The sequence below is a fragment of the Cebidichthys violaceus genome, unplaced genomic scaffold (assembly GCF_023349555.1).
Source record: "Cebidichthys violaceus isolate CVI_PGR_0920_01 unplaced genomic scaffold, fCebVio1.0.p SCAF_11, whole genome shotgun sequence".
Classification (NCBI taxonomy): Eukaryota; Metazoa; Chordata; class Actinopteri; order Perciformes; family Stichaeidae; genus Cebidichthys; species Cebidichthys violaceus.
Window position 1 is genome coordinate 4,214,552 of NW_027176274.1, and position 72,089 is coordinate 4,286,640.

The 72,089-nt window shown below is 40.8% G+C and overlaps 4 protein-coding genes across 5 annotated transcripts; all 4 read left to right on the top strand.

The window, feature by feature from the left end:
• Positions 1–4,715: 4,715 nt before the first annotated feature.
• LOC137892699 (histamine N-methyltransferase A-like) lies at positions 4,716–9,567 on the top strand. Its single transcript, XM_068738034.1, has 7 exons — positions 4,716–4,784; positions 4,928–5,070; positions 5,803–5,855; positions 7,840–7,947; positions 8,157–8,287; positions 8,578–8,671; positions 9,006–9,567. The coding sequence occupies exons 2-7, from the start codon at positions 4,937–4,939 to the stop codon at positions 9,356–9,358; spliced, it is 873 nt and encodes a 290-aa protein (XP_068594135.1). The 5' UTR covers positions 4,716–4,784; positions 4,928–4,936; the 3' UTR covers positions 9,359–9,567.
• Positions 9,568–10,566: 999 nt separating this feature from the next.
• On the top strand, positions 10,567–26,638 carry LOC137892737 (histamine N-methyltransferase-like). The gene is made up of 3 exons (XM_068738090.1): positions 10,567–10,730; positions 10,912–11,005; positions 26,378–26,638. Exons 1-3 carry the CDS (start codon positions 10,653–10,655, stop codon positions 26,473–26,475), a joined length of 270 nt encoding a protein of 89 aa, XP_068594191.1. The 5' UTR covers positions 10,567–10,652; the 3' UTR covers positions 26,476–26,638.
• Positions 26,639–29,401: 2,763 nt separating this feature from the next.
• On the top strand, positions 29,402–36,271 carry LOC137892728 (histamine N-methyltransferase A-like). The gene is made up of 7 exons (XM_068738078.1): positions 29,402–29,491; positions 29,607–29,749; positions 30,090–30,142; positions 34,554–34,661; positions 34,872–35,002; positions 35,287–35,380; positions 35,715–36,271. Exons 2-7 carry the CDS (start codon positions 29,616–29,618, stop codon positions 36,062–36,064), a joined length of 870 nt encoding a protein of 289 aa, XP_068594179.1. The 5' UTR covers positions 29,402–29,491; positions 29,607–29,615; the 3' UTR covers positions 36,065–36,271.
• A 1,415-nt stretch (positions 36,272–37,686) lies between these two features.
• On the top strand, positions 37,687–57,007 carry LOC137892715 (histamine N-methyltransferase A-like). Of its 2 annotated transcripts, none has more exons than XM_068738066.1 (7): positions 37,687–37,701; positions 47,246–47,388; positions 47,898–47,950; positions 53,130–53,237; positions 53,447–53,577; positions 53,868–53,961; positions 54,296–57,007. In XM_068738066.1, the coding sequence occupies exons 2-7, from the start codon at positions 47,255–47,257 to the stop codon at positions 54,646–54,648; spliced, it is 873 nt and encodes a 290-aa protein (XP_068594167.1). In that variant the 5' UTR covers positions 37,687–37,701; positions 47,246–47,254; the 3' UTR covers positions 54,649–57,007. The 2 variants fall into 2 exon arrangements, with proteins under 2 accessions (XP_068594167.1, XP_068594158.1); XM_068738057.1 differs by lacking the exon at positions 37,687–37,701 and adding an exon at positions 45,498–47,103.
• Positions 57,008–72,089: the final 15,082 nt, after the last annotated feature.

Sequence of the window (72,089 nt, forward strand, 5' to 3'; positions counted from 1 at the left end):
TCTCGATCGTAGGGAGAAGCCACCCTTCTCCTTTTGCCGCATGTTTTCTCTACTCAGTTTCCCTACTTGCCCTTTGTTCATCTCCCTGACATCAGGTGTGTCTCATCCCACACCTGATCTCAATGCACCACTGAAGGAGTGGGTGGAGCCTTCTGGCTGGAATGTAAATTCCGGCAACTACTCTACTCCTCATCCCCTTACACACCCCACCCCTTCAGTTCTGGCGTTGAAGGGTCGACCATTGGCCATAGAGCGCCTCTTCGGGACAGGGCATCTGCATTCCCATGCTTGGCTCCCGCTCTGTGAATGATAGAGAAGTTAAACTCTTGCGTGTCTTTTTTTTATTGGCCATCCAGACCAGGGGAGCATGGTCGGTGACCAGAGTGAAGTGACGTCCCCAGAGGTAATACCGAAGGCACTCTAGTGCCCATTTTATGGCGAGAGCTTCCTTTTCCACCGTGGCATATCCTTGTTCCCAATCATCTCCCGGCTGAAGTCTGGGGTCAACAATACCGGCTGTGAACTGAGGGCCCCCTTTAGGCCCTGAAAGGCCTGTTCAGCTTCTTCTGTCCACTTTACGCTGAGTGGCTTTGAGGCTCTGGTCAAGTCTGTGTGGGGAGATGCTACAGCAGAGAAGTTTGGGATGAACAGACCGTAGTATGAGGTCAGAGCTACTGGGCCTTTGTGGATGGGCATAGCCAGCCCTGGATCGCCTGCACCTTGCGGTCTTGTGGCTTCACATTGTCACGCCCAGCACATTGCTGTCTAGCCGGCCTTGCGGAGAGCTTCCAGGACTGCTGCCAGCCTTACCAGATGGCTGTCCCAGGAGACACTGAATTACCACATCGCAGCTCCATACTCACGATGTGGCTTCAGGACCCTGTCCATCAGTCTCTGAAACGTGGCTGGAGCTCCATGCAGACCGAAGGGCAGCACAGTGTAGTCATACAGCTAATATAGTGAAGGCTGTCTTTTCCTTTGAGGTTTCCGCCAGGGGTACCTGCCAATATCCCTTTGTCAGGTCCAGGGTGCTGATAAAAACGGGCTTCCCCGAGCCGATCAATCAGCTCATCTACTATAGAAATAGGATAAGCATCAAACTTTGAAATTTCGTTTAATTGTCTAAAGTCATTACAGAACCTGTTGGTGTTGTCTGGTTTAGGGACCAGGACAACTGGGCTGGTCCACTCACTGTAGGATTCTTTCTATCACCCCTAGAGCCAACATTTTCCAGACCTCTCGCTCAATAGTTAACCTTCTTCCGTCGGGTATCCTGTAGGGGCACAATTTTACCTTGAAGAGCCAGCAGAGGTCTTTCATTACCTTGGACATGAAGGGGGTGCCCTGGTCTGTCAGCATCTCCTTGGGGATACCAACTCTGCTGAACAAGTGGAGTAGCTCCCGAGCAATCGTTTTGGTGGTCATGTTCCTCAGGGGAATGGCCTCAGGGTACCTTGTGGCATAATCGAGGATAACCAGAATGTACTGATGTCCCCTAGCGGACTTCCCCAAGGGCCCATAGCAATGCTATGCAATGCATAGCAATGCGGGGAAACGGCACATCAATTATAGGGAGAGGTATGAGGGGACTTTTAAAATGGGGTTTAGGGCTCATCCTTTGGCATTCAATGCAGGTACGACAATAGTCTTCTACTGCTCTTACCACACCTGGCCAGTGGAATCAGCTTGCAATCCGCTGCCTTGTCTTCAAAGCCGAGGTGGGCCCCCAGAACATGGCTGTGGGCTAGGTGCAACACTGTGGAAATATACTGTTTTGGGACAACCAACAAGTTCCTCCTCTGGCCTTCTGTCTCTTTAGTATAGTACAACAGTCTATTTTTGATTGTAAAACAAGGATAGGTTATCTTACCCACACCTAGAGCCAGTTTCCCCTCTATTTCCATGACATTGCTGCGTGCGGGCAGCAGATTAGGGTCCTCCATCTGGGCTGTTCCAAACTGGCCCTTCAAACTTGTCAGCAAGGAGGCTTCACCCTCCCTGCCATCTGTGCCTGGTCCTAATGGGAAGTAAAAAAAAATGTTGTCCAGTGTCTCCTCTGCATTGGAACTCTTGTTACACCTCCTTTCTTGATGTTCAGCGCACACACCACTTTAGGAGCATCCTGACGAGATGTACTGGTTGTATGTTTTTTCTATGGCTCTTCAATTTAGACCCAAACTTGGTTCTTGGTGGACTCTCCCGTTTTTCCTGGCGCAGCCGGTAATATAGTGGGCAATCCTGAACCACCCCTACTTTCAGCTGACAGCTGCTTTTAACTGTAGTGAATTTGATGACGCCTGTGGGATATTCTTTGGTGTCCCCATCTACTTGTGCCCAGGCATCACTGTCAGAATCCTGTGTAAGACCAAACAGAAACATTACAGCAAGGAAATATAAATGCTCACTGTCATGTCCTACCTTCCAGCCTTACCCATAAAGTTTTGCACACGTTGTATCCACATTAGTGGGCCTAAAACAGTTTTGACCAGTTTACAGATGTCCAGAAAAGAAGAAATTAAGTATTGAAGTCTTCCTCACACTCAATCCTTGTTAGATTGTACTAGCTCGTGTATTCGAGGCAGAGTTATGATCTATCTCAGTGTGCAGTATACACAACCGGAGATGGCAAGCAGGCTTAGCACCGTTGAGCTGAGGTCAGCAGTGCAACCCGGTGACATGGACTGCGAACGAAGTTAGTTCAATATATGGCTGCTTCACCTTATGGGTGACGCTACAAGCCTAGCTCATGTGAAGCCAGGAAAATACACTTTTTATCCATATGCATCTAAAAAATTATAAAAATTGCATTTCTGCATTATTTGATAGTAACAGTAGAGAGACAGAAAAGGGAGGGATGAGAGTGGTGATGACATGCAGCAAAGGGCTCCGTCCAAATCAACCTTTGGCCACTGTGGTTGGGACTCAGCCTTGCTATGATACGCCTCTACATTTGAATGTATGTATGTTTGTATGCCTTTATGCCTCCAGGCTGGCATCAGTCTTGGCTTGACACATTATGTTCTTGGGTTGTCCGTCATTATCTCAGGATCACATCGAGGGAATTTCTTCAAATTTGGAACTACGGTCCACTTGGACTCAAGGTTGAAATTTGGTGGTCAAAGATCACTGGTCAACGTGACCTCACAAGACACGTTTCTGGCAATAACTCAATTCATATGCTAATTAGGACAATTTCACACAATTGTCTAGGATAAGATGCAACTATGAGAACTTACAAAGCAGGTGTGGTAGAAGTGACTGGGGTCATCCGAAACTTGACCTCAATGCTCCCCTGAAGGAGTGGGTGGAGCCTTCTGGCTGGAATATAGATTCTGGCAACAACCCTACCCCTCAGCCCCTTACACATATCATGCTGACGTCAGTATTTACCTCAAAGTACAGGCTCATGGAGCAGCAAAGCTAGCATGGCTGTAGACTTTTAGTCTTTGGCAATCTGGTGAGAATGGACTGCAATCCCATGGAAACAAGGAACAAAGCTGGTCTGTCACTCTATGTTGACAAGGCTAGTAAAAATGCACACTAAGATGGAATACGGCAAACAGTGGTTGGCTCCTGTAGTGTGTTTGTTTAAAAACTTGCGATACTGGAACACAGTCCTCTCCCCCAGCTGAAGACATGCAGCTGACTGGAATATTGTTTCTTGGCTGATGTGCCGAAGCAATCACTCCAAGTTTTAGTCCCTCACCAAACATGAAGAATCAATTCAGCCACCAAACAAAGGCTGACCTCAGCTGCTCTCTCATGTGTCTGAGTTCAGGAAAAAAGTTCCCAGTTGAGCTTCCCACCCCACTTTATAGACTCTGGCCCTTTGCTTGGGTCCTAATGCTAGAATGTCTATTACCTGTGTTACCACCTGGCTCAAGGCTAGTTAAAAGGCACACTAAATTGGAATACGGCAAACAGTGGTTGGCTCCTGTAGTGTGTTTGTTGAAAAACTTGCTACACTGGAACACAGTCCTCTCCCCCAGCTGAAGGCATGCATTTGACTGGAATATTGTTTCTTGGCTGATGTGCCGAAGCAATCACTCCAAGTTTTAGTCCCTCACCAAACATGAAGAATCAATTCAGCCACCAAACAAAGGCTGACCTCAGCTGCTCTCTCATGTGTCTGAGTTCAGGAAAAAAGTTCCCAGTTGAGCTTCCCACCCCACTTTATAGACTCTGGCCCTTTGCTTGAGTCCTAATACTAGAATGTCTATTACCTGTGTTACCACCTGGCTCCAAGTTTTAGTCCCTCACCAAACATTACATTACAGTCATTTTAGCAGACGCTTTTATCCAAAGTGACTTACAATTCAGTATCTGTCTATATACCGTAGACGCAGCTACGGGAGCAATTTTTGGGGGTAAGTGTCTTGCTCAATACACATTGACATGAAACTAGTGGAGCAGGAGCTGGGAATCGAACCGCCAACCCTCTCATTGAAAGGAGGCCCTGCTCTCCACTTAGCTACGGTCATGAAGAATCAATTCAGCCACCAAACAAAGTTTGACCTCATCTGCTCTCTTATGTGTCTGTCTATTGTGACTGTCTATTACCTGTGTTACCACCTTGTTTAAGGCTAGTTAAAAGGCACACTAAATTGGAATACGGCAAACAGTGGTTGGCTCCTGTATTGTGTTTGTTTAAAAACTTGCTACACTGGAACACAGTCCCAATGAATGTATATAAGCCAGCCTGTGTGAGGGAAGAGCTACTCTGCAACTCTGCACCAGAGTGAGGAAACAGTCAACGCTCTGTCCTTACTCTCTGCGTGTTGAAGGTAATTGGTGAATACTTACAATGTTCGACTGATTCTTACCTTAGTGATTTGGAAGATAGTTTTTTTTAAATAGTTGTTTTTTTTGCATGCATGAATCATTGCTATATGTATGAATTTAAACCGCCATGTGTAACACGTTGCAGGAATCAGTCATGGCTGTGGATCCAAAGACGACTTGTTATGATAGCGCTTCTGCCCAAAGCTTTCAGTTATACTTACAACACTCCGGAGAGCACAAGGCCATCATCCAATGTCTTCACAACATCCTGCCAGGAGAATTTAAAAGGTAAGTAACAAGAAGAAAGGCTATGATTGCTGAACTGCACATGTTTGGAGAAAGGGCAAGCTCAAATCGTGGCAGCGGCAGCTAGTAGAGGCACTTCCTGTTTCGAGCTCAGCTGCTGCAGCAAGTTGCGGCAGCTGAGCTCGCCACAGGAAGTGCCTCTACTAGCTGCCGCTGCCACGATTTGAGCCAGCTCCCACTGCATGTTTGTCAGGACACTCTCCCCCTGGCCATTACCAATCTGCAACCGGAATACACTATTCAACTGTATTTATGTAGGTGGGAAACTGGCAGTAAAGCGTTAGTAACATTTCAGAAAAGAAATTAGAACGTGCATGTATTTTTCTGCTTTACACATGGCAGCATGATCTCTACTTTCTTATATTCAACGATATACATTTGTATTTTCTGTGTAAGAGAATGGAAAGCGAAGTCAACATCATAATAAAACTGACACACACACACACACACACACACACACATATATATATATATATATATATTTATATATATATATATATATATATATATTTATATATATATATATATATATATATATATATATATATATATATATATATATATATATATATATATATATATATATATATAGTTATTATGAGCTGTTTATTAATTCACTTTTGCCATTGAAACTTTTTCTTTTAGGGTTTTAATTGTAAGTAACAATTACATCCTTGAGCCAAGTTTTCCTTTTCCTTCTATCATATGTTGCAGAATCGGAGTAGACAAAAGCAGCCTGGATGTTCTTGGTGTTGGAAGTGGTGGAGGTTTGTGATGAGAAACAGCAACTGGTAACTGTTGCATGAACACATGTTGTGGTTTGTTGAAGTCATTTTGGCTCAGTTACAAACTGTTGTGTGCACTGGCAAAGATCCAGCGGAAGAGATTGTGTTACTGTGTGATTCATGTTCTTAAAGAAACAGCTCGGTTAAAGACCAGAGGAAAATACACTTTAGCATAATTTTGATAATAATGATGCCTTTATTTATTGAAATTGAAAGCCTTGAAATTAAATGATATTTAATTTTCCTCCAGAGATGGATTTAATGTAAAAAAATGAACTATACAAAGCTACATATTGTGAATACCGTATCTATATACAGGACGTTCCCAGAGTTTATCAATTCAAATTTTCCCACATAAACATTGTGATATAGTTTCAGACCCATATAAGAAGTCAGGCAGGTAAAATAAACAAAAGCCTGGTAGCAAAAAAAATAAAGCAGGAAACAAACTGAGCAGGCTATTACCATAGAGTCCAGTAGAGGGCAGAGCCTTTGTGAGATACACAGACAGCCTTAAAATAACAGAGGGAAAACACACAGACAGAGGCCCAATCCCAATCTCCACACTCACAGACTCACAGACTTTGAGGCGTGTTCCCGCAAAGTCCATGAGGGTTTAGGGCTGTCCTACTGTCAAATCGTTGAGTGTTTTTGAGGCTCTCTTGCAGACATTTTGAGCCCTTTATGAACACTTTCCATGCGTCTGTATTTCTGCAGACTTTGCCTCAAGGAATTACCTATAATTCATAGCAATGTGACATTAAACATGGGTTTACCAGGAGAAGTGTGGAAGCAGGAATCGTAGAAAAAGGTAAACAAAGAGGACGACACATTGGTGTTCAGCCTGGTATATTAAATTTACTCAGAAACTTTGAGGACTAAAAGATGGTTCATAAAAACGCATGCAAGTAGAAGAATGCAAGCAGAGACTATATGTCCCAGATTTATCATCAAACTAATCTGACATAATCTTACACCTGCAGAAGTGTCTGATACACTTCCTTTGCAAAACCTGGAAGGTGCTTCAAATAGAGAAGTGGCCATGGCGTGGACAAAGGTCACCACACATTCCACTTCTTGGAAACTTAGCGTAGGTGACAAAAGGGTCCTAACACCAAAACTGTCAAGTAGTATCACAAAAACTATAACATCTGATTATGAACATTTAACAAGTACAAACCCCTAACAAGTATAAAAGACATTTTTCCCATTACAGGGGGACATTGGAAAACACAAAGGCAGGAAGTAAACCCAGATTAAATATCAGTCTAAAGCCTCATATTTATTTACAATATGATACAATATTTTAAACAAATACCAGGACTGGTATTTGTTTTAAGATGACAGATTTGAGAAACTTTCACAAATTGTAACTTGCCCTTTAAATATATGTTAGCGACATACATAGAGCAAGGCATTGGTGGGTTATAGGAGGACACGTTGGTTAATCAAGATCATAGTTTACATGGATGTTTGCACTGTGGCAACATCAAAGTCATTGTTTTTATCCAGAATGATAAGACTATGGAGCAAACACCGCCTCTCTCTTTCTCACACACGCATGCACGCATGCGCGCACACACACACACACACACACACACACACACACACACACACACACACACACACACATGCACACACACACATTTGACCTCATATAGATGACAGGTCCACCTGAAATTAGTTTAGAAAGTTGTAGGAATAATAATGCTGTTTCCACTGACGTGTCCCTGACAGAACTACGGTGTTTTAAAAACACTTAAAAACTGTGAGCTTGCATGGAAGCAAGCATCATCTAAATTTAAAACATAAAATTAATTAGTTCCGAAAATTAGTTTTGAAAGTTTCAGGAATGTTTGCAATATTCTATACTAATGTATTCTGATGCGTGAGGTTTTCACATTAAAGCAGCATTACACTGAGGCAATGGGTTTTCAAAGTCTAAGTATTTCATGGTTTCTTTCAGGGGAGGTGGATGTCCAGATACTTACTCTGCTGCAGTCTACATTCCCTACTGTCCCGATCACTACTGACATTGTGGAGGGAAGCTCTCAACTCAGAGACAACTTCAAAAGTATTGAAAATTCAGGATGTCGCAGAGAGATTTTGTTTCATAATATCCAAATATGTATTTGTTCCTCATGTGTCTTTGTTGTCTTCATCTGATCATAATCTGTGTTTAGGTTGTAGCTATTGTCATCTGTTATATCGCATGTTGTCATACACTGTATATACTGTGTTTCTTAATGTTATTATCTGCACTACTTCATGTACAACTTATAGCTTTGGTAGCGAAGACCCCCAACCTTCAGAAGATCCCATTTGCTTGGCATTTCATGAGCTGTGAGAACTATGAGAAACAAGTCAAAGCTAACGGAGATATGAAGAAATTTGACTTCATACACATGGTTCAGGTATTATGACTTCTATTTTTTGACCTTCAGTTTAAAAATGATGTAATGACGAATGGGTCTCACTTTGTGTATGCAATGAGATGTATTTAGCTTCCCCTAAATCCTCCGCTGATGCTAGAAGTCAGTGGGGAGCAAATCAGCAGAACTGTTTCTGCCAAACAGAAGTGCATAACGATAAGTGCTATAGTCATATAATGCACACTACAGTGTTTGAAAACACTTCAAACTGTGGGCTTACATGGATGCAAGCATCATCCAAAAAATCTAATTAACAACTCTTTCCTTAACAGATGATCTACTATGTGGATAACCTCGCCGATACCATCACATTCTACCAGAGCCTTCTGAAGAACAACGGCAGGCTTATGATCATCGTTGAAGCAGGTAAATAGAACTACGTTTTCCATACTGCATCCTGCCCTTCTTCATCATAACCTGTTTCTTAATCTTTACTGAAAAGCAAAACAAGTATCAACTTGCATCTCATTTCATTTACCCAGCCCAATACTTACTCATTTCATTCTGTGCTGGAAGAACGGAGCCCTCTTGGATTTTTGCGTTGAGGACTGTTGAGGTTACCAGCCCTCTTAACTGATATACCATCCTCAGATGACCAATAGTCTCTCATGACTGTAACAAAATAACATCAGGGTTTTGTTGTTGTTTGTCAATATATTTCTTCTGGATTTAATTCATTATTTCATCTCATAATATCCAGCTAACTCTGGCGGGGACATCCTGTGGAAGACTTACAAGAAGGAGCTCACCGTCGATGCCGTCACAGATTACCGCTCATCAGCAGAGATTATTGCCTGCCTGAAGAGCCTGGGTCTGAAATATGAGGAGCATGCCACTCCCAACACCTTCGACATCACCGAGTGCTTCAATCCAAGCAGCCAGACTGGAAAGAGTCTCCTGAATTTCATGACAGCAAAAAACAATTTCTACGAGTCCTTCACCCCAGAGATCAGAGCAGGGATTCTAGACCTTCTCAGAAACAAGTGCAGCACTGAAAAAGATGGCAGGGTAATCTTCAACAGTAATTCGAGCTGCATCCTTGTTTATGCTTGAGGTGTCCTATGGAAATTGGTTCATACATTCTGTCTTCTGTTCTTGCATTCACTTCACCCCTATCAATAGTGCAGCATATGTGTCTGTTGCTAAGATTGAGTTTACCATTTGGAGTAGTTTTCAGTCATTTTAGCCTATTTTTATCTGAATGTAAACCAACATTATCAATAAATAAAATGTTTTTCTTTGGAAGTGGTAAAACACAATGGTTGTGTCCGAAATCTCATCCTCTACTCTCATTACAGACATTCAACAGTTGAAAGTTTTTTTTTCTAATTAATTTATGTTAAAAATATTGTATTATAGTTTCTCTGCAATAAAGAGGAGCTTTCAATAACCTTCTGATAAAGACATTTAAGTCAAGTATAAGCATGAAACATTATGGAATACCTCTGTTTGTACAGATGGATTGAATATTTCTATGAAAAAAGCAAATTCACGGTAATTTCAAAGATCAACCATTCAAATTGAAAAAGGAAATATGCTGTTTTTTCTTGCTTTTATACATTTTAGCGATTATTTTAAAAGGTTGAATAGTGCAATTCTTCTTTAGATGGGCCATAAAAATGTGTTCGCATTAGAGCCACAAACTGAGGCTAACTGCTACCTAGAGTGCACCCCTGTGCAAGAATGGCTTTAGGAACATCAGGCATCCTTCTTGGTTGACCATTAGCTGGTTTCCGGTCCATGGCTTGAGTGTTGGAAGACATAAACTCCACCGCCAGTGGAGACTCTTTGGCTGATAATCTGCACTGAACCTCCAGTCTTGTGTGGGAGATGGGAGAAGGTTTTCTTTCCAATGACAGACGTCAAGGGAAAGTGACTGCTTGCATTTTGGTTGATGCTGGAGAGAAGATGTTGGCAGATGTCTAATATGTAGAAAGTCTGCTCTTCATTCTAAGGATCACTCCTACAACTGAGAATTAAATATATATGAATCCAAATTATTTACAGATTCATTATTTCCAACTATGTGACAAGCAAATGTTATGGCCTAAAAAAGAATTGTGTAGGAACTAAAATATCATGTTTCGGTGTTAACATTACTGTGTAATACAAGGGATTTTAAGTAATAATTTCAATTAACTATGTTATATTTTCCTGTTATATGAAAAATAAATTCATCATTTACACAAAGCAACATGTAGTAACAATACAGATTGATTTTTGATGCTGTCACATTATTGTGTAATGATGTTTCCACTACATTCCATAACTCTGTTTTGTGTCTGTTGATGCAGTTTTGGTGTCACAGAAACCAGGTTTAGATTACATCAAATTTACCTGGAACCAGATGACTGCCATTGAGTTTGAGGAGCACTGGAAAGGGAAAAAGATGACTAAGAAGGCTGACTTCATTCACATGATACAGGTTTGTGTTGCCAACGTAGTGCTTCTGGCCCACAAACTGTATTTTTGACACATCTAGGTCATATTCATTTGGCGGCGCTCCACAGCAATTAAACCCATTAGAACATTCGTCTAGCGTAGCGTTTTAATTGGGTGCTTTATGAATCCAGTTACCAGCTCATTATCTGTTGTGAAATCGACAGATGCTGTACTATGTGAAGGATCCTGGAGCTACCATGAGCTTCTTCAGGAGTCTCCTGGACAAGAATGGGAAGCTTCTTCTCATTCTAGTGTCTGGTAAGTGGGTGGATTTTATCTCAAACTCAAGACATTTGATCTTTTGATCTGTATTGAGCCAGTATGTCTACTGCTGATACATCTAGTACATATAGGGATGAAAACCTGTTGATGTATTCTAACCAACAATGTATTCTATCTAAAAGAAATACTATATACATGATACATGGTTCACAGAAGATGAATCCGACTGACTTTTGTGATCCTATGGCTTTTCCTCTGGCGCCTCCCAACAGGGCAAAGTTTGTACTAAACCAGTATAATATCTCAACATTCAGAAGGTGGATCTGATTGCACTGATAGTCGTTATATTATGTATGTTAATGACTTTGATGATCCATTGACACTTCCTCTAGAGCCACAACTAGGTCCACATGTCTTTACTTTAGTTTACGAGTAAATACCTGCAAGACTAATGACATTCCCATCAGTCTCAGCCGTACTTATGTGTTTTGTGCAAATTAGCAAATGCTAGCATGCTAAAACGTTAAACTAAGACCCCATGAAATACTTTGTAGAATTCGATGCAATTTGGAGACTTTGAATTAACAAGCATTGCAATAAATTTTTCTGCTGGATCCTGGATATAGCCTGCTAACGCTGCATGAATGCAAGACAATGTTGCAACTGAACTTTTCTTCACTTCCCTGGAGCCAATGAGCACGAGCGGATAGCTTACACATGAACAGCGCCATTTTGCCATTGCAATTCAAATTGTCTACGTTTTTGCCAAACTAACTTATAACTTTGGATTTAATGAGTAGATATATTTTGCTAGCACTAGCAAAATATATCTACTCATTAATTCCAGGCTTTATTTTTAACCGCAATGGTTGTAAGCAAGTGATTAATATACCTATTTGAAAATGACGTCCGCTAAGTGTATTTCACAGATGTTTCTGACTGTGAGTAACTGCCACTTGGGTTTGATTTAAGGGGTGGATTTTGTAGCTGGAGAGCCCCAGGCAAACGTCGACTTGATTTTCTTTTCATCCTTTCTCTAACTGAGAATGTTGGTATTGCACGTGGTAGAAAAAGTAAAACTATTAACTATCAATAGTGAAATTAATAATACCGCATTTCACAGTAAGTAAGTAGTATACAGCTTATTTTTTAACTGTTTTGGGGAACTTCTGTAAGTTCGTTCAAGGAACAATGAGTTAGAATTGGACCCAAGGAAGCGCAGCGTTGAGTGTGAAGTTTTTATGCTTTTATGAGCGGTTCTCGAGAAAGCTGCATTCAGTAAGACCACAGGCGTTGTATTCAGCCTGTTCTGAACAGGCATGTTTTCAACCAGCACTGCACAGTGTGTAATCAATTGACGAAACATGAGAAATATAGTACTTTATTCAGGCCAAACGGCTCAATTGTGTTCAAAGTATGAAGCCAATATGCCTCTCTGCAGAGCAGTGAGTTGATAATGTCAACCTCTAGGAGAGAGTGAGATTGTCCATCATTAACTAGACCACAGGGACATTTTGAACATGTGGGCAAATGTGTGCTGCTGAAGTGTTTTTGTTCTTATACCTGTTTGTTAGCATTGTCTATATCTTTGCATGCTGACGTCAGCATTTACCTCAAAGCACAGCTGACCAAAGTACAGGCTCATGGAGCAGCTAAGCTAGCATGGCTGTGGACTTTTAGTCTTGTTTTCATGTCATCTTTTCCAGGTGAGAGTGGTTAGAAAAACTGTGGCGGACCTACAGGAATCAACTCTGTAACACAGCGATAAGTCAGTGTGTGACCACTGGAGACATCAAAAGCCTCCTGGACTTTATGCAATTCGCACACACGTCACCTCACAAGAAAGCAGACAGTCCACGGATTCTGGACATAAAAATCAAATCAAAGCATCTCCAAGATATGAGCCAACGAACACCAGCAACACAAATCGCTTCATCAAACGATTGTTGTAAAATGTCTCTTACCTTAGCTGTTTCTTTGTGTTCAAATCATTTTGCCGAGACGTTACAGCTACGTCCTGTGTTTCATTCAAGTTACTCCGGGCGTCTCTAGGTAATTGGGGGACAATGGGGAGGGATAGAATGTTCGTGACTCACAGCCAGTACGCGTCACAGCGTACAGCGCTCTGCTGATTCTGATTGGCTTACAGTGCTGTCAATCTTCTCCATGTGGGTAGAGCTCAATTCTATTGGCACTAACGCGTCAAAAGAGATGCCATTCACTGAAATCAACCAATGGGTTGCTGAGATACAGCTCTGTGTCCACACAGGGGTCTGAAATCTAAAAAAACTCCAGAACGCAGAGAAACAAAGACAGGGTGCAGAGAGGATTCTGGCCTTCGAAACAACAAAGCCAAATCTGCTGTATTTGGATGTTAGCGCTAGTGAAACCAAAGGGTCAGACATCGCTTGAAGAGACATTTGCTCGAGGCACTGCATATGACAAGAAAGGCAAGCGGTGGATCGACATTACGAACGCAATAACGATCCACCTATGCAAGGACATGGTCCCGCTACAGACAGTCGAGAAAGACGGATTCAGAGCAATGATTAAAACACTGGATTCAAGGTTACCGGGGCTAAAATACTTCAGCCAAACTGCTATCCCAACATTATACGAACAACACGAAGCAAGCTGGAAGCGGAGCTACGTACAGTCGCCCACTTTTCAGTGGTTTATAGTGTATACAACTATCTTCAAATTTTAAAACTTTAAGTTCTGTTTTTACTACGTTGCAGTTTGCACAATAAACATTGTTTACATTCTGCAACCGTTTCATACATTCTGATTCCTTCACATATTGTAACATTTTGTGGGGCAAAGCAAACCCGATAGCATACATGATGACATTAAAATGTTTTTATATTTTATGTACTCCTGACAGTTGATTAAGCCACTATAAACCTATATAAAAACCCAGTCAAGGAAAAAAAAACATTTCCGGATTCTGTGTCTTTGCCTTTGAATGTTATGAATTGAAATGGTTGCTGATTATATTTACATCAATGAGAGAACGTGATTAGACAAATATAATTCTAGGACCTGTTTATGCTGGCCTTTCTATCTTGCATTGTAGCTGTTGTAGAATTAACATGACAAACATTTTCTTTCTTTCTTTCAATATTTTTATTTTCAGTTTACACAGGCAACAACCCCCTCCCAAAAAACAACAACCACCCCCCCCCCCCCCAAAAGAACAAAAAAACAAAACAAAACATAGATCATAATTTTCCATATTAACCCTGGAATAACACCTAGATACCAATAAATCTTGTGAACCTAGCTCCCCGGGCATCACCCGGAACCCAAAGTTGCAAAAACCTCCCTCTTACACACATCTACTTTTCAGCACACATATTTTACATGCCAGATAATGCCCTTCATAAGAATTACATACAGCATTACGGCCAACCATAAAGACAGTCGTACTCATTGACAAAAATTGCAAATGAGAGAAGGAAACTTCAAATGAAAAAAAAAAAAATGTGTGGACTTTCTTCCTTCTCTGAGTCACTTAGATCCCACGGTTGCAAAACCTCTTAGTATGATTTCGGCATAGTCCTCTTCAATAAAATCCATAACAGGGTTCCAAACAGAAAAAAAACCCTTCATGTCTCCGTGGAGAACATGTGTGAGCCTTTCCAGAGGGATTAATTATAGAACATTATAAAGCCAGTTTGAAACAGATGGTTTTGCGTCATGTAGCTAATGCTGTAAGATTGATAACTGTGCACAGTACCATAGAAGACTGAGTTTTTTTTATACCTGTTTAATACAGGTGAAGCAGTGTCTAGGCCTAGAACGCATTGTAGAGGGTTGAACTCAATAGGACACTGTATTATGGAGGATACTTGTGGTTGCCAATTTCGACCCAAAATGTACGAATTTCCGGACAGAACCATATTAAATGCACATAGGTGCCTACATGCTGCTTACACCTTACACATGTTCCGGAGCAGTCGTTGTCATATTTGCTCCTACAGTATGGGGTAGTTTGTAATTTCTAGGGGAAACAAAGGCAACAGGCCGACTTTTTCAAGCCCGACTTCGTCAAGCTAAGACTTCTCGAGCGTGTACTACCATGTGTTTGCATCCTATTTCTGTCCGGTCCTCTGCCCGGCGGCCACGTAGACATTGGGCAGCTTTCAGGAGCCGTGACCCCACTAACCTCATCTATCCTACTCTCTCAGCTCGGGGCGAGCAAGTGGTGGCGGGGGGACTCTGGAACTGCCAGTCGGCAGTGCCAAAAGCTGAGTTCATCTCAGGCTACGCTTCCTTGCTCTCCCTTAACTTTCTTGCTCTAACTGAGACCTGGATCACACCAGAAAACACCACCACACCCGCAGCTCTGTCAGATGTGTACTCTTTCTCTCACACTCCCAGAGCTGCGAGGCGGGGTGGTGGTACTGGCCTGCTAATTTCCCCAAAATGGAAATACTCTCTTGTCTCTGTTCCTCAGTTCTCCCCGTCCTCTTTCGAATTTCATGCTGTTACTGTCACTTATCCAGTCAAGCTCACCATTGCTGTTGTGTATCGCCCACCAGGGCCTCTTGGTGAGTTCCTGGAGGAGCTCGACACATTAGTCTCGCACTTCCATGACGATGGCTCGGCGCTCATCCTGCTCGGTGACTTCAACATCCAGACCGATAAGCTTGAACCTCTTCTTTCATTCCTCTCCTCCTTTGACCTTTACCACTCTTCTTCTCCTCCTACCCACAACCAGCTGGATCTTATCTTCACTAGGCACTGTTCTACTGCTAACCTCTCTGTCACTCCCCTCCAGCTCTCCGACCACTATTTCATGTCCTACTCCCTCTCCCTATCCTCTGCTCCATCACTTCCTCCACCTACCCACATGGTTTCTACCCGGAGTCATCTCCGCTCCCTCTCCCCTGCTGATCTTTCCTCTTCTGTCACCTCTGCTCTCCCTGACCCTGAATCCTTCTCTCTCCTATCCCCTGATACTGCTACTGATCTTCTCCTCTCCACCCTAACTTCTACTTTGGACAAACTCTGTCCCTTCACCTCCAGGCCTGCATGCCCAACTCCACCTGCCCCGTGGCTGTCGGACTCAGTGTGTACTGATAGACGGAGCCTAAGAGAGGCTGAGCGTAAATGGAGAAAAGGCAAACTCCCGGAGGACCTTCTTAACTTCCAAGCTCTTCTTTCCACTTTTTCCTCCTCTCTATCTACTGCTAAAGCTGCGTTCTTCCACTCTAAAATCCTAACCTCTGCTTCCAATCCTAAAAAACTCTTTGAAACTTTCACTACACTCCTCCAACCCCCACCCCCTCCTCCTACTTTCTCCCTTCTCCCTGATGATTTCGCCAACTTCTTTGACAAGAAGGTAAACAATATCAGATCCTCCTTCTCTCAGCCCCTCTCTCCCTGTCCAATCCTGCCCCCACAGCTCTCCCTCCCATCTCCACGCCCCATCTTACCCTTTCTGGCTCCTCTCTCCCCTAACGAGGTCCTCAACCTTGTTACATCTAACCACCCCACCACGTGCTCCCTTGACCCGATCCCTTCCCCTCTTCTTCAGTCTATTGCGACTGAACTCCTTCCATGCCTCACCCACCTCACCAACACAGCTCTTGTTTCAGGATGCTTTCCCACGGCCTTCAAGGCCGCCAGAGTCACCCCCCTTCTGAAGAAACCATCACTTGACCCCTCTGATGTCAAGAAATTCAGACCGGTTTCTCTTCTACCCTTTCTATCCAAAACCCTTGAACGTGCTGTCTTTAACCAGCTGTCTTCCTATCTCCACCAAAACAGCTTTTTGGACCCTCACCAGTCCGGGTTCAAAGTGGGTCACTCGACAGAGACGGCCCTCCTTGCGGTGACAGAGTAGCTTCACGCCGCGAGAGCTAACTCTCTCTCCTCTGTCCTGATTCTCCTGGACTTGTCTGCGGCGTTTGACACTGTGAACCATCAAATCCTCCTCTCATCCCTCGAGGGGATGGACGTCTCAGGCTCTGCACTCTCCCTGTTTGCATCCTACCTGACGGGTCGATCCTACCATGTGACCTGGAGGGGTGCCGTGTCGGAACCACGCATGCTGACTACGGGGGTTCCGCAAGGGTCAGTTCTGGGCCCCCTTCTCTTCTCGCTCTACACAACATCTCTGGGTTCTGTTATTCGCTCGCATGACTTCTCCTACCATTGTTATGCCGATGACACCCAGCTGGTCTTGTCATTTCCCCCCGGTGACACCCAAGTGGAGACGCGCATCGCTGCGTGTTTGGCTGACATCTCAAAGTGGATGACGACACACCACCTCAAGCTCAACCTAGACAAAACTGAGCTACTGTTCCTCCCGGGGAAGGTTTGCCCGCACCGGGACCTGTCCATCACCATTGATGATACCGTGGTGACGCCAACTCGGACTGCGAGGAACCTGGGTGTGACCCTGGATGACCAACTATCATTCTCGGCAAACATTTCATCCGTTACACGCTCCTGCAGATTCCTGCTCTACAACATCAGGAGGATTCGTCCCTTCCTGACTGACGAGACGGCGCAGGTTCTCATCCAGGCTCTTGTCATCTCCCGCCTGGACTACCGCAACTCTCTACTCGCCGGAGCCCCGGCGTCGGCCATCAGACCTCTGGAGCTTGTCCAGAAAGCCGCAGCTCGCCTGGTGTTCAATCGCCCCAAGTTCTCCTACACAACTTCCTTTCTCCGTTCTCTACACTGGCTACCTGTAAGAGCTCGCATCCAGTTTAAGACTCTGGTGCTAGCCTACAGGGCAGTGAAAGGAACAGCTCCTTCCTATCTCCAGGCCAAGCCCTACACCCCCGCCCGACCACTTCGCTCTGCTGCCTCGGGGCGATTGGTTGCCCCGTCGCTCAGAGGTCCTGGCGGCCGATCGACCCGGTCACGGCTGTTTTCTGTCCTGGCCCCACAGTGGTGGAATGAACTTCCCACTGACGTCAGGACAGCGGAGTCGCTGCCCATCTTTCGGCGCAGGCTGAAAACCCACCTCTTCAGGAAGTGCTACCCTGAGCCTTCCACTTAGCACTTATTGTTTTCATACTAGCTTGTTGCACTTATTGTATTCGTATTACTTATAGCACTAACTGTTTTTCTTGTTTCTGCACTGTACTTTGGCTCTGAGTTATGCTCTGCTTCATGCTCTTAGATGCTTGTTTGGAAAAGGAAATGTACTTATGACTTCTGGTGACTAGTAGTTCTTTTGATTACCAATGTTGATGCACTTATTGTAAGTCGCTTTGGATAAAAGCGTCTGCTAAATGACTGTAATGTAATGTAATGTAATGTTATGTAATATCTTAAACTGAGTTTCCTGGGATTTGTAATTACTACATATTCTTTTACTATTTAACATGATTGCTTTCCATTGGTGATCCGTGATTGCAGTTTTAAGGTCTCGTTCCCATGATTGCCTGCTGCTGATTCCATATGTGTTCCAGTCTTTAAAGCCAGAGTCGATACAAGAAGGAATAAAATCTGGGTTATTAACAATTGGTGCATAAAAAGACAAACATTTTCAATTATAATTATTTTATCTAGTCCTGTTTCCATATTTATTGCTGATAAACGTTTTAATAATCAAAATACACACCAGTAAAATGGACACACATTTTTTACAGTCTTTTAACACAAGAGGCATAAAGATGGTGGCAAACTGTACTGGACAAATTGACTGGAAGATAAAGCAATTAATTGTGTTTATGTCATTGATATTTGCTTCATTATTTCCATGTCAATGACTTTTTAAAGTTTTTCAGTTTCTAGTCTCTGCAAAATTAAGCATATCAACCAACCAGACAAGTACGTTTTTTTGTATTAAGTGTGATCACTCTACACCACGTTATGTAATTATTCCATGAGAAACTATGTCTCTTCAGATTTACATATTGACATGTGCAATATACTGGTTAGATAAACACAGGCACAATGGTAGCTGCTGGCCTCACTGTTTGTCTTCAGGCATATCACTGATGTACATTTGGCACGGCCCTTTTGAGGTTTACCAAGCAAGTCCAACTGGCAAGAGGCCCAGGGCAAGACCCAGAACACGTTGGAGAGATTATATATCTCATCTGGCCTGGGAACACCTCCAACAGACAGTCTGCATATTACTGCAAAACATATTGAACATGCAAGAAATAGTACTGGCAAAAGTGCAACAGTGTGTTGCCAAATGATGTACTAGAGATTGTTCTTGATTATGTGAAACAAGTGTTTAACTTACAATAGAAGATGATTGTGTTCTCTGGGGTTTCAGTGTTGTCATCCTCAAAAAGCTACAGCGTAGGTTGTTGTCAGAGTTGCATGAAAGCATCTGTGGCAAAGGGAAGGCCCTCTCCAGAATTTTCTTTTTGTGGTTTAAAAGTTTTTGTGATGAATCTGTACAATATGTATATGGAAGCAGGGGGCGACTGTGGATCAGTGGTAGAGCAGGGTCGTCCTTCAATCATAGGATTGGTGGCTCGAACCCCAGCTCCACTAGTCCATGTCAAGTTGTCCTTGGGCAAGACACTTAACCCCAAATTGCTCCCGCAGGCTGTTCCTGTGCTGTGTGAATCGGTATGAATCTTAGTTAGAGTCCTGATGGGCAGGTTGCACTTTGCATGGTAGTCCTTGCCATCAGTGTATGAATGGGTGAATGATGACATGTAGTGTTGAAGAGCTTTGAGTGATCGGAAGACTAGAAAAGCGCTGTACAAGTACAGCCCATTTACTATTTAGTAGCGTTCCACAGCTTCTTGAATTTGCAGAAGACAGTCAGCAGATGTTTCTGGTTGTTATGGATGCATGTGTTCACTGGCCTGAGGTAATTCATATGCAGACCACCACAGCCAGCACAAGTGTTGAGGTTTTGAGAAACCCATTTGCATCATACGGATTGCCTAAAGAGGTAATGACAGACATCAGACCTCAATTTGCTTCAGGTGAATTTGAGTCATTCATTGAGGTGATTGCAGTTAAACACATTCAAACTCCAGCTTATCATCCAGCCTCAAAGGGATTGGCTGAAAGATTGGTCCAAAATATGTAAGTCTCGCAAAGAATAGAGCAGTCGGTGGCTTGTCATTGCAGCATTGTAATGCTGAATTCTTATTTAGTTACAAGAACATGACACACACAAAGAAAACACCAGCAGAGCTGTTCTTAAAATGACAGGTCCCTATGTAAGCTGTCTCTCTGTCTTTCCAACCAGGGGATTCTCCTAGCCAATCAGATATAAGAAACTTAAGCTCAGGTCGTGCTTGTCAAAAACTACAGAGGAGGGAAGTGGTTTGATGGTGTGGTTACTGATGTTTTGGGTCCTGTAACATACTTAGTGAACAATATAATATTTTTCATCTTTCATATGCAGCATTTCCATAATTTACATGTATCACCTTGATGATAAAATTGTATTTTTTGGGTCACGAGCAAAATTCGTCAATTAGAATGAAAGGCATTCATACCAATTTTCAACAGTCACTTCAGGTCCCTGCACATATATTAGATGCGTGATGTTTCTGAGCTCTTGTGGAAGCAAATGTTCCTAACTACAGAAAGTGTAGTGGGAGCAAAGCTTCACTATGCAGCTTTGTCGGCAATAACAGACGAGCTTCAGGACCACTGAGAATCTCATCAGAGAAGACATATTTTGGCAGGAGGCTTTGAAAATGGTGAGGAGGTCAAGATAATCAGTCAGTCAGAGTTAGAAGCTCAGCAGCCCTGTTACATGCAGTCCACCTCGCACAGTCACATACTTGACTTATCATCAAATGGTATCTGTAAGGTCAGTAGCTGCAGTCTTTCCTTCAGAAGACTTTGATGTTCCATCTGAGCCTTTTCTTACACAGACACTCAACAATTCTGAGCACGTGAACCACCTCAGCAGTCAGTTGGGTAATTTGTCAGACACTCAGCGGGCAGATCTGGTGAAATTGCAAAAGTCTCACTTGTCTTTCTTTTCAGATACACAATCATGTTCCAATCTGATTGAGCATGACATGACATAAATGATGTGGGGGATGCTCAACCTGTTTAACAATGTTATTTCCAGCTGCCCATGGGAAAGTGTAAGTGGATGTCAAAGGAGGTAGAGTAAATGTTAAAACATGGGATTGCAGAACCAGCGTGCTCTAGCTGGGCCTCTCCGTGTCTGTTGGCAGATAAGGTTGACGGACCAGATAGATTTTGCACAGATTTCAAAAAGGTTAATGCTGTTACCAAACCTAACTGTTATCCAATGCCTCCAATGCATTTATCAGGTGGGAAGTGCAGCATTTGTTACCATATTTGACCTCTTGTAAGGTAATGTGCTGGTGCAACTCACAGCCAGAGCTAAGGAGACTTCATCTTTGGTCACACCAAAGGGGTTGTATACCTATTCTGTCATGAGGAATGCTCCTGCAACATTTCAGCACCTTATGAACAAGGTGTTAAATGGCTTGACAGGGTGTGTTCATGTTGAACATCTGAAGGTAGTATTTGACTAGTTGGTAAAAGCAAATTCAATCATCAACTGAGCAAAGTGTGCATCTGCTAAAGTAACAGTGACCTGTCTTGGAAAGGTTTTTTTCATATCAATCATGCTTGCAAAGTTATTTCACAAGTGGGGGCTTATATAAATTACAGTAAAAGTGTAACAAATGCATAACATACTGAATGTTTTACTGTTTGACTTTATGAAATAATATAACTTTTGAAATAAATTTGTGTTGACATTTTGTATTTTCTGATTTTGAAATGCAACTGGAATACGTTCATGAAAAGATACCTGACAGCATAGAGTCCTATGTACGTACAAGATGTACAGATTTATCTTTAAAGAGTTACACAACAAAAGCTCATGTGAGGACAGCCATGCAGCCAGTGGGAGGGGACAGTGACTCTGCAACTCACAGTGGGAGAACAATCAACTGTCTGTCTTTACTCTCCACATATTCAAGGTCAATGTTACAATCAAAGATGTATGTATACCATAATGAATTCAACTTACATTCTGAATTTTAATTTGGATGCACAAATTATTGCTATTTCTTTATTTCCATCCGCTACATGTAATATACTGTATGCTGCCTAAAAAGACTGTCTGCATGTAACAAATGGGAATTACCGTTTTATGAGGGTGTGTTGTCCTAATTAAAAACAAACAAATGCAACTGTAATATCAGCTTGAAAATGTGGATCATAGGCTATGTTAACACTGCCTAGTGTTTGTACATGTATGTGGGGAATAAATCTGAGGGATTTTCTCTTGACTGTAACAAAATTATTAGTTGCAATTATTATTGCAATAACTTTTTTGCTAGATTGAAGGCATTTTTTTTTATCTCATTCTGTCCAGCTAACGCTGGCTGGGACATCCTGTGGGTCCTGTAACATACTTAGTGAACAATATAATATTTTTCATCTTTCATATGCAGCATTTCAATAATTTACATGTATCACCTTGATGATAAAATTGTATTTTTTGGGTCACGAGCAAAATTCGTCAATTAGAATGAAAGGCATTCATACCAATTTTCAACAGTCACTTCAGGTCCCTGCACATATATTAGATGCGTGATGTTTCTGAGCTCTTGTGGAAGCAAATGTTCCTAACTACAGAAAGTGTAGTGGGAGCAAAGCTTCACTATGCAGCTTTGTCGGCAATAACAGACGAGCTTCAGGACCACTGAGAATCTCATCAGAGAAGACATATTTTGGCAGGAGGCTTTGAAAATGGTGAGGAGGTCAAGATAATCAGTCAGTCAGAGTTAGAAGCTCAGCAGCCCTGTTACATGCAGTCCACCTCGCACAGTCACATACTTGACTTATCATCAAATGGTATCTGTAAGGTCAGTAGCTGCAGTCTTTCCTTCAGAAGACTTTGATGTTCCATCTGAGCCTTTTCTTACACAGACACTCAACAATTCTGAGCACGTGAACCACCTCAGCAGTCAGTTGGGTAATTTGTCAGACACTCAGCGGGCAGATCTGGTGAAATTGCAAAAGTCTCACTTGTCTTTCTTTTCAGATACACAATCATGTTCCAATCTGATTGAGCATGACATGACATAAATGATGTGGGGGATGCTCAACCTGTTTAACAATGTTATTTCCAGCTGCCCATGGGAAAGTGTAAGTGGATGTCAAAGGAGGTAGAGTAAATGTTAAAACATGGGATTGCAGAACCAGCGTGCTCTAGCTGGGCCTCTCCGTGTCTGTTGGCAGATAAGGTTGACGGACCAGATAGATTTTGCACAGATTTCAAAAAGGTTAATGCTGTTACCAAACCTAACTGTTATCCAATGCCTCCAATGCATTTATCAGGTGGGAAGTGCAGCATTTGTTACCATATTTGACCTCTTGTAAGGTAATGTGCTGGTGCAACTCACAGCCAGAGCTAAGGAGACTTCATCTTTGGTCACACCAAAGGGGTTGTATACCTATTCTGTCATGAGGAATGCTCCTGCAACATTTCAGCACCTTATGAACAAGGTGTTAAATGGCTTGACAGGGTGTGTTCATGTTGAACATCTGAAGGTAGTATTTGACTAGTTGGTAAAAGCAAATTCAATCATCAACTGAGCAAAGTGTGCATCTGCTAAAGTAACAGTGACCTGTCTTGGAAAGGTTTTTTTCATATCAATCATGCTTGCAAAGTTATTTCACAAGTGGGGGCTTATATAAATTACAGTAAAAGTGTAACAAATGCATAACATACTGAATGTTTTACTGTTTGACTTTATGAAATAATATAACTTTTGAAATAAATTTGTGTTGACATTTTGTATTTTCTGATTTTGAAATGCAACTGGAATACGTTCATGAAAAGATACCTGACAGCATAGAGTCCTATGTACGTACAAGATGTACAGATTTATCTTTAAAGAGTTACACAACAAAAGCTCATGTGAGGACAGCCATGCAGCCAGTGGGAGGGGACAGTGACTCTGCAACTCACAGTGGGAGAACAATCAACTGTCTGTCTTTACTCTCCACATATTCAAGGTCAATGTTACAATCAAAGATGTATGTATACCATAATGAATTCAACTTACATTCTGAATTTTAATTTGGATGCACAAATTATTGCTATTTCTTTATTTCCATCCGCTACATGTAATATACTGTATGCTGCCTAAAAAGACTGTCTGCATGTAACAAATGGGAATTACCGTTTTATGAGGGTGTGTTGTCCTAATTAAAAACAAACAAATGCAACTGTAATATCAGCTTGAAAATGTGGATCATAGGCTATGTTAACACTGCCTAGTGTTTGTACATGTATGTGGGGAATAAATCTGAGGGATTTTCTCTTGACTGTAACAAAATTATTAGTTGCAATTATTATTGCAATAACTTTTTTGCTAGATTGAAGGCATTTTTTTTTATCTCATTCTGTCCAGCTAACGCTGGCTGGGACATCCTGTGGGTCCTGTAACATACTTAGTGAACAATATAATATTTTTCATCTTTCATATGCAGCATTTCAATAATTTACATGTATCACCTTGATGATAAAATTGTATTTTTTGGGTCACGAGCAAAATTCGTCAATTAGAATGAAAGGCATTCATACCAATTTTCAACAGTCACTTCAGGTCCCTGCACATATATTAGATGCGTGATGTTTCTGAGCTCTTGTGGAAGCAAATGTTCCTAACTACAGAAAGTGTAGTGGGAGCAAAGCTTCACTATGCAGCTTTGTCGGCAATAACAGACGAGCTTCAGGACCACTGAGAATCTCATCAGAGAAGACATATTTTGGCAGGAGGCTTTGAAAATGGTGAGGAGGTCAAGATAATCAGTCAGTCAGAGTTAGAAGCTCAGCAGCCCTGTTACATGCAGTCCACCTCGCACAGTCACATACTTGACTTATCATCAAATGGTATCTGTAAGGTCAGTAGCTGCAGTCTTTCCTTCAGAAGACTTTGATGTTCCATCTGAGCCTTTTCTTACACAGACACTCAACAATTCTGAGCACGTGAACCACCTCAGCAGTCAGTTGGGTAATTTGTCAGACACTCAGCGGGCAGATCTGGTGAAATTGCAAAAGTCTCACTTGTCTTTCTTTTCAGATACACAATCATGTTCCAATCTGATTGAGCATGACATGACATAAATGATGTGGGGGATGCTCAACCTGTTTAACAATGTTATTTCCAGCTGCCCATGGGAAAGTGTAAGTGGATGTCAAAGGAGGTAGAGTAAATGTTAAAACATGGGATTGCAGAACCAGCGTGCTCTAGCTGGGCCTCTCCGTGTCTGTTGGCAGATAAGGTTGACGGACCAGATAGATTTTGCACAGATTTCAAAAAGGTTAATGCTGTTACCAAACCTAACTGTTATCCAATGCCTCCAATGCATTTATCAGGTGGGAAGTGCAGCATTTGTTACCATATTTGACCTCTTGTAAGGTAATGTGCTGGTGCAACTCACAGCCAGAGCTAAGGAGACTTCATCTTTGGTCACACCAAAGGGGTTGTATACCTATTCTGTCATGAGGAATGCTCCTGCAACATTTCAGCACCTTATGAACAAGGTGTTAAATGGCTTGACAGGGTGTGTTCATGTTGAACATCTGAAGGTAGTATTTGACTAGTTGGTAAAAGCAAATTCAATCATCAACTGAGCAAAGTGTGCATCTGCTAAAGTAACAGTGACCTGTCTTGGAAAGGTTTTTTTCATATCAATCATGCTTGCAAAGTTATTTCACAAGTGGGGGCTTATATAAATTACAGTAAAAGTGTAACAAATGCATAACATACTGAATGTTTTACTGTTTGACTTTATGAAATAATATAACTTTTGAAATAAATTTGTGTTGACATTTTGTATTTTCTGATTTTGAAATGCAACTGGAATACGTTCATGAAAAGATACCTGACAGCATAGAGTCCTATGTACGTACAAGATGTACAGATTTATCTTTAAAGAGTTACACAACAAAAGCTCATGTGAGGACAGCCATGCAGCCAGTGGGAGGGGACAGTGACTCTGCAACTCACAGTGGGAGAACAATCAACTGTCTGTCTTTACTCTCCACATATTCAAGGTCAATGTTACAATCAAAGATGTATGTATACCATAATGAATTCAACTTACATTCTGAATTTTAATTTGGATGCACAAATTATTGCTATTTCTTTATTTCCATCCGCTACATGTAATATACTGTATGCTGCCTAAAAAGACTGTCTGCATGTAACAAATGGGAATTACCGTTTTATGAGGGTGTGTTGTCCTAATTAAAAACAAACAAATGCAACTGTAATATCAGCTTGAAAATGTGGATCATAGGCTATGTTAACACTGCCTAGTGTTTGTACATGTATGTGGGGAATAAATCTGAGGGATTTTCTCTTGACTGTAACAAAATTATTAGTTGCAATTATTATTGCAATAACTTTTTTGCTAGATTGAAGGCATTTTTTTTTATCTCATTCTGTCCAGCTAACGCTGGCTGGGACATCCTGTGGAAGACTTACAAGAAGGAGCTCTGCGTCAGTGCCAGAGAAGGCAATCCTCAGCAGAGGTTATTGCCTGCCTGAAGAGCCAGGGTTTGAAATATGAGAAGCACTCCTTTCCAACATTTATGACATTTCTGAGTGCTTCAATCCAAGCTGACTGGAGAACATCTGCTGAATTTCTTGACTCACTCCAATCACTTTACCCAGTCTTTCACCCCAGAGATCAGTGCAGGCATGTTACACATTCTCAGAAATGGCACTGAAAGAAATGGCATTTAAACATCAATTCAAGCTGCATACTTGTTTATGCTTGAGTATATTATGTTCTATGGAAAAATGTAGCAGGAATAATTTAATTGAAAATAATTACTCCAATATTAGCACAAGTAGGCTAAACTGCCATGTCCCCAATCATGTTTGGTCAAGTTAAGATACAGATATAAGTTATATAAATCAAACAAATTCCATATTTTTCCTTATTGTTGTATAGCTATATTTATAATATTCCTCACCAAATGTTATTTTTTGTTATTAATGCGCTTTAAATCTGCTTAAAATCTTCTAATCAATGTTTTAGAATGCTTGACTGATGTTGTAAACCATAACATGTCCACCCTGTTACGCTTATTCATAGTGGAAACCAATCATTTTTGGTAATTTTGAAGACAAGGTTAATAAATGTACTAAAAATAAGTGCTAGCTTGTTGTTTATCTCATGAGTTGTAATGGCTAACTTTAGCATACAATGTCCCCCCTGTTACCGTCCATCCTGTTACTATTTTGCACAGTAACAGGGTGGACGTTAAGAGGGCTAGATGAATAGTGTTTCCAGCATGTGTTGGTATTTAGTCAAAATTATTAAACCATATTCTGAGCTTGACCAATATATTTTTCTTATAGTTTAATAGGCCCTCTTTCAGATGAAATATAAAAATCATGGAAAATTAAAAAAAAATGTATAGAAGTAAACATGGCTGAAATGCCACCAAATAGTAGGTATGACCCACATGCAAGATGGCTACTCTACCACTCAGTCCCCCCTTCAGCACAGCACAAATCCCCACAAGACAAATAAAACAGAAAATGACCCATTCAATTTAATAGTTAAAAGGCACACTAAAATGGAATACGTCAAACAGTGGTTGGCTCCTGTAGTGTGTTTGTTGAAAAACTTGCTACACTGGAACACAGTCCCCTCCACCAGCTGAAGACATGCAGCTGACTGGAATATTGTTTCTTGGCTGATGTGTGTAAGCAATCACTCCAAGTTTTAGTCCCTCACCAAACGTGAAGAATCAATTCAGCCACCAAACAAAAGCTGACCTCAGCTGCTCTCTCATGTGTCTGAGTTCAGGAAGAAAGACTCAGTTGAGCTTCCCACCCAACTTTATAGTCTCTGACTCTTTGCCTGGGTCCAAATGCTAAACTGTCCTATACTGCTTTCCCACATACCAACTGAATGTATGAATATATTTCCAAATGATGAACCATTGAGAAATGGAGAATTGAACCCAGCATTAAGGAAAAGAAAGCAAGTCTTTCAGCAGAAGATTATTTTTGGTAGGGCAAAATATATGCAAAATATTTATTTACCCACTTTAATTAAAGTTGATTCAACATTTTCAGTGAGTCTGTCCCAGCTCATCGCATATTGAAGCATATTTGTTAAACCTCTTCTTAATGTAGACCACTGACCATACCTGCTACAGTTACATATTATATATTGCTGGATTTATATATTACATATGTGTTGAAGTAAATGGTATGTGTCAGCCAATTATTTGAGCAGACACCCATATAAGGTGGTCAGTTTGTGTGTGTATATAAGAAGTTGGAATGTGGAGGACAGATATGTTGTTCACGGTGTTATGTAAAATAAATGTTTTATGCTGAAATGTCACCCGAGAGTATGCTGTGCACCCTAACCCCAAAAGGTGAAGTTATTTTGCACAAGTTATTTTGCACAAGTTATTATCTTCTATTTCTAACTTGTATTTACTTGGTGATTTACCAGAATTAGTGCACATTAATTTACATTTCAGATTCTACCTCAATGTTAATGTGCCATAGTTGGCACATTAACATTAGAGCTATATTTCATCTGTAGTCCCTATTACAAATTAGTGGCCTAACGTTATCAATACAATGCCTCAGCAAGCAATACAATAATAATAATAATAATAATACAATATGATAAAATACAAAACAATAAAATGCATGAATACATTACAAAAAATATATATCAAAAATATAGAATTGTACTTTTGTACTTTTTTAATTATCTTGTGTGTATGAGATTAAAAAAAATATTACCTTCCCCGACTTATTATTCTTCTCATTTGCCTCCTTTGAACGTTTTGTCATTGTAACAATGACAAAACACACCCTAAACATTCAAAACGAATTTCTGAGAATTTCTAAGATTCTTGAACCGATTCATTCTGATAGCCAATGTGACTTTGCACCAGTAGCCCCAGGAAAGGAATTGACTGACATCTGAAAGCAAGACTGGTGCTTTATTGTGTTTTAAACTAACACTCAACCTGCTGTGCTGTTTTGGTGCAGCAATTGCTGCAATGATATAACCCACACACGTCTATGAATAAAGCTGGATTGGCCATTATTGAATTATGTTGTCATCTGCTGTGAAGTAAACTCTCCTGTGCCCTCAATCTGAATCTATAGGGGCATTATGTGGGAGGAAGTCACTTGGACCTCGAGTGCAGCACTGATTGTTTAAACAACAATTCAAGTGAAATATTGAAAATAAACCCCGTAAATAAATTGAACGCTCTGAGATTGTACCAATGACAACATAAAAACTAAAGATTTAAAACTAATTTCTGAGAATCTCTAAGATCCCTGTAAACCATTAATGACAAGGCTAATTTCGAAATAGCCACACGATGAATAGGAATCTGACAGCGCAGCTGTATTTGGCTGAACAAAGAACAAAGTTCATCTTTCAAGAGTTACGCAACGAAAAGATTGTTTGAGTTTATATGAGCCAGCCTGTGGTAGGGGAGAGCTACTCTGCAACTCTGCACCAGAGTGAGGAAACAGTCGACGCTCTGTCCTTACTCTCCGCGTATTGAAGGTAATACTTACAATGTTCGACTGATTCTTACCGTAGTGATTTTAAAGATAGCTTTTTTTTGCATGCACAAATCATTGCTACATGTATGAATTTAAATGTGTGTAACACGTTGCAGGAATCAGTCATGGCTGTGGATCCAAAGACGACTTTTTTTGATGGCGCTTGTGCCCAAAGCTTTGAGGTATACTTACAACACTCCGGAGAGCACAAGACCATCTTCCAATGTCTTCACAACATCCTGCCAGGAGAATTTAAAAGGTAACTAACAAGAAGAAAGGCTATGATTGCTGAATTGCATGTTTGTCAGGACACCCCCCCCCCCGGCCATTACCAATCTGCAACCGGAATAAAATATTCAAATGTATTTATGTACGTGGGAAACTGGCAGTAAAGCGTTAGTAACATAGAAAAGAAATTAGAACGTGCATGTATTTTTCTGCTTTACACATACTTCATATATATAAATATATAGTTATTGTGAGCTGTTTATTTATTCATTCACTTTTGCCATTGAAACTTTTTCTTTTATGGTTTTAATTGTAAGCAACAATTACATCCTTGAGCCAAGTTTTCCTTTTCTTTCTATCATATGTTGCAGAATCGGAGTAGACAAAAGCAGCCTGGATGTTCTTGGTGTTGGAAGTGGTGGAGGTAGGTGATGAGAAACAGCAACTGGTAACTGTTGCATGAACACATGTTGTGGTTTGTTGAAGTCATTTTGGCTCAGTTACAAACTGTTGTGTGCACTGGCAAAGATCCAGTGGAAGAGATTGCGTTATTGTGTGATTCATGTTCTTAAAAAAGCAGCTCGATTTAAAGACCAGAGGAAAATACACTTTAGCATGATTTTGATAATAATGATGCCTTGATATTTATTGAAATTGAAATATTATTTAATTTTCCTCCAGAGATGGATTTAATGTAAAAAATGAACTATACAACCCTACATATAGTAAATACCGTATCTATATACAGGACGTTCCCAGAGTTTATCAATTCAAATTTTCCCAGATAAACATTGTGATATGGTTTCAGGTCAAAAGGTGGACCCATAAAAGAAGTCAGGCAGGTAAAATAAACAAAAGGCAAGCTTTGAAAACAAAAGCCTGGTAGCAAAAAAAGTAAAGCAGGAAACAAACTGAGCAGGCTGAGGCATGAAGTACGAAGGAAAAACATCGACGAAGTAAACTAAGAACAAACACAGGGGGGTTGACACGAGGAACACCAGTAACAAAGATAACAATATCGTAACCCTAGCAAAAAAAGCAAAAGCGTGGCCTCTACTGGACTCTATGGGTAATACTCCTCCCCAGTCACAACCATGCGTTCGCCCACTATGCATTTCTCTAAGAATAGCCGGCCAATCAGGATGTGCCTACCTGAATATGTGCAGACCCCACAGTATATGACGCAACTCACACTGCCCAATCCCAATCTCCACACTCACAGACTCACAAACTTTGAGGCGCGTTCCTGCAAAGTCCATGAGGGTTTAGGGCTGTCCTACTGTCAAATCGTTGAGTGTTTTTGAGGGCTCTCTTGCAGACATTTTGAGCCCTTTATGAACATTCCGTGAGTCTGCATTTCTGCAGACTTTGCCTCTAGGAATTACCTATAATTCATAGCAATGTGACGTTAAACACTGGGTTACCAGGAGAAGTGTGAAAGCAGGAATCGTCGAAAAAGGTAAACAAAGAGGACTAAACTACCTTTGAGGATTAAAGATGGTACATAGAAACACATGCAAGCAGAGGCTATATCTCCCAGATTTATTCATCAAACATTTTTTTATTTTTTAGTGTTATTGAAGCTGTTTTGACATAAACATGTAAATAGATCATTTGACAAATACCTCTCATCTCGTGAGGAAAGAGCCTGGTAGACGTTCAAATCAGAGAGAAAAAGTATAAAATAAATTGTACATAATATTTTATGGCGTTGTCATGGTAACGTGAAATATTGCAGAAAAGTACACTATTTCAAGCCCTTGCAGCCTCACACAACCATTTAGCAGGTAACATCAGTCAAGTCCCTGAGGGTTCAGGGTTTAAGGCCTTTCGGGGGTGTGGTGGAAATTATTATACCCGCAAAACCGTGAGTCTTTTAAAGGTGCTGAAACAAAGAATACTATGAAACTGAATTTGTCTTTATGAATTGTATTCTCTGCGCACAGAAGGCTCAATGGTCAGGCAGTCTACACAAGCAAGAACAACTCATTACAAGATGAGTTGGATATTTAGGCACACATACAAATGAGGGGCTGAGGAAACTTCCCCTTTACACTTCCCTTTGACATTGAGGTTACATCGAGGTTAGACATCGGTTAGACAGGGCAAGAGGAGGTCAGAAGGAGGGGGGCTAATCTTACATATTCTGACACCTGCAGAGGTGTCTGATACTGTCACAGCTCTGCCCCTTCTCTCCTGTCACTCTATCTCTCACTCACCTAATCAGCTCATTCAGTGCACCTGTTAGTCACACCCACCTCATCAGCCCAATCACTCTCACCTGCTCTTTCTGCTGCACCTACTATTTAGACCCCAGTCTCACACACACTCACTGCCAGATCGTTCTCCGCTTCCATGCAAGACCTTCCAGCGTTTCCCTTTGGACTGAGTCCCCGTTACCGACCCTGCCTGTTTGTGACTACCCCGCCTTGCCTCTGCCCCGGTAATTCACTCAGCCTTCTGTCCCCGACCACGAGAGACTGCCAATGTATTCCTGTGAAGATTCTACCTGTTGTGTGTTACGAAGAAAATAAAGCTTTGATTCAAATCATCCCTGGTGTTTGTCGTACTGCTCCTGGGTCCTTACTACACCCGTTACAGTACGATCTGGCCATAACATGGATCCAGCAGACGGCACCACGGCATGGGCCCGGCTCGAGGTGATCGAAGAGGCGATGCAGAGAACCGAGACCATGGTGGTCACCAACACTGCCGAGGTTAGCCACAACCTGGCGAATCGGAACCAGATTCTCACCACTTTGATTGACCGGGTACGGCAACTCATGACAGCCACAGCTCAGACCAACACGGCGGGGAGATCTACTAGCAGTGAAGCTGGCCCTGGAGGAATGGCGCCATTGGTTGGAGTGGGCCAAGCTCCCATTTCTGGTTTGGACCGATCATAAGAACCTGGAGTACATCTGCACAGTCAAGAGACTCAATTCAATTCCACTTCACACTCTCCTATCGCCCCGGGTCCTGCAATGTCAAGCGTGATTCCCTTTCCCGTCAGTTCTAGGGGGAGCAGGAACCTACCTCTGGCTCCTCGTCCATCCTTCCTGCCTCCTGCCAAGTAGCCGTCCTCACCTGGGACATTGAGGAGTCAGTGAGGGCTGCGACTAGGGGTCAAGCCGGTCCCACCGCATGCCCTCCTAACCGTCTGTTCGTTCCTCAGGGCCTCCGGTCCGACATCCTCCAGTCCACTCCACGAAACTTATCAAAAGGACCCAGGACACTCTTCAGCAGCACTTCTCTACCACCAAAGACTATGCTGCCACCATCTCAGGCAACTAACGTGAGCAGAGAGGACATGGGCCGGAGATGGAGGTACCGGCAGAGACTCTGGACCAGCTTTTGGAACCACTGGAGAAAGGACTAACTGATGGACTTGAAATCAGCTCACAAGTGTGAGACACCCACACCCACTGTGCTGTAGGAGGGAGATGTCATCCTGATTGGAGAGGACAACACGCACAGGCAGAACCGGAAGATGGGCAGGATAAAAGAACTGCTCCCAGGGAGGGATGGACTCATTCGTTCCTGTACTGTTCATACCCATACAGGCAGTTTGTTGAAGAGACCTGTTAGTTGATATATCCATTAGAGATAAGTTAAAGTATTGGGCTGAGTAGTAATGAACAACTGTTCATTGGGTGGGAGAATGTTGTGAATTGTTTGATTGTATAACATAATTAATATGGTTCATGTTGCTTGTGTAACACTGTATATATTGTTAAGCTGTAGATTGTAAAAAAGCATAAAACAGGAAGTGCTTTAACTTGGAAGAGCCAGGAAGTAGCATGATACGTGTTCTTGACGCTAATAAAAGATGATGATACGAAGTATAACAGATGTTGAGAGGAAGAGCACGTTCTGTTCACTGTTTGTAATACTGCAGTTCAGACTGTAAAGTGTTCTGTTCAAAACAGACGTGTCTTTGTCCTCACTAGAAGCTCCACTTCACAACATGGCCAAAGGTCACCACACGCTCCGCTTCTTGGAAACTTAGCGTAGGTGACAAAAGGGTCCTTACACCGAAACTGTCAAGTAGTATCACAAAAACTATAAGATCTGATTATGAACATTTATACTGTTGAACATACAACAGTATAAACCCCAACAAGTATAAAAGACAGTTTTCCCATGACAGGGGGACATTGGAAAACACAAAGACAGGAAGTAAACCCAGACTAAATATCAGTCTAAAGCCTCATATTTACTTATCATATGATACAATATTTTAAACAAATACCAGGACTGGTATTTGTTTTAAGATGACAGATTTGAGAAACTGTCACAAATTGTAACTTGCCCTTTAATTATATGTTAGCGATATAGAGCAAGGCATTGGTGGATTATAGGAGGACACGTTGGTTAATCAAGATCATAGTTTACATGGATGTTTGCACAGTGGCAACATCAAAGTCATTGTTTTTATCCAGAATGATAAGACTATGGAGCAAACACTGCCTCTCTTTTTCTCACACACACACACAAACACACACGCATGCATACTCACACATTTGACCTCATATAGAGGACAGGTTCACCTGAAATTAGTTTAGAAAGTTGTAGGAATAATAATGCTGTTTCCATTGACGTGTCCCTGACAGAACTACGGTGTTTTAAAAACACTTAAAAAATGTGAACTTGCATGGATGCAAGCATCATCTAAAACATTAAATTAAAAGTTAGGAACATTATTTTTAAAAGTTTCAAGAATGTTTGCAATATTCCAAACTAATGTATTCTGATGCGTGAGGTTTTCACATTAAAGCAGCATTACACTGAGGCAATGGGTTTTCAAAGTCTAAGTATTTCATGGTTTCTTTCAGGGGAGGTGGATGCCCAGATACTTACTCTGCTGCAGTCTACATTCCCTGCTGTCCCGATCACTACTGACATTGTGGATAGAAGCTCTCAACTCACAGACAACTTCAAAGGTATTGAAAATTCAGGATGTCGCAGAGTGATTTTGTTTTATAATTTCCAAATGTGTATGTGTTCCATATGTGTCTGTGTTGTCTTCATCTGATCATAATCTATGTTTAGGTTGTAGCTATTGTCATCTGTTATATCGCATGTTGTCATACACTGTATATATCTGTGTTTCTTAATGTTATTATCTGCACTACTTCATGTACAACTTATAGCTTTGGTGGCGAAGACCCCCAACCTTCAGAAGATCCCATTTGCTTGGCATTTTATGAGCTGTGAGAACTATGAGAAACAAGTCAAAGCTAAAGGAGATATGAAGAAATTTGACTTCATACACATGGTTCAGGTATTGTGACTTCTATTTTTTGACCTTCAGTTTAATAATGATGTAATGACGAATGGGTCTCACTTTGTGTATGCAATGAGATGTATTTAGCTTTCCCTAAATCCTCCGCTGATGCTAGAAGTCAAATCAGCAGAATTGTTTCTGCCAAACAGAAGTGCATAACGATAAGTGCTATAGTCATATAATGCACACTACATTGTTTGAAAACACTTCAAACTGTGGGCTTACATGGATGCAAGCAAGCATCATCCAAAAAATCTAATTAACAACTCTCTCCTTAACAGATGATCTACTTTGTGGATAACATCGCCGATACCATCACATTCTACCAGAGCCTTCTGAAGAACAACGGCAGGCTTATGATCACCGTTGAAGCAGGTAGGTAGAACTAGGTTTTCCATACTGCTTCCAGCCCTTCTTCATCATAACCTGTTTCTTAATCTTTACTGAAAAGCAAAACATGTATCAACTTGCATCTCATTTCATTTACCCAGCCCAATACTTACTCATTTCATTTTGTGCTGGAAGAACGGAGCCCTCTTGGATTTTTGCGTTGAGGACTGTTGAGGTTACCAACCCTCTTAACTGATAGACCATCCTCAGATGACCAATAGTCTCTCATGACTGTAACAAAATAACATCAGGGTTTTGTTGTTGTTTGTCAATATATTTCTTCTGGATTTAATTCATTAATTCATCTCATAATATCCAGCCAACTCTGGTTGGGACATCCTATGGAAGACTTACAAGAAGGAGCTCGCTTTTGATGGCATCACAGACCGCTCATCAGCAGAGATTATTGCCTGCCTGAAGAGCCTGGGTCTGAAATATGAGGAGCATGCCACTCCCAACACCTTTGACATCACCGAGTGCTTCAATCCAAGCAGCCAGACTGGAAAGAGTCTCCTGAATTTCCTGACAGCGAAAAACAACTTCTACGAGTCCTTCACCCCAGAGATCAGAGCAGGGATTCTAGACCTTCTCAGAAACAAGTGCAGCACTGAAAAAGATGGCAGGGTAATCTTCAACAATGATGCGAGCTGCATCCTTGTTTATGCTTGAGGTGTCTTATGGAAATTGGTTCATACATTCTGTCTTCTGTTCTTGCATTCACTTCACCCCTATCAAAAGTGCAACATATGTGCCTGTTGCTAAGATTGAGTTTAACCTTTAAGAGTAGTTTTCAGTCATTTTAGCCTATTTTTATCTGAATGTAAACCAACATTATCAATAAATAAAATGTTTTTCTTTGGAAGTGGTAAAACACAATGGCTGTGTCCGAAATCTCATCCTCTACTCTCATTACAGACATTCAACAGTTGAAAGTTTTTTTTTCCAATTAATTTATGTTAAAAATATTGTATTTTAGTTGCTCTGCAATAAAGAGGAGCTTTCAATAACCTTCTGATAAAGACATTTAAGTCAAGTATAAGCATGAAACATTATGGAATACCTCTGTTTGCACAGATGGATTGAATATTTCTATGAAAAAAGCAAATTCACGGTAATTTCAAAGATCAACCATTCAAATTGAAAAAGGAAATATGCTGTTTTTTCTTGCTTTTATACATTTTAGCGATTATTTTAAAAGGTTGAATAGTGCAATTCTTCTTTAGATGGGACATACAAATGTGTTCGCATTAGAGCCACAAACTGAGGCTAACTGCTACCTAGAGTGCACCCCTGTTTAAGCAATAAAAGAATGGCTTTAGGAACATCAGGCATCCTTCTTGGTTGACCATTAGCTGGTTTCCGGTCCATGGCTTGAGTGTTGGAAGACATAAACTCCACCGCCAGTGGAGACTCTTTGGCTGATAATCTGCACTGAACCTCCAGTCTTGTGTGGGAGATGGGAGAAGGTTTTTTTTCCAATGACAGATGTCAAAGGAAAGTGACTGCTTGCATTTTGGTTGATGCTGGAGAGAAGATGTTGGCAGATGTCTAATATGTAGAAAGTCTGCTCTTCATTCTAAGGATCACTCCTACAACTGAGAATTAAATATATATGAATCCAAATTATTTACAGATTCATTATTTCCAACTATGTGACAAGCAAATGTTATGGCCTAAAAAAAATTGTGTAGGAACTAAAATATCATGTTTTGGTGTTAACATTACTGTGTAATACAAGGGATTTTAAGTAATAATTTCAATTAGCTATGTTATATTTTCCTGTTATATGAAAAAGAAATTCATCATTTACACAAAGCAACATGTAGTAACAATACAGCTTGATTTTTGATGTTGTCACATTATTGTGTAATGATGTTTCCATTACATTCCATAACTCTGTTTTGTGTCTGTTGATGCAGTTTTGGTGTCACAGAAACCAGGTTATCTAATTTACCTTGGAACCAGATGACTGCCATTGAGTTTGAGGAGCACTGGAAAGGGAAAAAGATGACTAAGAAGGCTGACTTCATTCACATGATACAGGTTTGTGTTGCCAACGTAGTGCTTCTGGCCCACAAACTGTATTTTTGACACATCTAGGTCATATTCATTTGGCGGCGCTCCACAGCAATTAAACCCATTAGAACATTTGTCTAGCTTGGGTGCTCTATGAATCCAGTTACCAGCTCATTATCTGTTGTGAAATCAACAGATGCTGTACTATGTGAAGGATCCTGGAGCTACCATGAGCTTCTTCAGGAGTCTCCTGGACAAGAATGGGAAGCTTCTTCTCATTCTAGTGTCTGGTAAGTGGGTGGATTTTATCTCAAACTCAAGACATTTGATCTTTTGATCTGTATTGAGCCAGTATGTCTACTGCTGATACATCTAGTACATATAGGGATGAAAACCTGTTGATGTATTCTAACCAACAATGTATTCTATCTAAAAGAAATACTATATACATGATACATGGTTCACAGAAGATGAATCCGACTGACTTTTGTGATCCTATGGCTTTTCCTCTGGCGCCTCCCAACAGGGCAAAGTTTGTACTAAACCAGTATAATATCTCAACATTCAGAAGGTGGATCTGATTGCACCGATAGTCGATATATTATGTATTTTAATGACTTTGATGATCCATTGACACTTCCTCTAGAGCCACAACTAGGTCCACATGTCTTTACTTTAGTTTACGAGTAAATACCTGCAAGACTAATGACATTCCCATCAGTCTCAGCCGTACTTATGTGTTTAGTGCAAATTTGCAAATGCTAGCATGCTAAAACGTTAAACTAAGACCCCATGAAATACTTTGTAGAATTCGATGCAATTTGGAGACTTTGAATTAACAAGCATTGCAATACGTGTTTCTGCTGGATCCTGGATATAGCCTGCTAACGCTGCATGAATGCAAGAGAATGTTGTAACTGAACTTTTCTTCACTTCCCTGGAGCCAATGAGCACAAGCGGATAGCTTACACATGAACAGCGCCATTTTACCATTGCAATTCAAATTGTCTACGTTTTTGCCAAACTAACTTATAACTTTGGATTTAATGAGTAGATATATTTTGCTAGCACTAGCAAAATATATCCACTCATTAATTCCAGGCTTTATTTTTAACCGCAATGGTTGTAAGCAAGTGATTAACATACCTATTTGAAAATGACGTCCGCTAAGTGTATTTCACAGATGTTTCTGACTGTGATTAACTGCCACTTGGGTTTGATTTAAGGGGTGGATTTTGTAGCTGGAGAGCCCCAGGCAAACGTCGACTTGATTTTCTTTTCATCCTTTTTCTAACTGAGAATGTTGGTATTGCACGTGGTAGAAAAAGTAAAACCATTAACTATCAATAGTGAAATTAATAATACTGCATTTCACAGTAAGTAAGTAGTATACAGCTTATTTTTTACCTGCTTTGGGGAACTTCTGTAAGTTAGTTCAAGGACCAATGAGTTAGAATTGGACCCAAGGAAGCGCAGCGTTGAGTGTGAAGTTGCTTTTATGAGCGGTTCTCGAGAAAGCTGCATTCAGTAAGACCACAGGCGTTGTATTCAGCCTGTTCTGAACAGGCATGTTTTCAACCAGCACTGCACAGTGTGTAATCAATTGACGAAACATGAGAAATATAGTACTTTATTCAGGTCAAACGGCTCAATTGTGTTCAAAGTATGAAGCCAATATGCCTCTCTGCAGAGCAGTGAGTTGATAATGTCAACCTCTAGGAGAGAGTGAGATTGTCCATCATTAACTAGACCACGCGGACATTTTGAACATGTGTGCAAATGTGTGCTGCTGAAGTGTTTTTCTTCTTATACCTGTTTGTTAGCATTGTCTATATCTTTGCATGCTGACGTCAGCATTTACCTCAAAGCACAGCTGTGCCAAAGTACAGGCTCATGGAGCAGCTAAGCTAGCATGGCTGTGGACTTTTAGTCTTGTTTTCATGTCATCTTTTCCAGGTGAGAGTGGTTAGAAAAACTGTGGCGGACCTACAGGAATCAACTCTGTAACACAGCGATAAGTCAGTGTGTGACCACTGGAGACATCAAAAGCCTCCTGGACTTTATGCAATTCGCACACACGTCACCTCACAAGAAAGCAGACAGTCCATGGATTCTGGACATAAAAATCAAATCAAAGCATCACCAAGATATGAGCCAACGAACACCAGCAACACAAATCGCTTCATCAAACGATTGTTGTAAAATGTCTTTTACCTTAGCTGTTTCTTTGTGTTCAAATCATTTTGCCGAGACGTTACAGCTACGTCCTGTGTTTCATTCAAGTTACTCCGGGCGTCTCTAGGTAATTGGGGGACAATGGGGAGGGATAGAATGTTCGTGACTCACAGCCAGTACGCGTCACAGCGTACAGCGCTCTGCTGATTCTGATTGGCTTACAGTGCTGTCAATCTTCTCCATGTGGGTAGAGCTCAATTCTATTGGCACTAACGCGTCAAAAGAGGTGTCATTCACTGAAATCGACCAATGGGTTGCTGAGATACAGCCCTGCGTCCACACAGGGGTCTGAAATCTAAAAAAAACTCCAGAACGCAGAGAAACAAAGACAGGGTGCAGAGAGGATTCTGGCCTTCAAAACAACAAAGCCAAATCTGCTGTATTTGGATGTTAGCGCTAGTGAAACCAAAGGGTCAGACATCGCTTGAAGAGGCATTTGCTCGAGGCACTGCATATGACAAGAAAGGCAAGCGGTGGATCGACATTACGAACGCAATAACGATCCACCTATGCAAGGACATGGTCCCGCTACAGACAGTCGAGAAAGACGGATTCAGAGCAATGATTAAAACACTGGATTCAAGGTTACCGGGGCTAAAATACTTCAGCCATACTGCTATCCCAACATTATACGAACAACACGAAGCAAGCTGGAAGCGGAGCTACGTACAGTCGCCCACTTTTCAGTGGTTTATAGTGTATACAACTATCTACACATTTTAAAACTTTAAGTTCTGTTTTTACGACGTTGCAGTTTGCACAATAAACATTGTTTACATTCTGCAACCGTTTCATACATTCTGATTCCTTCACATATTGTAACATTTTGTGCGGCAAAGCAAACCCGATAGTTTACATGATGACATTAAAATGTTTTTATATTATATGTACTGTATATGTAAAGGAAAAAAATTAAATTCTGGATTCTGTGTCTTTGCCTTTGAATGTTATGTATTGAAATGGTTGCAGATTATATTTACATCAATGAGAGAACGTGATTAGACAAATAGAATTTTAGGACCTGTTTATGCTGGCCTTTCTATCTTGCATTGTAGCTGTTGTAGAATTAACATGACAAACATTTTCATTCTTTCTTTCAATCTTTTTATTTTCAGTTTACACAGGTTACATGCAGCATGCCACCCACAAACAGAACAGCACACAACATACCTGCCAACCCCACAAGCTACCAAACCCAGACACAAAAAGAGAATAAACAAAACAAAAGCAACAACAAACTCCCAAAAAACAACAACCCCCCCCCCCAAAAAAAACAAAAAACAAAAAAAAACAAACATAGATCATCATTTTCCATATTAACCCTGGAATAACACCTAGATACCAATAAACCTTGTGAACCTAGCTCCCCGGGCATCACCCGGAACCCAAAGTTCTCTTACACACATCCATTCAGCACACATATTTTACATGCCAGATAATGCCCTTCATAAGAATTACATACAGCATTACGGCCAACCATAAAGACAGTCATACTCATTGACAAAAATTGCAAATGAGAGAAGAAAACTTCAAATGAAAAAAAAAAAAATGTGTGGACTTTCTTCCTTCTCTGAGTCACTTAGATCCCACGGTTGCAAAACCTCTTAGTATGATTTCAGCATAGTCCTCTTCAATAAAATCCATAACAGGGTTCCAAACAGAAAAAAACCCTTCATGTCTCCGTGGAGAACATGTGTGAGCCTTTCCAGTGGGATTAATTGTAGAACATTATAAAGCCAGTTTGAAACAAATGGTTTTGCGTCATCTAGCCAATGCTGTAAGATTGATAACTGTGCACAGTACCATAGAAGATTGAGTTTTTTTCATACCTGTTTAATACAGGTGAGGCAGCGTCTAGGCCTAGAATGCATTGTAGAGGGTTGAACTCAATAGGACACTGTATTATGGAGGATACTTGTGGTTGCCAATTTCGACCCAAAATGTACAAATTTCTGGACAGAACCACATTAAATACACATAGGTGCCTACATGCTGCTTACACCTTACACATGTTCCGGAGCAGTCGTTGTCATATTTGCTCCTACAGTATGGGGTAGTTTGTAATTTATGTAATATCTTAAACTGAGTTTCCTGGGATTTGTAATTACTACATATTCTTTTACTATTTAACATGATTGCTTTCCATTGGTGATCCGTGATTGCAGTTTTAAGGTCTCGTTCCCATGATTGCCTGCTGCTGCGTGTACTTATATTACTTAAAGAGAACAGTTTATGGTAAATGTAGCTTATTTTTTTCCTCTTTAGCTAACAGACCTGGTGTATGATTGTCTCTATCTGCTCTGGTCCGTGACCTTCCTTATATTGGGCTATAGAGTTTAAGAAACTGCGTATCTGTAAAAATCTGAAAAGGTGCGTCTTAGTTAGTCCATACTCTTCCTGAAGTTGGTTAAACGATTTCATGGTGCCACCTTTATAGAGATCATTTATCACCTTGATTCCATATGTATTTCATTCTTTAAAGCCAGAGTCGATACAAGAAGGAATAAAATCTGGGTTATTAACAATTGGTGCATAAAAAGACAAACATTTTCAATTCTAATTATTTTATCTAGTCCTGTTTCCATATTTATTGCTGATAAACGTTTTAATAATCAAAATACACACCAGTAAAATGGACACACATTTTTTACAGTCTTTTAACACGAGAGGCATAAAGATGGTGGCAAACTGTACTGGACAAATTGACTGGAAGATAAAGCAATTAATTGTGCTTATGTCATTGATATTTGCTTCATTATTTCCATGTCAATGACTTTTTAACGTTTTTCAGTTTCTAGTCTCTGCAAAATCAACTAACATATATAGCATAGCATAGCATATCAACTAACCAGACAAGTACGTTTTTTTGTATTAAGTGTGATCACTCTACACCACGTTATGTAATTATTCCATGAGAAACCATGTCTCTTCAGATTTACATATTGACATGTGCAATATACTGGTTAGATAAACACAGGCACAATGGTAGCTGCTGGCCTCACTGTTTGTCTTCAGGCATATCACTGATGTATGAAATATTGGCGCCATCTTGAGGGCAGCAGTCTGTGAAATACAAAGATGGGCAGATCAAAAACAAATAAAATATATAAGTAGATCACTGATCACCTCCACTCAGCAGCAATCCATGAAATTACTTGTAATGCTGCAATACAAACTATACAATTTAACTGAACATGAAAAAATAAGTTGAAAGCTACATGGAAACACAAATGTAGGTACAATTTTAAACTGAAAACATATTTTCTAGTCTTTGAACTGAAATGACTACATAACACAGAGATCAAACACGAGCACCCAGACAGAGGTATCTGCAGTAAAATGGTAAGAACTCTGGCTGCAGCTAATGCTGTTTGTTTGGTTGCTCTGACTGCACCACATACACAACAACCTTGAAACCTTTCTTATGAAAAGGGGGAGACCACTGTACCTCAATCTAGGGAGGTAAAGAGAGAGAATTCTGGTTCAGCCCCCTGGGTCAACTCGTGAAAAGTTTGCTCTGAAAGTATGAATGAGAAACATGCTCCAGTGGAGCCGCTCATCAGTAGACAGTAGCAGACAACTCACAGGTGTGAATGTTTGTAAAACCAGTAATATACTAGAATATTTATTTTTCTGACAATTAAGAATAAGACTTGGTCTCAACAATCTAATTATTTCAGTAAGCTCCTGGAGTCCATGACCAACGAAGGCAGCTACACACTTCCCATACGTTGGAAAGTTGATAAAAAATACAAGGTCTTCCCCAAAGCCCACTCTCCTGAAAAACATGAAAATAGTCATGACATGATAGATTCATCATGAATGCAACCAAATACTCAATCATTAGTGGAATTCTTCCTAATGCATACAAAGAATACATGTAGTGAAAGTGAATTTGGAACATCTGGCTGAGGCCCCCTGTCCTCAAGGTCTTCAACTCCCACCTCCTGAAAATGTTCTCTTCTGGAGGTGGGAGGAGGAGTAATGGGGATTCCGCCCTGGCTGTGGAACCTTGGACCAGCTCTTTACCCTTGAAGAGCTGTTGGAGGGGTTATGAAAGTTTTCCCATCCAGTCAACATGTGTTTTGTGGACATGTATAAAGGCTTACGCCCGTGTCCGCTGGGGAACCTATGGGTGTTTATGCAGGGTACTAGGGTCGTTGCTATGAGCCATCAGGTCCAGTCCAAAAGCAAGAGGTGTATCCATTTACTCTGCATACATTTGGCATGGCCCTTTTGAGGTTTACTGAGCAAGTCCAACTGGCAAGAGGCCCGGGGCAAGACCCAGAACATGTTGGAGAGATTATACATCTCATCTGGCCTGGGAACACCTCCAACAGACAGTCTGCCTATTACTGCAAAACATATAGAACATGCAAGAAATAGTACTGGCAAAAGTGCAACAGTGTGTTTTGTCAGGATTGCCAAATGATGTACTAGAGATGGTTCTTTATTATGTGAAACAAAGTGTTTAACTTACAATAGAAGATGATTGTGTTCTCTGGGGTTTTAGGGTTGTCGTCCTCAAAAAGCTACAGTGTAGGTTGTTGTCAGAGTTGCATGACAGCATCTGTGGCAAAGGGAAGGCCCTCTCCAGAATTTTGTTTTTGTGGTTTAAAAGTGAGATGTGTCCTTGGGCAAGACACCACTGTGTGGATCACTGACATTACATTACATTATAGTCATTTAGCAGACGCTTTTATCCAAAGCGACTTACAATTCAGTATCTATCTACACACCGTAGACGCAGCTACGGGGACACATTGACATGAGACGGGGATCGAACCACCGACCCTCCACTTATCAATGGTCAACCCCACTCCTGTGACAACTATTGGCAGCTACTGACACCTACATATAAGCAGAGGAAGAGTGAAGATATTTTCAGACATGTATTTTTGGATTGGATTTTTTATGGGTTTTAATTTTAAAACGTTTTTATATACAGTATATATATACTTTTAAATGATAATAAAACGGATGATTTATTTTAATTTTTTTAGTCGATTGTTGTAAATTATATAAAAGTAATAATCTGGAAAGAGTGTATTATGTTCCCTTTTGTTTCAAAACCAGCAAAATCATACTTAAATAAAATTAATGAGAAACAAAAAAGTACAACGTGGTTTCTCTAAAGATGTATACAGAGAATGGGTGGCTCAGGTGACTCAACTAAAATCCATACTATGATGATAAAACTGATTTATGGCAGCTGACCAATCGTTACAACAATGGGTGTTCTCAGGAAATGTAGCTCGGAAGCTTCATGACGGGTGCCGAACAAGTGCCGCTTGCTAGTCGCTGTTGTGATGCCTGACTGACGCCTGACTGACGCCTGACTGATGCTTGCCACTGACTAGCCACTGCGGTGCCAGTGCCAAGGAGGATCTCATGAAATCCACCCCATGAGTACATTGAACGCTATGGAACGCAAAAATGAAACATTAAAAACGAGGCCTATTTTCAGGCCTCAGCTCGAAAAAAGATAAGAAATACCTAATTGAGTGTATAATTAAATAAAAAAAAAAAAAAAAATTAGATATTTTTGAGATGTGAAAAGTCATGGAAATATCAGTATACATGTTACAGGTTAACATAAGATAAGGATGGAACACAGCACAACTTGGAAAATTCTAAAGCTCGCCCTGGAAAAACAGCAATTTCAGGATATTGTTTTTTTGGAAATTATGGAAATCCAAGATTTTAAATATTCCCAGCTCTTATAACAACTGATAAAGGCTCTCTATACACATTTATACATAGATACAGTGAAACATTTATAAAATATAGAGCATATAAAATTGAAAAACTGATGAAATATTCCAACATTTGAATAAAAAAATATTTTTTAAATTAAAAAACACTCTATATCACTTCTGTTTATCACTCCTGATTTTCAATTAATCAAAAGACAGAAGATTGGGCTTTTTTTGAGTGTTTTAAGCTCTTTCAAAGCCCTTTTTATGGTCATTTTATGGTCACATACTGCTTCAGATTCAGCCCACTCTCTCTGTTTAGGGCTGTATCTCAGCCCCCCTTTCTCCGATATTCACCATTGAGACATCCTTCGAACCGTAGAAGCCAATAGAATTGCCTGGAATTAAAGCTAGATGATTGACAGCACTATTAGCCAATGGGAATGATAATCGTCCCATCTGATGGCATGTTCGTAGGTAGCACGTTGCTAACGGAGTGTAGCAGCTGCTTTCTCCGGTCTTTTCCAGTCATATCGAGTTATGATTTATGATATTTTGTTATTTGTTTGCTTGGCTGATGGGAGATGTGTTTGTCTCATGTAGAAGTGACCTAGTTCATGTTGTTCCCAGGACGCTGAGGTTTCTGCAGAACTATAACATCATTATATTCGTTCTTCGTGGGTTCTCTGCCAGTTACTTTTAACACAAAACTCTCTAAGTTTTTATGTACTACGTCCCCCAAATGGGGGACGCTCGGGCTGATCTAATTTCTGAGAATCCACATACCACTAATGATAAGGCTGATTTCGAAATAGCCACAAGATGAATAGGAATCTGACAGCACAGCTGTGGTTGGCTCCAGTGGATAAACAAACATCTTTCAAGAGTTAAGCTACGAAATGTCATATATGTGTGGAAGCATTTTTTTTTTATGGATACATTTTTTTGAAAAAGTCACTTTAAAAAAAAAAAAAAAAGCTTTTGTTTTTTCTTTACTTTTTTTCCGCCAGCAAAAAAATAATTAAAAAAATGCACTAACACTTTAGGTGCATCCATCTTTAACCGTAGCACTGACCAGATGTTTCCAGTTGCTGTTCAATGAAGGTTGGCACCTCAGCCACATCGGTTTTATTCTTTCTACTCCAGAACTGCTTTTTGCTTGAAAGTAATCCTATTCAAGGGTGCGTTTGCTTAGTACAATCCCATGTGAAACAGCAAGCAATTGAAGTATGTCATCTGTTGTAAAGCCACGTTTAAAGTAATCTACAATACAATACAATATGATAAAATACAAAATAATAAAATGCATGAATACATTACAAAAATATATATCTTAAATATAGATTTGTACTTTTGTACTTTTATAATTATCTAGCGTGTACAAGATACAAAAAATATTACCTTCCCCGACCTATGATTGTTCTCATTTGCCTCCTTTGAACGTTTTGTCATTGTAACAATGACAAAACACACCCTAAACATTTTAAACTAATTTCTGAGAATCTCTAAGATCCCTGTAAACCACTAACAATAAGGCTAATTTCGAAATAGCCACACGTTGAATAGGAATCTGACAGCACAGCTGCGTTTGGCTCCGGTGGACAAACAAAGTTTATCTTCCAAGAGTTACGCAATGAAAAGGTTGTATATATATATATATATATATATGAACCAACCTGTGGGAGGGGAGAGCGACTCTGCAGCTCTGCACCAGAGTGAGGAAACAGTCGTCGCTCTGTCCTTTCTCTCCGCGTATTGAAGGTAATTGGTGAATACTTACAATGTTCGACTGATTCTTACCTTAGGGATTTTAAAGATATTTTTTTTAAACAGTTGTTTTTTTTGCATGCACGAATCATTGCTATATGTATGAATTTAAACCGCCATGTGTAACACATTGTAGGAATCAGTCATGGCTCTGGATCCAAAGACGACTTGTTATGATAGCGCTTGTGCCCAAAGCTTTCAGTTATACTTACAACACTCCGGAGAGCACAAGGCCATCATCCAATGTCTTCACAACATTCTGCCTGGAGAATTTAAAAGGTGACTAACAAGAAGAAAGGCTATGATTGCTGAACTGCACGTTTGTCAGGACACTTTCCCTCTGGCCATTACCAATCTGCAACCGGAATACAATATTCAACTGTTTATGTAGATGGGAAACTGGCAGCAAAGCGTTAGTAACATATCAGAAAAGAAATTAGAACGTGCATGTATTTTTCTGCTTTACCCATATAAATGTGTGTATATATATATATAGATATATATATATATATATATATATATATATATAGATATATATATATATGGCAGCATTATTTCTACTTTCTTATATTCAACAATATATATCTATGTATTTTCTGTGTAAGAGAATGGAAAGTGAAGTCAACATCATAATGCAACAGACACACACACACACACATATAGTTTAGTTATTATGAGCTGTTTATTTATTAATTGACTTTTGCCATTGAAACTTTTTCTTTTAGGGTTTTAGTTGTAAGTAACATCCTTGAGCCAAGTTTTCCTTTTCCTTCTATCATATGTTGCAGAATCGGAGTAGACAAAAGCAGCCTGGATGTTCTTGGTGTTGGAAGTGGTGGAGGTTTGTGATGAGAAACAGCAACTGGTAACTGTTGCATGAACACATGTTGTGGATTGTTGAAGTCATTTTGGCTCAGTTACAAACTGTTGTGTGCACTGGCAAAGATCCATGAGAGTAAGAGATTGTGTTATTTTGTGATTCATGTTCTTAAAGAAGCAGCTCGATTTAAAGACCAGAGGAAAATACACTTTAGCATGATTTTGATAATAATGATGCCTTGATATTTATTGAAATTGAAAGCCTTGAAATTAAATGATAATGTAAGGATTTAATGTAAAAAATGAACTATACAAACCTACATATAGTAAATACCGTATCAATATACAGGACGTTCCCAGAGTTTATCAATTCAAATTTTCCCACATAAACATTGTGATTTGATTTCAGGTCAAAAGGTGGACCCATAAAAGAAGTCAGGCAGGTAAAATAAACAAAAGGCAAGCTTTGGAAACAAAAGCCTGGTAGCAAAAAAGTAAAGCAGGAAACAAACTGAGCAGGCTGAGGCATGAAGTACGAAGGAAAAACATCGACGAAGTAAACTAAGAACAAACACAGGGGGGTTGACACGAGGAACACCAGTAACAAAGATAACAATATCGTAACCCTAGCAAAAAAAGCAAAAGCGTGGCCTCTACTGGACTCTATGGGTAATACTCCTCTCCAGTCACAAATATGCACTCGTCCACTTATGTATTTCTCTAAGAATAGCCGGCTAATTAGGATGTGCCTACCTGAATATGTGCAGACCCCACTGTATATGACGCAACTCACACTGCTGTCTGCTATCCTACACCCTCTTCAGTGAGCAGCGTAAGGGGTGTCAGGGTCCCCTTGGTAGAGGGCTCCACCTGTGAATCGCCCAGCTGAACAAGTTCAGTAACCACTTAATGCTCAGCATACCGAATATTTTGTGTGCAATGCATCGGAACAATCTCTGCGTGGTGAAGATCGGTCCCAGTGATGAGGCCGGGACATGATTTTTAAATCCTTCAAGATTGGCAGTCAGTGTGCAAATCACCGTTTGGTGAAGAGAAGAAAAAGTGCTGCCTTAAATACTGTGGGATCCATCTGTATTCAGGTAGGCACATGCTCCTTGGCCAACTAAGACTATGTAAATGTTTAGTGTATGAATGCGTGCTTGTGATTGGACGAGACTATTACCATCGAGTCCAGTAGAGGGCAGAGCCTTTGTGAGATACACAGACAGCCTTAAAATAACATAGGGAAAACATACAGACAGAGGCCCAATCCCAATCTCCACACTCACAGACTTTAAGGCGCGTTCCCACAAAGTCCATGAGGGTTTAGGGCTGTCCCACTGTCAAATCGTTGAGTGTTTTTGAGGACATTTGAACATTGTTCATCTTTATGAACACTTTACATGAGTCTGCATTTCTGCAGACTTTGCCTCAAGGAATTACCTATAATTCATAGCAATGTGACGTTAAACATGGGGTTACCAGGGGAAGTGTGGAAGCAGGAATCATAGAAAAAAGGTAAACAAAGAGGACGGCACATTGGTGTTCAGCCTGGTATATTAAATTTACTCAGAAACTTTGAGGATTAAAGATGGTACATAAAAACACATGCAGAGGAATATAAGCAGAGACTATATACTTTGTTATTGAAGCTGTTTTGACATAAACAAGTAAATAGATCATTTGACAATTACCTCTCATCTCGTGAGGAAAAAGCCTGGTAGACGTTCAAATCAGAGAGAAAAAGTATAAATACCCACAATTGTACATAATATGTTATGACGTCATGGTAATGTGAAATATTGCAGAAAAGTACACAATTTCAAGACCTTGCAGCCTCACACACAACCATTTAACAGGTAACATCAGTCAAGTCCCTGAGGGTTCAGGGTTTAAGGCCTTAGGGGGGACATTGGAAAACACCAAGACAGGAAGTAAACCCAGACTAAATATCAGTCTAAAGCGTCATATTTACTTATAATATGATGCAATATTTTAAACAAATACCAGGCCTAAATAACTCTGATGAATAGCAGCCCACATTCTTCAGCCACCTTGCCCGGACTAGGGAAACCATGGCACCTTCCTGGAGCCAGACCGAGGAGGGGAGCTCGTCGGCGATTGTCTGGTGGCCGGGCCTTCGCTCGGTCGGGCTCAGCCCGAAGAAACAACATGGAGCAGCCACCCTGTGGACCCACCACCCTGTGGACAAGCATCGGGGTCGGGTGCAATGCAGAGCTAGCTCCCTAGCTCTAGGGACGTGAAACGTCACCTCGCTAGCGGGGAAAAAGCCGGAGCTGGTGCTGAAGGTAGAGCGATACCAGCTAGATATAGTTGGACTCACCTCCACACACAGCACTGGCTCTGGAACCAAGCTCCTGGAGAGGGGCTGGATTTTGTCCTTTTCTGGAGTTGCCCAAGGTGAGAGGCGCCGGGCGGGAGTGGGGATACTCACGAGTCCCCGGCTGAGCACCGCTGTGTTGGAGTTCTCCCCGGAAAATGAGATAGTCGCCTCCATGCACCTACGGGTTGCGAGGAGCAAGGCTCTGACTGTTATTTGTGCCTATGCACCAAACAGCAGTTCGGAGTATCCGGCCTTCTTGGAGTCGGTGGGAGGGGTCCTGGAGAGGGCGCCACCTGCCGACTCCATAGTTCTCCTGGGGGACTTCAACGCTCACGTGGGCAATGATGGAGAAACCTGGCGGGGGGGTGATTGTGAGGAACGGCTTGCCCGATCTGAACTCGAGTGGTGTCTCGTTATTGGACTTCTGTGCTAGCCACGGTTTGGCCATAACGAACACCATGTTCGAACATAAGGTGGCTCATAAGTGTACCTGGTACCAGAACACCTTAGGCCGGAGATCTATGATTGACTTTGAAATCGTATCATCTGATCTGTGGCCGTTTGTCTTGGACACTCGGGTGAAGAGAGGAGCAGAGCTGTCAACTGATCACCACCTGTTGGTGAGTTGGATTAGATGGCAGGGGAACTGGCTGGAAAGACCCGGCAAGCCCAAACGTATTGTGAGGGTGAACTGGGAGCATCTGGCGGAGGACCCTGTCCGGGAGGTCTTTAACTCCCACCTCCGGAAGAACTTCTCACACATACCGAGGGAGGTTGGGGACATGGAATCCGAATGGACCATGTTCAAAGCCTCTTTTGTGGACGCGGCCGCTAGGAGCTGTGGCCGGAAGGTCATCGGTGCCTGTCGTAGCGGCAACCCGAGAACCCGGTGGTGGACACCAGAGGTGAGGGAAGCCGTCAAGCTGAAGAAGGAGGCCTTTCGGGTCTGGTTGGCTCAGGGGTCTCCTGAAGCAGCTGAGATGTACCGCCAAACCAGAAGGGCTGCAGTTGCGGTGGTCGCAGGTGCTAAACTTCGGGCATGGGAGGAGTTCGGGGAGGCCATGGAGAAGGACTTTCGGTTGGCCTCAAGGATGTTCTGGCAAACCATCCGACGGCTCAGGAAGGGAAAGCAGCACCTACCCCAAGCTGTTCTCAGCGGAGGGGGGGGGGGATCTGCTGACCCAGACGGGGGACATCGTCGGGCGGTGGAAAGAGCACTTTCTGGAACTCCTAAACCCGACCAACATGTCCTCTGGAGAGGAGGCAGTGCCTGAAGACTTATGGGGGGCGCACCCATATCCCTGGCGGAGGCCGCTAAGATAGTCAAAAAGCTCCTTGGTGGCAAGGCGCCGGGGGTGGATGAGATACGCCCTGAGATGCAGATGGCGCTGGACACTGTTGGGCTGTCTTGGCTGACACGCCTCTTCAATGTCGCATGGGAGTTGGGATCAGTGCCCATGGACTGGCAGACCGGGGTGGTGGTTCCCATCTTCAAAAAGGGGGACCGGAGAGTGTGCTCGAATTACCGGGGTATCACATTCGGGGAAGGCCTATGCCAGGGTGCTAAAAAGGAGGCTCCAACCATTTGTCGAACCTCGGATTCAAGAGGAACAGTGTGGATTCTGTCCCGGAAGTGGACCAACTCTTTACCCTCGCAAGACTACTGGAGGGATTCTGGGAGTTTGCCCAACCAGTCTATATGTGCTTTGTGGACTTGGAGAAGGCTTTCGTCCGGGTCCCTCGGGGGTTCTTGTGGGGGGTGCTGTGGGAGTATGGGGTGCCGGATCCGTTACAACGGGCCATCCGGCACAACAGCAGTAGGAGCTGTGTCCGTATTTTCGGCAATAAGTCAGACACGTTCCCGGTGGGTGTTGGCCTCCGCCAGGGCTGCCCTTTGTCACCGGTCTTGTTCATGACTTTCATGGACAGGATATCTAGGCGCAGCCTGGTGGTGGAGAACGTCAGGTTTGGAGGTCTCGGGATCACCTCTCTGCAGTTTGCAGATGATGTGGTCCTGTTGGCCTCCTCGGATCGTGACCTCCAGCATTCACTGGTGGCGGTTTGCAGCTGAGTGTGAAGTGACAGGGATGAGAGTTAGCACCTCCAAATCTGAGGCCATGGTGCTCTGCCGGAAACCGGTGGATTGCTCCCTCCAGATGGGGACGGAGTGCCTACCTCAAGCAAAGAAGTTCAAGTAACTCAGGGTTTTGTTCACGAGGGAGGGTAAGATGGAGCGGGAGATCGACAGGTGGATCGGTGCGGCTGCAGCAGTAAAGCAAGTGATGCACCGGACCGTCTTGGTGAAGAGGGAGCTGAGCCGGAAGGCGAAGCTCTCAATTTACTGGTCGGTCTACGTTCCTACCCTCACCTATGATCACAAACTCTGGGTCGTGACAGAAAGGACAAGGTCGCGGCTACAAGCGGTTTCCTCAGTAGGGTGGCCAGGCTCAGCCTTAGAGATAGGGTAAGGAGACCTCATATCTCATATGAGTTCTGGTGGATGCATCACATTTTGTGACACATTATGCATCATTTTAAGAGAAATATTGTTAGGTTAAAATATCAGGTCCACCTGAAATTACTTTAGAAAGTTGTAGGAATAATAATGCTGTTTCCACTGACGTGTCCCTGACAGAACTACAGTGTTTTAAAAACACTTCAAAACTGTGAGCTTGCATGGATGCAAGCATCATCTAAAACATCAAATTAAAAGTTAGGAAAATTAGTTTTGAAAGTTTCAGGAATGTTTGCAATATTCCAAACTAATGTATTCTGATGCGTGAGGTTTTCACATTAAAGCAGCATTACACTGAGGCAATGGGTTTTCAAAGTCTAAATATTTCCTGGTTTCTTCCAGGGGAGATGGATGCCCAGATACTTACTCTGCTGCAGTCTACATTCCCTGCTGTCCCGATCACTACTGACATTGTGGAGGGAAGCTCTCAACTCACAGACAACTTCAAAGGTATTGAAAATTCAGGATGTCGCAGAGTGATTTTGTTTTATAATTTCCAAATGTGTATTTGTTCCTTATGTGTCTTTATCGTCTTCATCTGATCATAATCTGTGTTTAGGTTGTAGCTATTGTCATCTGTTATATCGCATGTTGTCATACACTGTATATACTGTGTTTCTTAATGTTATTATCTGCACTACTTCATGTACAACTTATAGCTTTGGTAGCGAAGACCCCCAACCTTCAGAAGATCCCATTTGCTTGGCATTTCATGAGCTGTGAGAACTATGAGAAACAAGTCAAAGCTAAAGGAGATATGAAGAAATTTGACTTCATACACATGGTTCAGGTATTGTGACTTCTATTTTTTGACCTTCAGTTTAAAAATGATGTAATGACAAATGGGTCTCACTTTGTGTATGCAATGAGATGTATTTAGCTTCCCCTAAATTCTCCGCTGATGCTAGAAGTCAGTGGGGAGCAAATCAGCAGAACTGTTTCTGCCAAACAGAAGTGCATAACGATAAGTGCTATAGTCATATAATGCACACTACAGTGTTTGAAAACACTTCAAACTGTGGGCTTACATGGATGCAAGCATCATCCAAAAAATCTAATTAACAACTCTTTCCTTAACAGATGATCTACTATGTGGATAACCTCGCCGATACCATCACATTCTACCAGAGCCTTCTGAAGAACAACGGCAGGCTTCTGATCATCGTTGAAGCAGGTAAGTAGAACTAGGTTTTCCATACTGCATCCTGCCCTTCTTCATCATAACCTGTTTCTTAATCTTTACTGAAAAGCAAAACATGTATCAACTTGCATCTCATTTCATTTACCCAGCCCAATACTTACTCATTTCATTCTGTGCTGGAAGAATGACGCCCTCTTGGATTTTTGCATTGAGGACTGTTGAGGTTACCAGCCCTCTTAACTGATATACCATCCTCAGATGACCAATAGTCTCTCATGACTATAACAAAATAACATCAGGGTTTTGTTGTCGTTTGTCAATATATTTCTTCTGGATTTAATTCATTATTTCATCTCATAATATCCAGCTAACTCTGGCGGGGACATCCTGTGGAAGACTTACAAGAAGGAGCTCACCGTCGATACCATCACAGATTACCGCTCATCAGCAGAGGTTATTGCCTGCCTGAAGAGCCTGGGTCTGAAATATGAGGAGCATGCCACTCCCAACACCTTCGACATCACCGAGTGCTTCAATCCAAGCAGCCAGACTGGAAAGAGTCTCCTGAATTTCATGACAGCAAAAAACAATTTCTACGAGTCCTTCACCCCAGAGATCAGAGCAGGGATTCTAGACCTTCTCAGAAACAAGTGCAGCACTGAAAAAGATGGCAGGGTAATCTTCAACAGTAATTCGAGCTGCATCCTTGTTTATGCTTGAGGTGTCTTATAGAAATTGGTTCATACATTCTTTCTTCTGTTCTTGCATTCACTTCACCCTTATCAAAAGTTCAGCATATGTTCCTGTTGCTAAAATTGACTTAACCATTTGGAGTAGTTTTCAGTCAGTTTAGCCTATTTTTGTCTCAACATAAACCAACATTATCAATATAAATAAAATGACGGAATACCTCTGTTTGTATAGATAGATCAAATATTTCTATGAAATAAGCAAATTCACAGTAATTTCAAAGACATCAACCATTCAAATAAAAAAAATATGCTGTTTTTTCTTGCTTTTATACATTTTAGCGATTATTTTAACAGGTTGAATAGTGTAATTCTTCTTTAGTTGGGCCATACAAAATTTTCACATAAGAGCCACAAACTGAGGCTAACTGCTACCTAGACTGCAGCCCTATTTAAGAGCCAACAGAGTGCTCAAAGGAAACGGCCTTTGTCAAGTATAATTGGTACAGACACATGTTTTCAGTTCCATTTTACCTTACGCCAAATTTACACCCAGTAGCAAAAGGCAAGTCATGCTGCGGCTTTTTTGATAAATGTCATGCTTGTACAGTATATGCCCAATGTCTTTAGAGAGAGCTGTGTCATGGAAATAACTTTTTATTATTTTGTATGAGCTTTCACATAATGCTGTTCACCTTATAGCCAGCAGATGGTACTAATTGCCTGAGAATACAACACATCCTGTATTTGTACTCCATTGAAGTAACTCCAGTAGATGGCACACTTTCCTTACATTTTATAACATTCCAGCCAAGAGTGAGAAAACTAACTTTTATTAAACATTACCAAAAACAGTATGCCTAATGTGTGACACTTGTTATTTGACGCCTGTACTTTCAGTTCCCACTCTGCAGGCGAACACAGAGGCAGTTCTAACAATGGAGCAAACACATAGTGTCTACTGTGGCTGCACGTGCACAAAATCATGTCAAGCCGCGGAGGCCTTGTCTCCAGCTTTCCTGCAAATGCGTTCTGGCTTCTCATTTACCTCATTAGCTTTAATAGATCAGTAATTGAAATTCATCAGAAATTCATGTCAGTGCGCTCCCCCCTGATGTCAGTGGGCTTTCAGCACCTGCTCAGGCTCCATTACTGGGGGTCCTCGCTGGGCCCTCTCATGCCACAGAGTGACAGAGCATTAGTCACTGAGATAATCAACCTCAAGACACTGTTTGCCGCTAATGCTCTTCAAGAACTATTTACTTCACATGCCGGTTGGTGTCTTATCATAGAATAAGTTTTCTGCTAGATAAATCTGATGAAATGTTTATAGATCACCTTGTTTTCAATGTGATGGATTAAGACTTAGAAGTGCTGAACAGCTTGATATTTTTTATGTTGTTGGCTGCATCTTGTTTTTATTTACTGCTGCCTGCTTTTGAGCTGATGGCATAATGACGTGCATGACTCCCCAGAGTGTCTGATGTACATTTACGTTTCCCTGTAAACCTCATCGGCTTTGCATTGTGCAGGCAGCGCTGCGAAAACAGTGGTCTGAGCATAAAACAAAGAATCCATAATTTAAGATACATTCAGATAAATTCAGTCAGACATTGCAGTTGTGCTAAAATGTTGACATGGTTGTGAGAAGCATCCAGGTCAAAACTTTCTTCAGAAAAGAAAGCAGCTTTCTTCAGTCCATCTGGCCAGCTATCAGAGCCGAAGCTCCAGCCTCTGGCTCTATAGGCGCTCATCAGTGTTCCTTCACACTTAGTGTAATGAGTACACAGGCCATGTGTTCAAAGTGTGAATATTATTATTTTAATTATTTGTCTATACACCTCAGTTCTTTTGTATCTTTTATTTTCTGATGAAGTAACATAATGTTGTTGGTGATTGTGTTGAATGCCAGATTGATTTAAAATGTATTTCTGAGATCAACTGACTAGAAATGTCTTTGTTGCATTTCTACTTGTTGTCCATAAGTGAGGGAGGCTTTGTGCAGGTGAGCCAAGGTTGACTTAATTGTCCTGGAATAAATCAAGAAAAATGAAAGCATTGTGAATGTTGGTGTCAAAAGGACATACAGTTTGCTATTAACAAAATAATTTCAACACAAGACTAAAGCAAGAAATAATATTGGAAACGTCTTTAAAACATTTAACACACTTGACCTTCCAGACATATTAACACTAACTAACACCTTAACACTAACACCTTAACGCTTACTGCATCTAATCATTAACAATGAAAAAGTGAAGAATCTTGGTATTTTTGCTGAAGGAAACTTCACAGCTGATGTTTTGACATTAAACAGATGTTGATGCTGCAGGATGTACTCAGTTCCCCGAAAGAACAACATTAAAATTGAATTGATGTCTTTTATTTTCCACATTTGTACCACCAACCTAAATCCTTTGTGAAATTGCTTCCTTTTATTTCCAAATCATATTGAAAGATATTACCACCAATACTAATATAACATAGTGAGAATATACAAGGATTTAAGCTAATCCTGGCTATTGTCTGCACATTTGTGATACCACTGCCTTAATTTTTGATATTTTTCTAAGCTGGATATTCACTGTTTTGTCATATTGACTCTTCAGATGGCTATCTTCTTCTTTAATGCAGCTCCTTTCCTCTGGTCCCCTCCTATGGAGAGCCAGTATCAGGCCAAAGGCGTCTTCTATCAGCCATCATGTCAGTGTGCAGACCTCTTTGAGACCAGAGCAGGACATACACTGGCCCTAAAATACATCACACACTTTAATGGGCAGAGGCTGCGGCCAGCCCTTGAAATATAGCTCTGATACCAGTCCTGTAAATGGCTGCCCTCTACGGCGTATTTCATTCTGGAGAATTAGTCCTGTTTAGCAGCTGGTGTTATATAGCAGCTGTCCTCCACTGGTCTGAGGCCGGCAAAATATGGCTATTTGATTGACGATTTCAAGATTTTTTTTTTTCCTTTTTAAAAGTCTTACATTATTTAAATCACTATAATGTGAAGCTGGAAATTCCAGTTGCAGAATTCAGTATTTTTTTCTCATTGACATTAAATTGTGCTGCAAAGAAGTGAGGTTTAAATCAAACCAAAGCGATTCGCCACAAATCAGGACGGATGGAATGAGTTTACCTTTGTCTGTCTCATTAATCTAGTGATTCGAGGCCTTATAGTCTGATTTTCAGGACTGGTCCTGTGGGTTTGAATATGGAGAACTGCCACAGATAAGCAATGGCATCATATTTATTTTCCATGCCACATATTGCACCATTAGTGTGAGAGATAAACCGGGCCAAAAAATGCCACTAATTGACCCCTTCTGTTCATATCGGGATCAATTACAGATAACAGAAGACATTTAGTGAATTCATAAATTATATATTCCAGTTTATAGGCCTTTTGTTTTTGTGCTGCAACGGTGAAACTTCTCTTGTTGGGAGGAAAAGTTCAAGTAAAAAATAGACTACTTCAGAAGAATTTTCTATGTGCCTGACAAACGGTGATAACAATTTTGAGAAACAACTTGATATTGACTCTAAGCCATGCTCTTTTAAGCTCACATTTGCTCATTTGATAAAAGTGACAGTGACTCTCACTGTCACTTGTTTAATTTGTCAACTGAGAGCTTTCCTGAGGGTGAGATCCTACTTAATTACACTCAGTGACGTTTACCCTCCATACGCCCCAATTCCCCTCATATGGTGCAGTGTTTTGGGTTGTGCTTGTCATTTACTGTTGTTGGATGTGGAAAATAAAACTAGAAACCATCACGCAGTGTCAGTTGTTATGCTCATGTAGGTTTTGCTCGGATGACTGAGGTTAGATGGATGTATTGGCTATCAGCAATGGAACCGTCCTTTTATTAACTGACAGATATCACTGTAACCTCCGATATGATTGAACTTCCTCCATGAACACAGCTATATTGTTTTTGGGAAAAAATAGTATATATTTTAGATTTTCTGTGCCTGTCTTTTTTATGTTTATATAATTGTTTAACAATGGGTTTTGTAAATAATTTTCCGTGTAACTTTAATGTACCCCAGAGTTAATCACTGCATTGGTGATGTGGGTCAGTCTGCGCTAAAGAGTTGTTCCCACTTAAAGAATCGAATTAGCCTGGAAGTCAAAGGGAAATAAAAAAGTTCATGTTTAGAGGTTTGGTGATGTCACTGCAGAAGATCAGCATGGAAGTCTTCAGTAAACACCATATTCTGACATGAAAATGTTCAAATTAAAGATAGGGACTATTGCCATAGGCTATCACTGACTTCAGTGTATCGGCAGAGGTCTTTAAAAAGTCTTATCAGTTGAACTCTACAGACGGTATCTGCAGTGTTTTATTACTGTTATTGCAGAGGATGATGTCTGTCTCTCCTGCAGCTATGCTAGTGAACAGCTACAGGACTTAAAAACTGATCATGACAGAGAGCAATCCTGCCAGAAGTTAATACCGGTAGCAGGGATATTTGTACTTAATCCCTGTCATGAGAAAAAGAAAATAAGACCTTACATTTCCCTGCAGATCTGCTACGGCTTTATTGTTCTTCAGTGCATTAATCAGCTGGTATCTCGTCTTTTGCTTTTATTAAACGCTGTTTCTGGCCCACATCCATTCATTGGATCTTAGATATCCTCCCTCATGGGTGCAAGCTTGATTGTGCATAGGAAATGAAGTTGGAAACTTTGGAGCTCTTTTTAAAGTGCAGGTCCCTGGAGCGACCCCTCTGTCTTAATAACTTGCGATCAGGATCCCCGGGTACTTCCATTTTATTTCGCCTCACCGGTGTTCCCGACTAAACCCATTCTAATGAAATGTTCTGCTAAATTGTTCTGTTTTCCATCCATAAAAAAAGTGTTTACAGCCCTGGTGGGAACCTAAACACAATAGCAGTTGTTTAACTTGATAATTAATTAATGAATACGTTATGAGCCATCTCATTCAGGAGCTATGAGTCACAATTAATAAGCTATAGCTCACTTCAAATAGAGATAGGGGCAGTTTGAGGAGTTTCCCTGCAACACTGACTACGACTGAGAATCAATGTGTGACTTGTATTTGCTCTGCCGATTATCTATAGAATTCTTAACCACCATAATCTTCAAGCTTAATTCAACAATTAAATTCCTGCGTGGAAAACAGGCGGTGGTTTGCAGCACATAAAAGCAGGCAAACAAGTCATGAACATGTGCATGTGTCTGAAGTTGCTATAAAAACATCATGGGATTTACTTACTTTGGTATAATTAAATATTCACATAGGTTTCCCCTGAAGAAAGTCATGACGGCTTAACAGACGTCACTCCACGCCTTACATGTAAATGCAGCGTTGCTCAGATATTTGTGTGTAGCATTTTTTACCTCTCAGTTCTCAGAAGGTTCGATTGTACTAGCAAATCAATACAGGTATTGATGGGCCTCAGATAAAAACCATTATGGCAGCCAGCTCTAAATCTTCAGCTGAATTGATTTCATTTTAAATGATCCATGTACATCCAGTGGAGCACACCACCACTGTGAGTGTGTTTTACCTTGACTTCACGCGAGAGAGACGTTATTCATCACCAAGAGAATGTCCCTTCTTCACACCCCAATAAAAAGCAGAGTAATGAAGCTTCTGTGGGTGCTGTCACCCCAACACTGCTTTATAAAGGATGACACAATTATATTTTACCAGCTCACCAAAAATGCTGACAAGCCCTGGTTCAATAAAATTCAATCTGCACCGAGAGAATCATGCTGGTTTCTCTACTCTGGAGTCATAGCTCATGAACCACAGGGTGTCGTTGCCTTGGGATGCTACTCAGAGAACAGTTTCTTCTCACAATTAAGCCAGAAAAGAAAGTGGGTGTGTTGATATTAGGAGTAAAGAATGATATATCAGTTTTGTTTTATAGGTGTTCAGTCTTGTCATGCTCTCTTGTATCATGTGCAACATATTCTTTCTTGCAGGGGAAGTAGCTTCACGGGTCTTCTCACTGGCTAATTTGAACTCCACATTTTCCCCGCTCAGAAATGCATAAACAGGCATGACATTTGCCTATGAGCAAACAGACGCTAATGCTGCATTACCGTCAATCAGTCAACTTGGTAAATGTTTGTCTAAGTATGATGGATGATGTGTTGAGAACATTAAAAGGCGACCGCTTCCTAAACCTTAAATCTTGCATATTCAGAGACAGCCAGCGTGATTCTCCAGACAGCCGACCGCCGACGCCCTGCTGTTAGATGCTTACCAGCGGCAGGATATGGCTGCTTCTTAGAGGACGGCACGTTTTTTTTCCTTGGAGAGAGACACATCTGGCCTTGGATAATCTCTCCTTAGTCTTCCACTGTGTAATACATGCAAAGCTCTGCTCCATGTAATTCCCCAACTGCTCTTTTTTTTTCCCCTGACAAGGGTAAAAGGGCCAGTATGAAGTATATTGCATGTTTTCTACCCTATGTGTGAGTCGTTTATCCATGCAAAAGTGACTCAAACATGAATGTGAAACAGAACAAGAATTATAAAAGGACAATTCGTACTTAAAAACTGATTTGTATATTTTTATACAGATAGATTTATATTCCATTTTCCCATGCTTGAAAAGCCACACTAAATAAAAACAGATGGGCCCTGGTGAGCAAAACACAACAGTAAATGACAGCTCAAAATGTGGTCTTACTGTATAGTTATTAATTTGCATTGTTGATGGCTTGTGAATAATCCATACAAAAATCTCATAATTGTGCGTAGTGAAAAGAAATCAGGACAGAATTGAGATTGCGCATCGTTCAACGTTAATGCTAATGAAATGTGCGGCAGGTAGCTGGATGCCTTAAGCCATGGGAATATAATATGTAGTAGCAATGTCTCACTTGTTTATTTATTAACTGAGGAATTGTCTGCTTCACTTGCTATCACTGAGGCTTGACAGCTGCAGAGTCCAGGTGATGCATGAGCCAATATGTGGACTGGAGAGGGCTCAACGTTGCACATCAATATGAAAATCAGTTTCTGGCAGAAATAGCCCAAGGCAGTACATCCAGCTCCAAAAAGTGACTAATCTTAGGGTCATAAACCCTGCACAAGACGCCTACGGTCTTTTTAGAGAGACAGAATTCAGAAATGCCATCATTTTCCATTCCACAGGCCAAGGACCTCGCTCCTTGCATTAGCAGATTTCTTTTAATAGTGTGTGAAATAGCGGGGTTGCCAGAACTAAGCTAGAGCAAATAAAAGAGAGAGAGAGGGGGATAGTGAAAGGTGACCTTAGTCTCTGGAGCGCCAGATTAAAAACTTCAAATGCTCAGCCAGAGGCTCTCCTAAAGAAACAAAACGACCACAAGCACAATGTTACTGTAGATGGAGGTAGCTGCCAAATATCATCTTCTTACAGAGAGGGATTATGAATTTCACAAGGCAATGGTGGTCCCATTGGTGGGAATATTAGTTCACATATTGTTCTCTCGATCTGCATACATTTCTTTTTGTTTTTTTCTTTCCTGACTTTCAGCACGTCTTAGCAGTGGTTTGATTTTGAAACAGACCACATTGTGTAGACAAGTTTGACATTTTAAATCCATATATAAGACCATTATGTTTTATGACATTTTTCATAATGACTTACACGAGGAACTTACAAAACAAAGTTACTGGTAGATAAAAGAATTATGGCCATGTTTTCATGGTGGCAGACAAAACTGACTCTGATATAACAAAACTATTATAATGCAGCTACAGAACATGGTGCATACCTATGGCTATGCCTTCTTCTTTTTATCAACACCAATATATCTGCAAGTCACAAAATGCTTACTGGCAAAGAATCAACTTCGTGAACGGCTTTAATTTGATAGACAAACATAAGAATTAAACAATTTAACAGGCTTTATTTTGGACACGTGGTTAAATGGCAATCTATTGGAAATGCATTGTTTATTTTTCAAGCTGAGGTTACAGCATCCTGCTCTTTAGCAACCACATTGTCTTCAGCAAACTGCCTCTCATTTGAATGAGCGGACATTGTACAATATAGGTGAACAGGCAGCACTTCTCCATTCCCTCCAGTGGTTAGATAATAACTCAGCTTTCTTAATTACAGAGTCGGCTTCCCAGAAAAAAAAAAAAAAAAAAGCAGGAAAATGATTGTACTCATGAGGAAAGTGAAACAATGGCTCTCCAAATCCTTGAATGGATTTCTATCTCAAAGCTTGTGGTGGGGATAGTTTGAACTATATAGAATCGGCGGGTGCTTTAATTACTGTTCAATGACTTTACTCTGAGTCCTTGACCTAGTTTAGATTCCTTATCAAAATGCAGCCGTGCTCAGAGAAAAGATTACTTTTTAAACTTTGGGAAGAGGGGAGGGCAGACAGAAAACAGGCTAATGATATTGCACAAATACATGGAAGGGGACACAGCCCAGAGCCATTTGGAAAGCAATAGCCCATTCCAAGATGTGGCATCGGGCTGGCATCCACACAGCTCTTAAATTCCTTTGCTCCAGCCAGATGGCTATGGAATTACACATTTTTTAATCTAAAGCACGAACCTCTCTAGGCTTGGGGAAATCTTCTTGGGATAGCCGTTTTGGATTTATTTGCAGAGAAGACAGCCTCTTGCCCTGAGGGTAACATTTGATGGTAAATATGAAGTTGACAATGATTGTCCTGAGTCTCCTTGGACATACTCTGAGAGATAAGACAAACTCACAAACTTCCACATCGCGCTGTAAATGGGGTCTGGTGATTTGAACAAATAAACACAATATCTTTGGTTAGTTTCAGATTAATTTAAGAGGGTATGCATTGTTGATCAATACATATGAATAGCTAGTTAAATACTCAAAAGATTAGCTTGATATTTTTAGTGAAACACACTTATTCGCTCTCTCTCAGATGAGAAATCTGATAACACTATCAGGCATCAGAGAGGCATCAATCTTCTCATCTCATTCTCTACCAGAAAGCAAATAAATGTATTTCCTAGAATATTGAACTTCTTTAGGCTTTGTTTAAACGTTAACATATTTGAATCCCTGTTGGTGTTATTTCTTGCAGATTGTATCACCAGACATTAATAATTCCATTGTTACTAACTAGTGTTTAGTGGAGCATTCTTGTCCCTCTTAGGGTTTTGAAGCGGCTGTTCAAAATGATGAATTGTGTACTGTGTGAAATGAATGTGTGAACTACTCTGATGGGTGTGTACTTGTAGAATAATTGGCCCGAGTGTTGATTGTCACACTCTCAGTTAAATAACGCAGACAATCTAGATTTGTGATATCTTTGTCCCTCAATATATGCTGAATCAATACTACATTGTTTCTGTTTGTGGCGGCGAAACCAAGATGACATTTTGCAGTGGGCACACACAGAAGCCTTTGTTCATCGAGGCCCACACAGGCCTGATCTACAGTGGCCAAGACGTACAGTTCAAGGAGTAGTCTTCTAAGACATTTCCAATTTTGCAAACACGCAGGACTAAAGGAAAAGTCTGGCAGGTGCTCTGTGCTTTCCAGACTGTGGATGCAACATGAAGCAATGCATTTAAAGGTTAATTAGAAAAATTATCTGTTAGGCTGAAAACAAATGGTACCACGGAGTCCCCCTGCTGGCAGACGAGTTAATCTATGGCAGTTCTCCTCGCTGGTCCACCTGCGATCCGTCTCCGTCACTCGGCTGACAGTCCCTGCGGGCCGCTGAGAGGATACGCTCCATCGCACCGCTGTGACTAGCCTGCTAATGAATACAGAGGAGCCCATGACGTCCAGACGCCCACAAAACGGCTGGGAAGACTCCTCTGGCTGCTCAGATCATTCTCTGGCCGGATGTCGGCTCAAATGAAGCGGAACATGGCTGCTAGACTGAGAGAGCAGAGAGAAATGCCACTCAGCATGGGCAGTGATTGCTCTGATGTTTGAGATTCATTCAATGAACCTCAATAGATCCCTGAGGGTGAGAGGATAGATTGCAGTTTACGGTAGATCTGATAGACAGGGTTTAATATGTATGAAGATGGTGCAGTAAGAAAGGTAATAGCCTACAAATAAAGAGTGGAAAAACAACTCTCAATGGTAACATGGCTGAGTTTAATGTCAATATGAATGATAACATTTTGTATGGTACATTAAAAGTTCATATTAGGGTTTAGAAACTAGAAAGGATATTATGATAAATAGAGAGGCATTTATAGTACTGTCTGATTTCAAAGGTAGCATTTCAGCACTGTCTTTGGCTATTGCGTCAGCCATGTTGTGTGCCATTAAAAGCTTGCCTGTGTACAGAAACTTAAGCTGCTCATTATGGACTATCTTGTCAAACAGCTCCATAAAAGGTGTGCGTTTCTCAAGAGTACTTAGTGATGAGTTTAGCATTGTGACACAAGGGGCCCGGCAATAATGTTGAGAACTGAATATTCCAAACATCAATGAGTTAATGTGTACAAATTGCAATGATACTGTGAGACGATTCCTGTTTTATTGGAACGCATGCCTGTCTGGGTCAGAGTGCTAAGTCACAGCTTAATTTATTGTCCCTGCTGACATTCACAACAAGCCATTAGAGAACTTGCGGCGCTCATCCTTTCATTAGCAAAACTAAGTAACACCATGCGTTCAAATATGAACTGAACCACCGACACAGGAAGAGGAGGGAAAGTGAAGAGTGGAGGAAGCTTGTAAGTCAACGCAACATCATTTAGATGTGTGGTACTTCAATTTTGGTTATTTCAAAACTTGCAGTTCAGTTGTTATTTCCCCTTACACTGCTGTAAGCCTTATTCTAATAGTACAATATGATCATATCACAACTGCTTTAGAAACGGGTTTGAAAAGTTATGCATGTAACCTCCAGGTCAGTACTTCATCGCGCTGGTGCAGTATTCACAACGATTCTTTATGTTAAGCCATCTTCAATCAATCCAAACTACTCCACATTGAAATGTTCGTTGGACTCTTCCAGTTTAGCACTTAACTAATACCGATTCTCACCGAAATTGGTAATGATTTACTCTAAATGTAAACTGCTGCAGTTAGTCAAGATTCATCAGCAGGTCTCGTTGCCTATCCATGTGAGACTTGAATCCCTGGGGATGAGGCCATATGTTGGCAGAGACAGCCGACCACAGGGAGCCTCTCCCTGCAGGCGCTACAGGTACACTGCTGGCTGTCACAGCACGGACACACTCATGGCCAATATTGGCTTTTTATTACATATAAAAAAACATCATCATCTGCCTCTTATATGATGGCTGTGACACACATTTGCTAATAAATATTGTAAAATTGTTAAATACGGCACCGGTTGTTCATGGTAAACCCTTCACCTGGTTTAATGGATTCTGATTAGCTGTACGCTGTCTGTTTCCTGAATTCAAATGTTTTGTTTCAGACTACTTCACTCTGACAGAAACACTGAATATCAATACTAAGAAATATATTAATTTCTAATATTAAGGTGGTGAAGGTTAAATGCATTATACTTACACAAAATATGCTCGTAAAATTTCTGTCGTGTGTTAATAGTCACATACATACATGCTGGCTTTACGATGCTTTTTAGCATTATATTTCATTTGAGTCGAGGCAGCTGTGCAAATCAGGATTTATTAAATCATACATACATAGACAACTAAAAGCTGAAACTGCTTTAATAAAATACAACACATGGAGGGAGTAGTGACATTGTATTGAGTCACTGTATACATGTAGGTCGAAGCAAACAGCACTTTGACGTGTGAGTTTTTAAAGCAACGCGAGATCTGAAAGAGGCCGGCTGAAACCGTCTGTGCTCAAACTGCTGCAACATCAGTCGAAACGCTGCATCGGTCTGCAAAATCTCCAAATGCCATACACAGACAAACTTCAAAGACAAAGGTTACAAGCAGTTACAAGTTGAAACTAAGAAATATAGAAATGACCAACAAATCGGCAAAGTTAGTAATAGACCAGAAATATTCTTTATGTCCTTTTTTATTAATTATTTGTTGTTTTGTCTTTAAAATCCAAAATCCAATAGTTCAAACAATTTATGTCACACGTCCTTAGATGCAGTTAAGTTGAAGTACTGTATTTAGAACTCAATGTGCATTATTACTTCTACTTATTGTTATTGTTCTTTACTTCAAACTAAATACCATTTTAGGTTGATTTCTCTTCGTAACCTTGGTCTTGGAGAGCATTGAAATATGCATTTACAGTGTTTTTCTATGATTGTTGCATGATTGATAATAGCTGTTATGATACTACAACCTGTAAAAAGAAACGTCTGTAGTTATAAGTCAAAAAAAATATTGAGCTGCATTAGGAAATCAGCTTAAAGCTTGTTTTGGTCATCTAATGCCTTCTGGGCTCTGAGCTACAATTTAGAAAAAGCACAACCTGCAAACTTTTACCGTTGTTAAGTACATGTGTAGCATCAGCATGGTCTGAGTCGCAAACTGCCTCTGGAAGACCATGACCATTGTCCTATGAGTGATAACAGCCACTTCATTTAGTTCACGGACTATGATAGGGCTCATTCACTGTGATCCTCAAAAGACATTATATTATGAGGAACACGGGCATGTCTTCAGTGTGACAGCGCAGGGGTGTGAAATCATGTCCCCTTTCATCAAAAGAGTTATGATCAGTCAAGTTGGGCCCATAACAAATAGCCGGCTTTGCGCTTTTATCAGCAATGCCGTGACCCTCAACGCTGTGACCTCATCATTAATATGGGAAGGCCGGATGATAGATCAAAGCATGGTTCAGTGGAGCATCCCTGGGCCAGAGCTGGCCTTGAATCGTTCATCACACCATCCCTGTGGGGACTTTACGAGGGTCCAGAGAGAAAGTACGCTCTCGAGGCTGTCACATTTGTTTTACCGCTTTTGATAATGGCTCCCTTTTAAAAGATGATACGCGCAGAAATTTCTCATTAACACATGGCTGTGATTTTAGCTGCGATGACATCCTCTGATGTTAAAAAAAAACAAAAAAAACAGACTGTCACAGAGTGGTTTTCGACAATCCGTTTCATTCTTTCATTGGTTCATTTTTGTTCAGGCCTTTTATCAAATGTATACAATAGACTCATAAGTCATATCAAACATAATGAATGAGCCAAAAATGAGTAGATTCAGCAAACTTGAGACCATAGTTCAGAGTGCTGAGCCAACGTGAAGGCTTTTTTGTTGTTGTTTGTTTAATGTTACAGTTACATCAAAATAAATGTAGGCATAGCCACATAAACAGGGGGAATGCTGCCCATTGATGCCAAAATATATCTCTAATTAAAGTAATGAGTGTGACTTGGCATACTCAGCATATTTATGTGTGTGTGTGTGTGTGTGTGTGTGTGTGTGTGCAGTCACTCGTGTTATGCACACATTAAAAAAAGCATTTAGTAGAACTAGCCACACCTGAATCCATCCAGTTTTCCTTATCTACTAATTGTAGATACCGGTGTGTGTAATAATGCTTCTAAGAGCTTGGAAGTAAAAACAGGCAGTGTGAGAAGGCTGATAAGGTTCAAATGCGCCTATGTGTAATAAGATGACTTGACAAAAGATCTCCAGAAAATGGTGTTTCTTTCATTAAGGGAATTGAGCAAATGGGAACCGGGTGCAGCCTGGGGTCAAGTTACAAGTTTAGGTCATCCTGATGCAGGAAAATCGCCAAGGAAACCATCCTGTCTAAATCTGCATGTTTGTGTGGCCAGTTTTTCAGAATAAATGAGGAACTATGAGTAGATTATCAAACCTTCCAACACCAATAATATTATCATATAGTATAATTTAACTGCTGAGCGAGCAAGGTGTTTGTGATAATGTCCTACTTCTGACGGAGGGAGTGAGCGTTGTATGGCTGTGAGAACAGTTTCAGTTTTAGTTTTAATTGGTTTAGTTTAAAATGACTTGATTTCAGCACTACAAGCCGAGAGCCATATCGTCACATTGTTTTGGAGAGCAGGCAAACATCTCTATGGCCGATACCTCCAAAACTTTCCAACTCACGCTAAAACAATTCAGACTGATGGATACGGGTAAGAGAAAAAATATCTATTTTTGATTTTAATGTGAACTGTTCAGTTTGTGCATTACTCATCATATTACACATGCACGTTATCATTTCCACTGAAGTAGCTGAAGCTGGCATTAACAGTGAGTTATTCATGCTATACACCTTTATGTTGAACCGGGTGCTACATATGTTTTTTATCAGTTGTTATCAGTGTTGTAACCTGGAGCTATTATGGAATAAAATATATTGCCAGGGGATGACTTTGCATACTGTAGCTTAAATGTTAAAGGCTGCATTACTGTTGTGTGATACAATTTCCAATCATATTCATCTGAGCTGAAAAAGAACCGTGAATGCGTTAGAACCAGTTAGTTTTCTCAGGCACCATCATCACCCACATCAGTCAGTTTCATACATTTATATTTTGTACTATCGATCCTCTGCCCCTACGTGTAAATAACTGCAGGGTCAGCTACAACAACACTGACTCCTCCCACTACCCTGTGATTTTACATGAGACCATCTGAAACATGTATCACTACTCGTTATGACCCGTGAAGACAATTTCTAACTTTTGTAATCACTCTCTTTAAATGTATCATTGTGACTGTTATTAAAATGTCTATATGTCGTGTCTCTACATCTGTTTATCTCATGACTTGTGCTAATATAAGTGCAAGTATTATCTCAGTATTTTGGATTGCACTTTGTCTACTGTATGTATGGTTTATGTGGGCCCTGCACACCCCTTGTAAGCATGCAGGTGATTTCCATTGTTTTGCTTTAGACCACTTCTCAGGAATGTGTGGCCGTGTACCAACTCTGCTTGATTGACACTTCCTCGACTCATTTGTTGGCTTTCTTGAACCTGTTAGGGAGGAAAAGTTACACCTTTAGCATACTTGTTCTCCCATGAAGTCCAGTGACCTCATGTAATCCTGAGCCCAACTCCCATGAGCCATAACTGAAAACACATGTGTGGGAGTGCAGGGTTCATTTCTGTCTGTTATTAAAACTTGGGTCTCATTTCATAGATCTGGCCATGATTCCTATGCATAATAATATGCTTTTTCTGTGAGTGTGACTGTAATTAAACTGCTGAAAGTGCTGAGAGAACATCATACATCTATGATGTATCATAACATCTAAAATAAATCAGGCAAAGGAAAAGCTCACGTGGTCAGACGCTCGGTATTAAACAATATTTTTGAACATTAAAGTACATTGAAGAGGATTATTATCTTAAAGCTTATATACGGTACTTTGTCTTAATGTAATATTTGAAACTAACACAGAATGTGTTTGTGTTCTGTGATATAATCCACAATCTGTAACACTTTTGCTGTAATCCAGTGAACATGAAGAAACTGGCAGCTGCGTCATTCACTCCATAAGCTTAATAATTTCATGTCACGTACAAATAAATATTCCTTAATATTGGGCTGTGAGCCAATTCATTGTTGTACATAATACTATGAAGCAGAATACACTAGTCTTGATGGTGTACTATTTATGCATTTAAGATGTAGTCACATATAAGAGTTGCTGAATAAAAGTTGAATCCACATACTTTGTACGTGTTTATGCTCTTTATGCTGTTTTTAACTATTTTGTCGCTGCAGCACTTTGATCTGTCACTAACGGGACAAAGGCTTTGTCAGTGATGACACGTCCTTAGTATTTGATGGATAAAATGTTACAGAATTAAGGGAATTATTATACATAAAAAAAACAGTATATGGGTTTTTACCCTGGAAAATGTTGTATCAAAAGGAAATAATGCACGGTAGAGAGTTGTAGAGAGATCAGAGTGAATGTCTAATTTGACAGTGCCACAAATGGGGCACTGTCAAATTTACTCAAAGGATTTATCACATTGTGTTTTTCTTGTTTCCCGAGCTGTTGCCGAGGTTGTCACATCTCCCTTTTAGCCTTGAGTGGTTGCAAGTTCCACCGCGTGACTATGGCAGATCAAGAACACACAATCAAGTTATTTTAATACACACATTAATGCTGTTAAACATGCATCGATTAGCCTTTTTTCTATAAACACTAACTTCATGAAATTACTGTTTTGAAGTAAAAGGCATCAGTGCTACCAGAATGATAGAGAATTCAACACTGCAGCTCTGGAGCGTGCCTCGTTGAGACAACTGTTTTAGGGTTTGCACACTTTCATGTTTGAGTCTGAAAAGCTCAAATTTACAACAACTGTTGCTAGTATAAGGACTTCAGTAATCTGGTAAAATGACTGACTAATCACTTAAACACAAGTTTCCCCTTAAAATCCTTCCTTAAGTAAAATTTGAAATACATATTTTCACACTTCTGATTGCTTATTTTTTCTATCTGGTTCTTCACTGCATCTGTATGATGCTCACACTGACTGAAACATTACAATCAAAATGTGATAACCTGCATAATTACATGAAATGTAAATACTGTATGTCTCTTTTGCATTATTTCATGTAAATTCCCATAATATTCAGCGCATACTTGGTATGCTAAGAGAGAAAGTTCTATCCTCAGTAATCTCCACACTGAATCTTCTCTACAGAAATCACTGTAAAAATAAGGAGTGTGATAAAGTGGGCTGTACACTTGCTTGTAATGAGGGACAGTGGAGTTGAAGAAGATAAACTACAGCAGATTTGTGTTTACCGATTTGTCTGCATTATACTGTAGGATGTGAAATGAACAAAGCGTTGCTTTGCCTTTTTGTGACCGTCAGTCGTTTTTTGGATTTAAATTTATGCCTCGCAAACAGCAAAAATGCAGTAGTGCAACTATGTTGAACCTACTAAGAGAACGGTCTCAATCTGTTTTTGCTAAATGTGTAAGTAAGTAATACATCATTTTGTAAATTAATGTAATAGAAATGCCCCGTTCGAGCATACATGACACAAACACGTTCCCTGAAGCAAGTTTTGAAATCAGTTATAAAAGTCACCCAACATTTCTTCTCATTGGCTTACACAACTTTATGTTTTGTTAAAGTCCAGGCAGTCAAATCCCTCAGGCTGCTTTTCACCTACAACAAGAGGGACAGTTTCTTTCAGCACAGACAGACATAGCTCAACTCCTACAGGTAACAGCTGACATGACTATTAGTCTTTCTTCTGGTACTTGCAGGTGTCAGACTTGCCGGTGCTCACTTGTCAGAGCTGCTCTGTGTGCTGTCTGAGGTGATTCATCTTCTTGCCAGCATCATTAACTTCCTTGTGAAAGGACTGGTAGAAGGAGACTACAAGCAGGGCTCCAAAGAGTTTATGTGCCTCGTCAGGAGCTACTTTCCCTCCTCTATAATCAGATCAAAACTTATCCTTCTGATACTTTTATTGCTTTTAATTGCTGTTTTCGGTCACTTCGACGTTAGTCAGTGTCCTGAAAGCCATTTCCGGGAATCGAGAAATGCAATATTTTGATAGTTGTTTAAAATGTTAAATGAATGAATGAATCTCATCCAGGCGCCATTCAATAACA

Excerpts from the sequence above, each read along its gene's own strand:
- LOC137892728 (XM_068738078.1), top strand. The coding sequence starts at position 29,616 with ATGGCTGTGGATCCAAAGACGACTTTTTTTGATGGCGCTTGTGCCCAA. Across the intron at positions 35,003-35,286 it reads ACTTCATACACATGGTTCAG|ATGATCTACTTTGTGGATAA; the intron begins GTATTGTGACTT and ends TCTCCTTAACAG. Across the intron at positions 35,381-35,714 it reads TATGATCACCGTTGAAGCAG|CCAACTCTGGTTGGGACATC; the intron begins GTAGGTAGAACT and ends CATAATATCCAG.
- LOC137892699 (XM_068738034.1), top strand. The coding sequence starts at position 4,937 with ATGGCTGTGGATCCAAAGACGACTTGTTATGATAGCGCTTCTGCCCAA. Across the intron at positions 5,071-5,802 it reads CTGCCAGGAGAATTTAAAAG|AATCGGAGTAGACAAAAGCA; the intron begins GTAAGTAACAAG and ends CATATGTTGCAG. Across the intron at positions 5,856-7,839 it reads TGGTGTTGGAAGTGGTGGAG|GGGAGGTGGATGTCCAGATA; the intron begins GTTTGTGATGAG and ends GGTTTCTTTCAG.
- LOC137892715 (XM_068738066.1), top strand. The coding sequence starts at position 47,255 with ATGGCTCTGGATCCAAAGACGACTTGTTATGATAGCGCTTGTGCCCAA. Across the intron at positions 47,951-53,129 it reads TGGTGTTGGAAGTGGTGGAG|GGGAGATGGATGCCCAGATA; the intron begins GTTTGTGATGAG and ends GGTTTCTTCCAG. Across the intron at positions 53,238-53,446 it reads ACTCACAGACAACTTCAAAG|CTTTGGTAGCGAAGACCCCC; the intron begins GTATTGAAAATT and ends TACAACTTATAG.
- LOC137892737 (XM_068738090.1), top strand. The coding sequence starts at position 10,653 with ATGACTGCCATTGAGTTTGAGGAGCACTGGAAAGGGAAAAAGATGACT. Across the intron at positions 10,731-10,911 it reads ACTTCATTCACATGATACAG|ATGCTGTACTATGTGAAGGA; the intron begins GTTTGTGTTGCC and ends TGAAATCGACAG. Across the intron at positions 11,006-26,377 it reads TCTTCTCATTCTAGTGTCTG|CTAACGCTGGCTGGGACATC; the intron begins GTAAGTGGGTGG and ends CATTCTGTCCAG.